The sequence below is a fragment of the Haliotis rufescens genome, unplaced genomic scaffold, assembly GCF_023055435.1.
Source record: "Haliotis rufescens isolate VD_foot unplaced genomic scaffold, xgHalRufe1.0.p SCAF_77, whole genome shotgun sequence".
In the NCBI taxonomy this organism is placed as follows: domain Eukaryota; kingdom Metazoa; phylum Mollusca; class Gastropoda; order Lepetellida; family Haliotidae; genus Haliotis; species Haliotis rufescens.
This window is the reverse complement of record NW_025964369.1, coordinates 356,780-428,868: the sequence shown is the minus strand read 5'-3', so window position 1 is coordinate 428,868 and position 72,089 is coordinate 356,780. Positions and strand designations below refer to the sequence as shown.

General features: G+C 41.2%; 3 protein-coding genes across 3 annotated transcripts; all 3 read left to right on the top strand.

Annotated features, from left to right (window-relative positions):
* Positions 1–6,503: 6,503 nt before the first annotated feature.
* Positions 6,504–16,730, top strand: LOC124124154. Its single transcript, XM_046487243.2, has 2 exons — positions 6,504–6,894; positions 16,355–16,730. Exons 1-2 carry the CDS (start codon positions 6,540–6,542, stop codon positions 16,618–16,620), a joined length of 621 nt encoding a protein of 206 aa, XP_046343199.2. The 5' UTR covers positions 6,504–6,539; the 3' UTR covers positions 16,621–16,730.
* Positions 16,731–30,473: 13,743 nt separating this feature from the next.
* On the top strand, positions 30,474–39,613 carry LOC124124150. Its single transcript, XM_046487237.2, has 4 exons — positions 30,474–30,593; positions 32,022–32,096; positions 33,218–33,622; positions 39,173–39,613. Exons 2-4 carry the CDS (start codon positions 32,045–32,047, stop codon positions 39,436–39,438), a joined length of 723 nt encoding a protein of 240 aa, XP_046343193.2. The 5' UTR covers positions 30,474–30,593; positions 32,022–32,044; the 3' UTR covers positions 39,439–39,613.
* Positions 39,614–51,057: 11,444 nt separating this feature from the next.
* LOC125376785 lies at positions 51,058–59,701 on the top strand. The gene is made up of 4 exons (XM_048388713.1): positions 51,058–51,079; positions 52,513–52,587; positions 53,709–54,113; positions 59,286–59,701. The coding sequence occupies exons 2-4, from the start codon at positions 52,536–52,538 to the stop codon at positions 59,549–59,551; spliced, it is 723 nt and encodes a 240-aa protein (XP_048244670.1). The 5' UTR covers positions 51,058–51,079; positions 52,513–52,535; the 3' UTR covers positions 59,552–59,701.
* The last annotated feature ends 12,388 nt before the right edge of the window (positions 59,702–72,089 follow it).

Below are 72,089 nucleotides of genomic sequence, written 5' to 3'. Positions count from 1 at the left end.
ACACTAAAAGTCAGGAACTAAAACGATTTCATTTTTATACATCGATTTATTTATTTTATGTACAAAATTTATGATAGTACTCGGATACAGTAAAACGCATGACACTCGTAGGACACTTGGGCACATACACTAAAAGTCAGGAACTCCGTGGGAGACAGCATTTAGATAAGACAAATACAATGTCACCATCTAGAAACGCTGTTTTCAAGTTATCAAGTCTGTTGTCAAGGAGACCGTATTTATCCCCCGCCCAACGAAGTTGGCGGGGGATATAGAAACGGGCTCCGTCCGTCCGTACGTCCGTCACGTTTCGTTTCCGGAGCATAACTCATAAACCATTCAATATTTTTTCATCAAACTTTGCAGGACTGTCAGGTACATGCTGAACTGGTGCCTTTTGCTATTTAGAAGTTTTAGAAATTTTTATTTTTTACGTTTCCATGGCAACAAGATGGACTTAGGTTCGGTGAGGGTAGGGTTCGTTTCCGGAGCATAACTCATAAACCATTCAATATTTTTTCATCAAACTTTGCAGGTCTGTCAGGTACATGCTGAACTGTTGCCTTTTGCTATTTAGAATTTTTAGAATTTTTTATTATTTACGTTTCCATGGCAACAAGATGGACTTAGGTTCGGTGAGGGTAGCGTTCGTTTCCGGAGCATAACACATAAACCGTTCAATATTTTTTCATCAAACTTTGCAGGTCTGTCAGGTACATGCTGAACTGGTGCATTTTGCTATTTAGAAATTTTAGAAATATTTTTTTTTGACGTTTCCATGGCAACAACATGGACTTAGGTTCCAAGCTCATCTTTTTTTTACAATTTCCATGAGAAGTTCCACCTCGGTTAAAAAAGGTTTGGGTTTGTTTAGATTTAATTATGTCATAAATTCTGCAACAGGGGCGGGGGATATAGCCACGTTAGTGGCAAACTCTTGTTCTTCTTTTTATGCTTGGTCAAAAAATGTTGTTTTTTATGGCAAACTGAAAGGCCATAGACCCATAGTTCAACGTATTCTTTGGAATATACTTGTTTCTTAATTGAAGATAGAGTTTACACACAAGCATAAAATAATACTCATTTTTCTACAACATTAAGCTTACAAGATGTACAGATATTGTTAAACTTTTGAAATATACCTTTATAGATCTGTAAGTCATAATAACCTGCTCTGAACTGAAACAATTAATTTATACATCGTTTCAGCGAAAATATATACAATATACACATTCCCAAAGTACAATACGATTTGGGGTGGAGGATCGAAGCCCAATTACTCGTTGACATGCATGAAGGTGAACTTATTCTATACATTCGTATTTTCTATAACCCAAAAAATTTTTATCCATAAAGTAAAATTGGCAATATCTTTGTATCAAAAATTTGAAAGTATAAATTACAGGGCAGATTATCATATTTTAACAAGCTTTGTAGGATTGACATCAACAGATGTAGAATCTAGATATGTATTCCAACTCAAAGTCCTAGTATACAATACTCCGAGGGAAGTATAAGATGAAACTATTGCTACGATTGCTTTTGACCATTCCGAAGGAAAAACACCTTTATCATACAGAGGATTGAACAATATGGAACAACAATATTATCTGAACATGGAACAAATTCACTAATTACATAATCTGTTCCAGCTGCTTTATTACATTTCAACTTACGAATATTCTCTTGTATTTCCTCACTGATAATAGGGGCATTACATATATCATCAGTGTCAGATTTAACCCAATTAGTACCAGTATATGCATCCGTTAGTACACTTTCAGTATTCACGGTGTGTGTATCTTCTTCATAAGAAGTAGATATATCTGGCTATGAAATACTGAACAGGTCTTTAAAATACTCGTAGCAAGTCTCTGGATGTATTATATTTTTATCCTTAGTAGTACCTGATAAAGCTTGTACCAAAATGTTTTGGAATCCTTCATGGTATGTATCAATTTAGATTGACGTTCAATCTCGAACGAACTTATAGCATTCCTACGAGGGGCGTTCAACAAGTTTTGCAACTTGAACATTTGTGTTCACACAAACAATGTCAACTTGTGACAGGTGTGACACTAGTCATAACACCAGGTTGACACGTGTCATAACAAACTCCAGACACAACAATAAGTTAGATGTCATCGCTTCATTCACCTGAGGGTGGTCACAATCATGGATTCTGTCAAGCATGAACAACGCGCTGTAATAAAGTTCCTTACCAAGGAGGGATCGAAGCAAAAGAAATCCATGATCGCATGTGTAAAGTGATGGGTAGGGATGCCCCTACTATTCCACAGTTTGTGGTTGGTCTCTACAGTTTAAAAGGGGTAGGGAGTCCACAGACGATGACCCGAGGTCAGGCAGCCTTCAGATGCCACCTAACCGGAAACCATTGCTGCTATAGAAAGAAGAATTTTGCCTGACCGACGAGTGACAGTATCTGGGGAATTCCAAATATCAGTCGGAACTGTTGGAACCATTATTCATGAGCATCTTGGTATGTTCAAGGTATATGCATGATGGGTACCTAGAAACCTCAGAGCTCAAGATCGCCACCAGAGAACTGAAAGTTGTCGATACTTCCTGGATCTTTATACTGCTGATAAAGCCGGATTTTTTTCTCGTCTAATGACAGGTGATGAAACATGGATTCACGACTGAGAACCATAACTAATTGGAATCCATGCAATGGAAGCACCCCAATTCTCTGCTTCTGATGAAGTTTCACACTCAACCATCGGCTGGCAAGGAAATCGCCACCATATCATTGGGATGCAATAGGCATATTACTGATTGATTACATGCCACCAAAAACTACATTCAATGGACAATATTATGCTAATGTAATGACAGAATTGCGAAAATCTATTCGCCAGAAACGCCGTGGAATGTTAACACGTAGTATTCTACATTTGCATGTCAACGCTCCGGTTCACAAGTCGAGAATTGCACAGGTCGCCATATGTGAATGTGGATTCGCACAGTTAAATCACCCACCCTACAGCCCAGACGTAGCTCCCAGTGACTATTTCTTTTCCGGCAAATGAAATCTGCCCTACGTGGAAGACGCTTCGAGGAAAACGAGGACATAAAGGCTGCCATAGAGGCGTAGTTAGAGGGCAAATCTGCGGACAAATGGAATAAGTGTATTGAGGTGACTGGAGATTATGTTGAAAAATAAAAGTGCAAAAGATATTCTGCGACTTTGTCTTATATTGAAGCTCCAAAACTTATTGAACGCCCCTTGAACATACAGCTTTATACTTATTTCTTGCAGCAAGAAAGTGCTGAAGAGACACTTTTTCTATATATTTACGAAATACATTTACATTAAGCGTCAAACCAATCTTTAAAACTGAAAATTGTCTTACACAATGCTTCATACAATCAGCTGATCGCAATAAGATATCTGGGAATAGTTCAATCCCGTAATCAAGGACATGGTCATGCCGGTTTCTTGGAGTTGAAGAATCTTAATTACACTGTAGGCTTGCTAATTCTTCAACACACTCGGGGACTTGTAGATATTCGGGTTGGGGTGACCTACGTTGGTATGCAGGCAGTGGTGCCACCCTTCTACATGGTGGATCGTTCTTGGGCCTGTGGTGTTGAAATGGTTGAAGGATGCATGGGGGAAAGGACCGTCCACCCAATGTTCAGTGACGTTGACGGCAAACTTGACAACTTGCTGGAGATGTTTTGGTCCACAATAGACAATATGTGAAATATTTACTATGATGAACCGACAACAATTCAAGATTTAACCTACCAACTTCAATATCAGTAGGCAATGTACAAGACATCTGAAGCATAGTTTTTGTATCAAGGTGGTACACAGTTTTTTCCTCAATTCTTTTTCCTATTTGAAACTGTTGAGAGATCAATTTAACCCTGTCCTTCAAGAGTTGTGCATATTGAAACAATTCTATGTGATTTTAGTTGTAATCTTCGTTGGTTGGTTGTTTTGCGTCGCACTCAGCAATATTCAAACTGTATGACGGCGGTCTGTAAATAATTGAGTCTGAACCAGACAGTCCAGTGATTTACATCATGAGCCTCGATCCATGCATTTGGGATACGGTGACATGCATCAACCAAGTCAACGAGCCTGAAAGCTCGATCCGGGTAGTCGCCTCTTACGACAAGCTAAGTCGCCTTTTTACGGCAAGCATGGGTCGCAGAAGACCTATTCTACCCCGGATCTTCACAGGTCGGAAACAAATAGAGCTAGTTCTTTATCGGGAATGATAACACTTGACAGCTTGCCTGTGCACAGGTGGTGTCCAAGGATACTGCATAGACAATGCAAACTTGTTTGACTGATTTGAGTCTTGGACTGACGAATAGTTAGTGATTTTCATCCAATGCTAATGCACATAGCCAATTCAAACATGCCGCCTCTTTAGAACTGTGGGGCCAAGTACTACGCGCATTCACACACGGAAGCGATAATCTTCACATCAATATAAACTTAACCGCAAAAGAAACGTCACCCCAAATAACATTGCATGAAAAGTTGTCGTGTAAATATCTGGGTAATATTTGTCAAAGTTTCTAAGATTTAGCATTACCTGATCCGGAAAAATGAAATTTGATGATAAAAAAACGAAGCAGATGACAATAAAACCGATCGCCTAAACGCATCACGGCAACGGCCATGGTAACACGATCCACGTGAGTTCCCTGCAAATTGAAATGCACATGCGTTCCCCCATTTCCTGGCCTATAAAAATCCACCCAGATCGGATAACATTTATTCGTTATTAAATTGATATCACGTGCCAACATTGACAAGAAATCAGCGACACCAAGCCCTTTGACGATTGCAAGCTGGACAAACCGCCCGGCAAGTAGCCAGTGAATTTCAAGTCCAGTAACGGTACCAGACCACCAACACTACAGATAACCGACCACGTAGTTGAAGACCAAGGGTCACCACCCGATGTCAGGATCGTCAGGATCGTCATCTTCAAGATCGCTTTGTTACTGCTGTGGAAACTGCTCGACAGACCATGGGGACACACCAGCGACACATTAGTGCGTACACCGTGCGTCGACGATTGATGAGCAGACACCTCCTCTTTCAAAGGCCACACCGTGGACCCATTCTGACACCACGTCATCGCCGGGACCGTCTTCAGTGGGCAACACAGCATCAGCATTGGCGCCACCAGCAGAGGAGAAGTGTCCTCTTCTGAGACGAGAGCCGTTACTAATTCTCAACAGCAAATGGCAGAGAGACGGAGAGAGTCTGGCGACGCCGTGGGGAACGTTATTCGGATGCTTGTGTTGTTGACAGAGACTCGTGGGGTGGTCCGAGCATCTTGGTGTGGGGTCGAATTGTCCTTGCACAGAGGGTCGGCCCGGTGGCCTTCCAGAACATCGGTCCAGGGAGAGGAAATGGTGTCACGGCAGCTCGGTACATTGATCAAGTCTTGAGACCACACGCCATACCTCATTCGGCACGAGTTTCAGCATGATAACGCCCGTGCCCACACTGCGAGAACAGCAAGAGACTTCCTACAGCAGAATGGCATCAGAACCATGCAGTGGCCTGCCCTCAGTCCCGATATAAATCCCATTGAGCACCTGTGGGACGAGATTCAAAGACGGCTGAATGACGTCCGACCAAGGCCGACAACTGCAGCTGAACTGCGTCAGTCGTTCCTCAGAGTGTGGGCTCAAGTGCCTATGACCTTCACCAACCGCCTCATCCATCGCATGTATCGACGCTCCACGGCAGTCATCAATGCGCATGACGGACACACGAGATACTGACTTGTGATGCCATTTTCTCAGAGACTAGTGTTGTGTTTCACTTTAAGAACATTTGACACATTAATTTTAACCTTGATGATCAGTTTTGCCAAGTTGCATCTTTTTCATATGTCTATAAAGTATGTTTACAGTGTTTTGACAAATAAGGTTTCTCATATAATTATCCATGGTGACGCTTCTTTTGCGGTTCAGTATATATTCTTTCCTCTGAAATACTACTTCAAATTGTAGTCGATATAGTGTTGAATAAAACTTTTAGCACATTTCTCTAACTATTTCTAATGTCTTGTTGTGGCATTGTTTCTCAAATCCTTTATATAAGGATTGGCTGAGACCCGTGAAGATCCGGTGAAGAATAGGTCTTCAGCAACCCATGCTTGCCGTAAAAGGCGACTATACTTGTCGCAAGAGGCGTGGTCAGGCTCGCTGACTTTGTTGATGCATGTCATTGATCTCAATTGCGTGGATCGATGCTCATGATATCAATCACTGGATTGTCTGGTCCAGACTCGATTATTTACAGACCGCCGCCATATAGCTGGAATATTGCTGGAGTCCGGCGTTAAAAACAAAGAATAAAACAAAAGTTGTGATGCCCACGGCTTCAACTCCCAGTCGCTAACTCATACTCTATTACCAAGGGTATTATATCTCCAATCTACGACAATACATATCTTGGAGAATGACTCACCAACGCTTTCTCTTTCCTTCCAGTCTGCTCGATAAAGTTCAACACACAAAGATACGCTGTCAACCCCATGAACTTCGGCTTTGATATTCGTGGCAAGGACTGGATCACGTACACTGTCATGGCGTGTAATGACTTCAACATCAAACTGTACTTCCGTGAACAAGTGATGTACAGGATGCTACTCGGGGGATGGTTCGACACTAAAAGCCGATTCTATGCATTTGGGGCAACTGTAGACGTCTTTGGGCCGGTCTTAAACTGCACTGGCTATCTTCAGTTTTGGACCTCTTGGGAAGATGGGCATTTCAAAATAGGTCGGGGCAAGGTGAAGGACGCAGACATTCTCTACGGTGATACTACTCACATTATTCCCGGTGTCGACAGTTTAACTGTGTGGGCCCCAAGCGCCAAATGGAGTTTTGGTAAGTTGAGCCACAACACCCAGCCGTTCACACCCTGCTAGTTGAAGGGGTGAGAGAGTTTCATATAACTGGAATATTGCTGAGTGCGGCGTTCAACAAAACAGAAATGTTTGTTTGTTTGTTTGTTTTAATGCCGCACTCTGCAATATTGCAGCTATATTACAGTGGTCTGTAAATAATCGAGTCATGACCAGACAATCCAGTGAATATCATTGACATATTTTTTGTTACACTATTTTTATAACACTAGACCTAGATCCACACTTTAAAAAAGATACAAATATGAAATTTTGGAGCTCGATAGTCGTATGTTATCGTTGTACAAAGGCGTTGAAAATATTCGTTGTCATGTAACATTAGGCCACAAGGTTGCACTGAACTCTCTATCTCATGTGACCACCCCGGGCAGCAATCACAACTCTGCATCTCCCCGCCACTGACTTGATAAGTGTACGAATTCTGTTCTGCGGAATTCTGTGCCATTCTGCTTGTAACGCGTTGGTCAGTTGTTGGAGTGTCTGCTGCTTGTTCTGACGTTGACGTACACGTCGATCGAGTTCATCCCAGAAGTGTTCGATTGGGTTGAGATATGGAGATCTAGACGTTCAGGGCAAGGCGTTGGCATTTTCAAGGTATTCTACCGTGACACGAGCTGTGTGCGGTGGAGCGTTGTCCTGTTGAAACAGCTCCCTCTGGCGGTCAATGACTGGCAGAAGGCGAGAGTAGTTGGGGGCAGGACTCTGATAAGGAAGTGGACTCTGCGCATGCGCGAAGAGGACATTGTGGGTTATACGTGCGCCTCCAAGATGGCGACACTTTCGGTTCGATGACGTCACTCAGAAGTGGGTTCTACGTCACGTCCGGTTCCGAGGGGGGGATGGGGATCTCCCCATCCAAGATGTAGGCACGGCGCATCCAAATGGCAGGAGGAGGGTGGAGGAGAAGGGAGAGGAGAAGGGGGAAAGCAGAGGAGGGAGGAGGAGAGGAAGGGAGTCGGGTTCTTTGTTTTGGTTGGTGGTGAAGAGGATAGTCAAAGCAAAGGATGAAAGCGGTCTTTCGGGAGAGATGGATGAAGGGTGACTTTTTCTCCTCCAGAGGAAGGGGGAGCCTGAGCGCTCTGACGAGCAGCCTTGGGGGTCCGTTTGCGCCGGGGAGTCTATTTTCCTCTTCCTATTTCGGGGGATGTAGCCGGTATCCGGACGTGACGTAGAACCCAATTTCTGAGTGACGTCATCGAACCGAAAGTGCCGCAATCTTGAAGGCACACACCCTCCCCGGAACCGGCGCCATCTTGGGGGCGACCGGAACCGGAAGTGCCGCCATCTTGGACGCGCACGCATTACACACAAAACCCTCTTCGCCCATGCGCAGAGTCCACTTCCGTCCCAGAGTCCTGCCCCCAACTACTGGCGAGGTTGAAGAATTTGAGTCACAGCGACTTGGTGTCAAATTTCCCTGAACCAAAACCAAGTCAGATCTAGTGATGTAGGATATGGCCCCTTCACACCATGACACTACCACCACCGAAACTGTCGAATTTCGCAAAACGCTCGGTGGAGAAGAAATCGTGATTCATCGCTAAGCCACACTCGTCATACTCTTTCTCAAATTCTAAGGCTGTAAGGTATTGGTGCAGTATGGCACCACCGTAAGCGTCGCTGTCGATGGATCTGTTGCAAAACAGGGACGATAACTTGTCTTCTGGGTCGGAATCCAGCTTCGCGAAGATGGTTCCTGACAATCTGGTCCGATATCCTCCTCAAACCAGGGATGCGTCATGCAGTCTCCGTAGCTGTGGCATTGCGATGACATAGGTGGAACAGTCGAATGTAGCCAACCTGTGCAGGGGTGGTAACTCTTGGTCGGCCGGTTCTCGAATGTTCTGCAGTGGAATTGAACTGTGTGTATCGGTCCCAAAGGCGGCAAATGGTGCTGTGGTGGACGTTGAAGTGGCGTGCAATAAAAGATTGCGATTGCTCTCTTTGGATACGTCCTATGGCGATGTTCCGATAGGCAGCGCTGAGTCTCGGCATTTTCGAACTTGAAAAATGTTGACAACTGAATGAAATATTTATTGGCTTATGCTTGCCTTTTTATAGCCACTACCACGGGCTACGAATGTCATAACTTGCCCTCCATGACATTTTTTAACAAGTGTGAAAATAATGCCGTTTAAGACATTGCAAATCGACAATGGCTGCGTTTTGACGCACCGTATGGCGAATATTAGGCCACCAAGATTTTCCAATAACATATACCCAATTTACATCAAGTACAAATGGCAGAAACGGAAGTTGTTAATGAACCTGTACGGGTACATGTTTTAGTCATCATTGATCAACTGGCTGATCATTAAAAAAAGATTAAATATGTGTCAAATAGACACTAAGGTGAATTCATAGATTGCTATAGACTGTCAGTCTAGACCCGGATCGAGTCGATACTGGTCTATGACAGTTTGGATGTGCATTTCTTCGTTTTGTTCACTGGGATTGGTCGTAGCGAGGATATTCGTAAACGATCATGCAGTCAAACTCTGACATTACTTAATGTATACTAAAACGCTGAGTTCAAGATTAAAGTGAGTGAGTGAGTGAGTGAGTTAATGCTTTACGTCACATCGGCAATATTTCAGCTATATCGTGACGAGAAGTTATACATGAAATATACATATATTTAAACTTTATAAAAATCTGTCATCGAAGGACAGTATGATAACTAGAATATCACAGATAAAATTTAAAACTATTTGCGGAACATTTATAAGCATTAAGTATAAAGGAACAACACAATATAAAAATGGGCTAGAGATCGGATTTATATCAACCCTTCAGTCACTGGCGATAGTTTACCAGTTAGGCCTTATACTAAAATGACAAAAATCCTACGTTTTAAAATTCTGGCATGCATATAAATACTTTGAATGATGTGGGACTTACATACCCTCTTAGGGGGACAATAATTGTAGTTCAACCCCCCTCGAGGGTATAGCCACTAACCATCTAAGTTATAAATTAGCACTACCAATATGTAAAATAATACATTAAACACATCACAATTTATGAACGAGTTCGATTTCTTTTAAAAAACATAATATTAAACGAGAATTAACATCATTAATAAGGTGCTTAATTGTTTTAACACTGAAATATTTATCCCTTGTAATGGAAAAATCAATGCAGTCAAGCAGGACATGGTTGACCGTGATTCTTTCACCACAAGGGACACAAAACGGAGAATCCTCACCTTTCAATAAGTATTCATTTGTATAACTGCTATGGCCAATACGACATCGTCTTATAATGACCTCTTCAAATCTGGACTGACAGCCCAAGTAGGTGTAACCGATATTTGGTTTAATTTCATGTAATTTATTGATACCTACTTGGGTGTCCCACTTCTTTTGCATCAGATCACGAATGTAAGATCTAATTGCAGGTTTATAATCAGTGTAGGGGAAGAGAAGTGGTGTCACAGATTTGGTGAGTGGTGCTTTAGCAGCAGCATCGGCCATTGTGTTACCAGTAATACGAACATGGCTTGGTAACCAACAAAAGGCGATGTCATATTGGCCAGTAGCAAGATCATTAGATAATTAAAGAAATTGGATTAAAATTGGATGTTTCGAAGACATATTGTTAATCGCCTGAAGGCATGAAAGTGAATCAGAAAAAATAATGATTTTTTTATGTTTAGATTGATGGCTGATATATTTTAGTGCTGTAAAAATGGCATGTGCTTCTGCTGTAAATATGGAACTGTTATCGGGTAATCGTGAAGATATTGTTCTGGATCGAATGACAGTGGCACTAGCAACTGCACCACCATCCTTGGACCCATTTGTAAATATTGATTTATAAGTGTCGTAAGTGTTCTTAGTTGATGGTATTCTTGTTGGTAAATTAATTGGTTAGTATCTGATTTCTTTAGTTTTGTTAATGTCAGGTCTACCTCTGGTTTTACCATTTGCCAAGAAGGAGATGAGAAAAGTTTAGTAGGAGCTATATCTCGGAGTTTAATATTAGAAGCTGATAATGCAGATTTTATTCTGATTCCGAGTGGTGGAGTGAGTGTTGATTTCTTATTGTAAAGATCTTCGTAGAGAGGATTGAATATACATTCAAAAGCTGGATTTGACTGATAAGAGTATAATTTAGTGATGTATTGTAAAGAAAATTTTAGATGGCGTTGTTTAAGAGAAGGCTCATCTGCTTCTATGTATAGACTGTGAACGGGAGACGTTCTAAAGGCTCCAAGGCAAAGCCTCAGGCCCTGATGATGTATAGTATCTAGTTTTTGTAAATTACTTTTGCAGGCTCCACCATAGACGATGGAGCCATAATCAAGTTTTGAACGGATCAGTGACCTGTATAAGTGTAAGAGGGTTGTTTGATCCCCTCCCCACTTTGAATTAGAAACAACTTTCAATAGATCGAGCGCCTTTAGGCATTTAGCTTTAAGGTATTTAAAATGTGGAAGGAAAGTTAGGTGGTTATCAAAAATAAGTTCCAAGAGCTTGGCCTCCTTAACAACTTTGATAGGGGTGCCATTCAGAAATAGTTCAGGGTCCTTATGTGGTTTATATTTTCTGCAGAAATGTATGCAATTAGTTTTTGATTTGGAAAATTTAAAACCGTTTTCTAGACACCACTTGTGAATTTTATTTAGACATAATTGTAATTACCTTTCTATTGTGTGCATTTTTTTACAACGACAAGATATATTAAAATCATCAACAAAAAGTGATCCATCAACTGAATCATTTAAAACTTTTGAAAGACTATTTATTTTTATACTGACAGACAAAATACCGCCTTGTGGGACACCCTGATCCTGATTATAATGATCAGACAGGGTTGTACCCACTCGGACTTAAAATTGCCTGTCTGTTAAAAACTGTGATATAAAATGAGGCAGACGGCCTCTTAATCCAAAATCATGAAGATCTTTTAAAATGCCATGTTTCCATTTGTATCGTAAGCTTTTTCTAAGTCGAAAAAGATCGATACAGCATGTTGTCTATTGACAATGGAATTTTTAATGAAGTATTCTAAACGCACTAAGTGATCGTGAGTACGTCTGTTGTTCCGGAAACCACATTGCATATTGGTAAGAAGATCATTTGTTTCAAAGTACCACACTAATCGATTATTTACCATGCGTTCCATAGTTTTTACAGCTAGTTAGATATATAGGTCGGTAATTTGATGGATCAAAATGATCCCGCCCAGGTTTGGGTATGGGGATAACAATGGCATTATTCCATGAAGGTGGAAACGTCCCTGATGTCCAAATATCATCGAATATAGTCAACATAGTTTTCAAGACATGATTCGAGCAAGTGTTTCAGTAGCTGATAATTAATATTATCAGCGCCTGCTGCTGTATCATGAGCTTGCCCTAAGGCAGTATATAGCTCCTGTAGGGAAAATACCTCATTGTAATGTTCACCATTATCAGATGTAAAATTTACTTTTTTCTTTTCCTGTTGGAGGTGATATTTTTTGAAATTCAGGAACGTAATTTGATGAAGACGAAAGTTGAGATAAAGTTTTCCCAATTCTATTGGCAATAGCAGATGTATCAGTTAGTAAAGTATCGCCATCCTTCAGATGGTTAACTGTAGAATGTGATCCCTTGCCTTTGATCTTTTTAATCATGTTCCATACCTTGGACATAGGAGTATGAGAGTTTATTTTGGAGACTTAGTTCTTCCATGATTTACGTTTATTTTGCTTAAATAGACGTCTTGCCTTAGCATTTGAAATTTTGACAGTGTTTAAATTATGGACAGTAGGATGTTTACGAAAGTATTTCTCCGCCTTCTTACGACATTTCCTAGCTTGTTTGCAAGTGTCATCAAATCATGGTTTACGAATTTATCTTTGCATAAAGATTTAAATAAAAGCCAATCAGCCTTCAAAAAATTCCATCGAGGTGAAGGTGGATCATCAGTGGGATTAATGTGTTTAAGTACGGTGGGGAAATGGTCACTTCAACATAGGTCATTGTCGACTGACCAAGAGAATTCGTTTAACAAAACTGGGTCCGTCAGAGACAGATCTTAAGATGAATATGTACCAGTAGTAGGGTGTAAGTAAGTGTCGGAGTCATCATTAAAAATGCATAGATCATTATCGGAAACAAAATCCTCGATCACTTTTCCCTTTTGATTAATGGTTGAACTTCCCCGTAAAGGATTATGCCCATTTAGATCACCCATGATGACACAGGGCTTTGGGAGCTGGTCGTATAGTTTTTGTAGATCATTTCGCTGAAGATTTGAAAAAGGTGGAATGTATAAGGAGCAAAGTGTGAAGGCAATATGCAGTGTAAGTCTAACTGCAACTGCTTGCAAATTCGTGTCAAGCGGAACAGGACTGTGAACAACGCCCCGCCGCACCAACATAGAAGCCCCTCCAGTAGCTTTATCTCCCGGAGGAGAAAAGGAATGATAGTAACTATACTGCCTTAATTCAAATTTATCTGTATTTTTTAAGTACGTCTCCTAAACAAATTGCTGATGGATTAAAATCTGTAGTTCATTAAAATTGTGCCTAAGCCCTCTGCAATTCCATTGAAGTACATTTGAATGGTTCATGGTGGTTCCACAGGAGATCGCTCACGTGAACGTGAAGAGGAGTCACAACTGTTGTTGTGATGTGAAGATTGAGTAACATCCATCTCTAAAGGATCAAAGAAGTTGTGAACATCTACAGATGTTTCAGTAGGAGTCGGGATCTTTGTTGTAATTTTCCTTTTTTGTTTTTTCTTTTGTTTTCTTGACGTGTCAGTTGATGGTTGTACAGTAGCTGATATTCCTGGAGCTGCTAAAGATTGAGCCAAAGCTTTGATCATAATCTTAGATGGTGGAGAAATGTCACATGCTGGAGTATCTAATTGATGTGTCTGACTTTCAGATGTTGTCGTAATAGCCATTTGGGTGATCCGAATTCGCCCATGTCCAATCTGTTGGACGTTCTATTGATCTAGTTGTGGAAGGGCGAGAGACAGCTGCAGCATAGTTTTGTGTTGATGGAGGAGACCGGCTGGCAATAAGTTTTTTAGCATCCAGATAAGACATATTATTTTGACATTTGACAGCCAAAATATCAAGATTAAAGGGTCTAAATGTTCAGAAAAAACGCTTCTGTAGGTATTCGTGCTAGGGAATTTCCAGGGGTTTCCCCAGGAATGTTGAAGTTGTCCGTCAATGTTTACGTAATTTCAAGAACACGATCTCATGAAAAACATATGAACGTCAAATGGTGTCATTCATACATTTATAAACGTCAATTTCGCGGTTATGTGACCGACCTCTCGTCCAATGGAAAAGCTGTAAATCGTGTGAACTTCAAATTAACCAATTATAACCTCATAACAAACATTCACATCAGAGGTTTGCGGAAAGGTGAGCGTATCCTGCCCTGCCGGTGGCCCCGTCATAAACAAATGCAAGGGCAAATCAATTGTTCACCTGAAAAAAAGTCGAGAACATATGGTTCAAATCAAATTGAGAACTGAATTAGACAACAGTTTTGTCACTGACATGTCAAATTTAGAAAAGTTCACTACATTGTCCTCCAAACAATTATAGTTCCACATTAATTCAAATTGATTTATACCAGATTCAAAAACTCATTCTTGAGTAGTTCCGTGCTCTGACTGTGGTATTGCCGAAGCGCTACATGGCCGAAATATTTACGATACCTTGTATGCGTATGTATCTGATCCGCCGTTTCTGGCCGATGCATTGACGATGCGTAATATGGCCGAAAAAATACTGATGCGTAAATTGGTCGAATATTGACGAATCTGTATATGTTGATACGCTTAGTCAGGTGAACGTTTTGTCAAGTGAACAACTGACTTGCCTTCGCATGTGTTTGTGACAGGTGCTGCTGATAGGGAAGGACACTCTCACCTATTCGCGAACACCTGGTATCACTATTTCATCCTGATTAATAAACATATCACGGGTCTCCACACAATTGGGATAAATAACATGCATCCACCAAGTCGGCGAGCCTGACCACCCGATCACCTTAGTCGCATCTTACAAACATAGTCGCCTTGTACAACACGCATGGGTTGCTGAAGGACCTATTCTACCCAGGTCTCACCCTTTCAATCGTTAGTGATGTGCAGTCTTACATCTAACACACGATCACCAGGATGAATTGTTTGCTTTCTTAGTTGATCGATGACAATGAAGGCATACTTTAAGGATAACCACTTCTTTATTATACTGTCATAAGGACGTTTCGGTACAGGCCTCATATCGTTGTCATACAAAACATGCAGCCAAACACCTCACCTTCCTGGCATTTCTTGCTTAATTTGGTTGGTTGGTTTGTTGTTTAACGCCGCACTCAGCAATATTCCAGCTATATGACGGTGGTCTGTAAACAATCGAGTCTGGTCCAGATAATGAAGTGTTTGACATCGTGAGCATCGATCCACGCAATTGGTTGGTTTAGTTGTTTAACGCCGCACGCAGCAATATTCCAGCTATAAGACGGCTGGATCGGGTGGTCAGGCTCACTGACTTGGTTGACGCATGTCATCGTATCCCAATTGCATGGATCGATGCTCATGATGTCAATCACTGGATTGTCTGGTCCAGACTCGATGATTTCGCTTGAGTTCACTTGAGGCCATAAATATCTCGGAACTGGGATGAAATATTTTACCAGCGTATTTCTGGACATACTTTTTAATCGCAATATTTTATTTCAGAAACGATTCCAAACAGCGCAGTAATGTGAGCCACGTCAATAAATAATTAGGCAGCTCTTGCTATCTGCGCTGTGGCTATCTTAATTCATTGTTTGTGTGTTTGTTTGTTTGTTTGTTTGTTATTTAACGCCACACTCAGCAGTATTAATATTCCACCTATATGACGGCGGTCTGTGAATAATCGAGACTGGACCAGACAAACCAGTGATTGATATCATGAGCATCGAGCCACGCAACTGGGCGAGTGAGTGAGTTAAAATTTAACGTCGCATCGGCATTATTTCAGCCATATAGTGACTCCACGCTATTGGGGTCGATGACATGCATCAAACAAGTCAGCGAGCCTGACCACCCGATCCCGTTAGTCGCCTTTTACGACAAGCATAGTCGCCTATGCTGTTTACTCGTTCCCATTTCTAACATGAACATACTCTTCTAGACCCGTGAAGATCCGGGTCAGAATGGTCTTCAGCAACCCATGCTTTCCGTAAAAGGCGACTATGCTTGTCGTAAAAGGCGACTAACGGGATCGGGTGGTCAGGCTCGCTGACTTGGTTGATGCAGGTAATTGATCCCAATTGAGTGGATCGATGTTCATGATGTCAATCCCTGGATTGTCTGGTCAAGACTTGATTATTTACAGACCGCCGTCATATCGCTGGAATATTGCTGAGTGGGGCGTTAAATAACAACAAACCAAAACATACCCTTCTATATTCAGAGTATGACAACTGTACGGGACCCCCTGACATAGAGAGGATGGACGGTGTGAGATATCAAGGCGGTTTTCTACTGAAGGCCTACTCTGACGTCTCTGGGACCTTCTGCGTCACGGAGTGCGTCATCCGCAACAGATGCTTCAGCCTCAGCTTCAACAGAGCCGACAATGTGTGTGAACTATTCACTACCCCTATCAACACAACAGACGTATCATCAGCCACAGGCTGGGAGACGTATATCTTCACCGACATCAAGTTATATTATTAAATTATGGGGTTACATGTAATTGTTAATTTCATATTTGCGGGTTTTAATGGGTATTCGATTTTCGGAAATGTGGAGTGAGTGAGTTGGGTTTAACGCCGCTTTTAACAGAAGCCAGAAGTGATGTAGGTCTATAAACTCACGAGCACGGGTATGGTGCTGACAAACCTTGAAACATAATCGGGTTGGTTGGTTGGTATGTTTTTTATTTAACGCCGCACTCAGCAATATTCCAGCTCTATGATGGCGGTCTGTAAATAAACAAGTCTGGACCACATAATCCAATGATTGACAACATGAGCATCGATCCACGCTATTGAGATACGACATGCATCAACCAAGTCAGCGAGCCTGACCACCCTATCCTGTTAGTCGTCTCTTACGACTAACGGGACCGGGCGGTCAGGCTCGCTGACTTGGTTGATGCATGTCATCGATCCCAATTGCGTGGAGCGACGCTCATGATATTAATCACTGGATTGTCTGGTCCAGACTCGATTAATTCCAGACCACCGTCATATAGCTGGAATATTGCTGAGTGCGGCGTTAAACAACAAACCAACCAACCAACTCAATGCTAATCAGAAGCTTATAGAAGCAGTGCTTCTATTGTCTGTCTATTATCCATGAACAATGCTGTCTATTGTCCATGAACAATGCTGTCTATTGTCTATGAACAATGTTGTCTATTGTTCTTTTGTATCCATAAACGATGTACACACGACGAAACTCAAATTGATGTCACAACTGTCACGTTCTGACCTCGCTCCGTACTTGTGAATGAAGGGAGTGACTTGAAAAGTAAAACAAAAATAAAGATTATTTCATTTAACAAATAGTTGAGGTTAATATTTTTTCATTGAAAATAACGATTGTTCAAGACATTTTGACTCATAGATATATTTGGCGAATCTCTGTTGTGGTTATTTCAAGAGAAATAATAATGATAAATAACATACTTTCAAGACTTTTTTGCTAAAGTATTGTACATTGAAATATTTTCGTTGAAAATTTGATATCTTATATCGAAAAACGTTGTGGTCCTTAACTGTTTCAATTTAAATATTGTCTCTGTTAGTCACTTTGAAATCTTTGGGTTACTGACAAAGGAATTAGACAATAGGTTATTATTCACAATACTATTCAGCCATCGAGCCATCCATGACGTCACAATGACGTCACAAAGGAACCTCCCACCCTCCCGTCTTTGATCTCAATTCTTTGATGTCTTTGATCAACTGTCTTTGATCATGTTGATCTTTGATGTCTTTGATCGACTGTCTTTGTCTTTGATCATATTGTTCTTTGATAAGAACAATGAACTAACCGTCGCCCGCTGTTAATACAGAGCTCCAGATAAGCTTTTGGTGTTGTGGGTATTTTACCCATGCATTTTAAAACCATTGGGTATCAGTAATTCTATTTGGGTATTCAAATTTCTGTTACCAACTAGTTTTTACACATGTGGGTATTTAAGTTAAATATTTAAAACACTATTCATCTAGTCCCTGCAAACTGGTGTCGTGTGGGTTCGAGAGCTTTATAGGACTCAAAAATACCACGATACTTCCACAAGAAAGTGTGATGGCAAGATCATGATGTAACTGTCATCGTGGAGTTTGGCAAGGTTGACGGAATGCCCGTCTATAATTTCAAAATAAGTTGCTGATTTGCTAATCGAATACGCAGGGTTACTTCACAATATTTTGATGATACGCACAAGTTTTATTTTTGTAGCGTATCTGTAATGTTCGTTGCGTATTTGATACGCTTGGATTTTATTTTACTGCATATTTCTGCATTTCTGATGCGTATTTTACGCAGATACGCAGCGTATCTGGAGCTCTGCAATACTGTGTATTGATCCATCGACTTCCGAATAAGGAAGCGTAGCAATCAATCAATCAATCAGACATGCAAATAATGCACATCAATCATTTAATCATGCATATCAATCATTCAAATAAATATTGATTAGAATCAAATAAACTATTACTAACATACAATTGGAGATATATGGTGTTATAGATCGGAAAGGGTAAGCAAAGTAATGTCTTTCCGTATACGGAAATGTTACTATACGTCTTTGTTACGTGAACACAGGCGAATGGCCGGTGAAGCTAGTGCTATTGTCTCAACATCACGTTTTGGCCACCTGTCGGTGGTCACTGTATGTGACGAGACTCAAATTGTTTTCACAACTGTCACCATTCATATACATCCATCTCTTATTCAATGAAAATAGCTCCACCATTTTTGTCGTTGTTATGATTTTAAAGTATCATTTTATAATTCGTTGTACATGATAAATTACAAATGAAGTAAATAAACAAAACAAAATGTGTGTGTGTCTCTCTCTCTCTCACTCTCTCTCTCTCTCGATATCGACGGATGCGATGTCGCACTGGACATTGAGAGGTTGGTTGTTGGTTGGTTTGTTGTTTTACGCCGCACTCAGCAATTTTCCAGCTATATGACGGCGGTCTGTAAATAATCGAGTCTGGACTAGACAATCCAGTGATTGATATCATGAACATCGATCCGTGCAATTGGGATCGATGACATGCATCAACCAAGTCAGCGACCCTGACCACCCGATCCAGTTAGTAGCCTTTTAAGATAAGCATAGTCGTCTTTTACGGCAAGCATGGGTTGCTGAAGACCTATTCTACCCCGGATCTTCACGGGTCTGCTGAAGACCTATTCTACCCCGGATGTTCACGGGTAACGCGGCCATAAAGCTGGAATATCGCTGAGTGCGTGATGTAATTGTTAAACAACGCACTACGCGGTCATGAAGCTGGAATATCGCTGAGTGCGTGATGTAACTGTTAAACAAGGCACTACGCGGCCATAAAGCGTGAATATCGCTGAGTGCGTGATGTAATTGTTTAACAACGCACTCAAGTCACAAAGCTGGAATATTGCTGAGTGCGTGATGTAACTGTTTAACAATGCACTACACGGTCATGAAGCTGGCATATCGCTGAGTGCGTGATGTAATTGTTTAACAATGCACTACACGGTCATGAAGCTGGGATATCGCTGAGTGCGTGATGTAATTTTTTAACAACGCACTATGCGGTCATGAAGCTGGGATATCGCTGAGTGCGTGATGTAATTGTTTAACAATGCACTACGCGGTCATGAAGCTGGCATATCGCTGAGTGTGTGATGTAATTGTTTAACAATGCACTACGCGGTCATGAAGCTGGGATATCGTTGAGTGCGTGATGTAATTGTTTAACAACGCACTACTCGGTCATGAAGCTTGAATATCGCTGAGTGCGTGATGTAATTGTTTAACAACGCACTACGTGGTCATGAAGCTTGAATATCGCTGAGTATGTGATGTAATTGTTTAACAACCCACTACGCGGTCATGAAGCTGGGATATCGCTGAGTGCGTGATGTAATTGTTTAACAACGCACTATGCGGTCATGAAGCTGGGATATCGCTGAGTGCGTGATGTAATTGTTTAACAATGCACTACGCGGTCATGAAGCTGGCATATCTCTGAGTGCGTGATGTAATTGTTTAACAATGCACTACGCGGTCACGAGGCTGGGATATCGTTGAGTGGGTGATGTAATTGTTTAACAACGCACTACTCGGTCATGAAGCTTGAATATCGCTGAGTGCGTGATGTAATTGTTTAACAACGCACTACGTGGTGATGAAGCTTGAATATCGCTGAGTGCGTGATGTAATTGTTTAACAACGCACTACGTGGTGATGAAGCTGGCATATCGCTGAGTGCGTGATGTAATTGTTTAACAACGCACTACTCGGTCATGAAGCTTGAATATCGCTGAGTGCGTGATGTAATTGTTTAACAACGCACTACGTGGTGATGAAGCTGGCATATCGCTGAGTGCATGATGTAATTGTTTAACAATGCACTCCGCGGTCATGAAGCTGGGATATCGCTGAGTGCGTGATGTAATTGTTTAACAACGCACTACGCGGTCATGAAGCTGGGATATCACTGAGTGCGTGATGTAATTGTTTAACAACGCACTACGTGGTCATGAAGCTGAAATATCCCACCCGTCAATGTGCCAGAGATTTAGTTGGGGCCTTAAATTTCACACTATTATCTCGTCGTCTCAGTCTCCTCTGACTCCTTGATAATACACCATCAAAATCCAATATATTCAATACTGAACGGACAATTTCCCTATCAGTCACAATCCCATGTACCTGGTGCAATCGTCTATGCATAGATCGGTAACCCAGAGTGAAAGCACTGTCTCGGAGTTCTTGTTCAATGTTGAATGGCGTCAATTACAGTATCAACATCATCTTAAAACTTTCTCCGAGTCAGCTGTAGATCTCGCAGAATTCTCTTTAAGTGTCTAAGGCTCACATTTTTGTCATGGACACATAAAAACATGGTAATCTCCTTGTAATGGAAGCCTAAATGAAAATAACGTTCAGTTAGTCAAAAGGCATTTAGTTTTTATGAATAGTCATCTTAATGTTTCTGGATTATGAACAAAATGGCCGTCACTGAGAAACGAGGTTATCATTGTCACGTGACTTTCCACTGCGGTGAAAACTCTGCGGTGAAAACTATGGAGAAAAAAAACTTGAACAACTCAATAAATCTATCAGAAAACTATTTACACCATTTGAAATATTATCACTGCGGTGGGAATATTATAACCGCGGTGGAAATACTTTTCTGTGTTTTCATTTTAGGTTTTGACATTTTTACAGTGGCCCACTAGGGACATGGAGTCTGTTTTTCAATATTTTGATATTTCACTTACTGTTATCGTAACCTTTTGCAAATTAACACGATTTGTCATACATGCCTAAAGAAGATATTGAATCGCTGAAAAGTGAAGCGAAAATGTCAAAAACTAAAATGAAAATGTCCAAAACAAAAACGAAAATGTCCAAAACAAAAGCGAAAATGTCAAAAACTAAAATGAAAATACAGAAAACCATCTCAACCGCAGTGGAAATAGTTCTAATAGTTTTCTTGAATTTTTCAAGTTTCCTTTCTCCATAATTTCCACCGCGGTGGAAAGTCACGTGACAATGATAACCTCGTTTTGGAGTGACGGCCATTTCGTTCATGCTCCACAAACATTAAGATGACTATTCCTGAAAACGACATGCCTTTTGGCTCAGAATCCACAGACAGAGATGAACTAATCGAACGTTATTTTCATTTAGGCTTCTCTTACAAAGATATTACTATGTTTTATGTGTGCTTTATGACATAAATGTGAGCGTAAGACACTTAAAGCGAATTCTGCGAAATCTACAGCTGATTCGAAGAAAGTTTAAAGATGATCTAGATACTGTAATTGACGCCATTGAACAAGAACTCTGAGGCAGTGATTTCACCCTGGGTTACCGATCTATGCATAGACGATTGCACCAGGTACATGGGATTGTGACTGACAGGGAAACAGTCCGTTCAGTGTTGAAGATATTAGATTTTGATGTTGTATTGTCAAGGATTCAGAGGAGACTGAGACGACGAGATTATAGGGTGAAAGGTCCCAACTAAATCTCTGGCACATTGACGGGTGGGATAAATTGAAACCATACGGTTTCAGTGTACAGTGCCAGAGACATTTGGGGCCTTTCACACTATTATCTTGACTCAGTAACGTAAGTAAGGTTTCTGTTTTGTAAGCATCATCCTTTGAAACCAGTTTTGTATAATAAACCTCAGTTCAGAGGCGTATCAAGATACCACAACTATTCGCGAGTTTCATAAAATTGCAAACAATTGATATTTCATGCATGTAATAAAAACAGACTGATGACGTTGCACCATGGCACCTTCTGCATCTTGCCCTTGTTTCGCCAGTACCAGCTGGTCTTCGCAGTTTTCACTGTACTGTATGACTGTTGCAGGATTTCACACTGTCACACTGACCTTGACGTCTTTATGTAAAAAAACTGTTGACTCCAGTAATGAAGCCTCTAATTAAAAGGGAGGGGGAACATCGGGTAAAATAAAAGTTCAATTAAAACACTTTTCATATTTAAATAAAATCACAAAGACCTGGTCTTCAAAAAACTATTCCTTGGGACTCAAATAGGTCATTTTTGGCGAGTAACAGGTAAATGAAGAAACACGGTCATATTCTATATAATCAGATACGTTAACCTTACTTGGTAACACTGACTCTCTGTAGTTTTTTTGCCAGAAATGTCTCCAAATGGCCAATGAAAGTACCAAGACAAAAACGTTCCTCACTGAACTTAACACAATTAATTGTATGTATCATGATTTCTGAAAATCTCATGATGCGAATTTCACATTTTTTGTATTTGTTCTGAATTTAATTACGACATTAAATGTACACCTGAAGATCAATTTGATAATAAAGATTTTGTCAAAAAGAGAAAATATTGTGTTTAGCAGAAAGCTAACAAAGAACAGTGTTTGAAACCACTGGTCGTCGTTAATGTATCTGATGTTCTGTTCTTTTTTTGTTGAAACTTCATAAATAATATTTTTCTTAAAAACTCACAAACGCTACAGTATCTTTCCATTAAAACTATCTCAACACACTATGTGATCGACCTAACAGTTATATCATAGATATCATACTTTTTAGCAACACATGTTTTAGAAACAGACTTATGAACATATAAATCAGATACGTTAAATTATCAAATAGTTATCTGCAAGATTCAGTGTTTGTGGTATACATAAGCTCGTAATAATACAATATAGGATCCGATCATGTTCTTAAATTTTTAAAACATATGCTAATATTACCATCAATATTGTCACGTCGAGTTTAAGAGATTACTTACCGAACAAAATGGAATATTTATAGGATTTGTTTAAAAAATTGTGCTCAAAGACACATACTCAGAATGGAAGTGGCATGACTCTCTACGTCGCACTTTGGTCAAATGAGCAGGTATTCCTGATTAAATTCTGAATAAAATGTATTCAGTTCACGTATCTGATGAACACATATCTGATGCCACAAATAAACAAAAGAGCGACATACATTGCCCTTTAATCCACTTCACATCTCCTGAACATACATCACACCTTTATCTCGCTTTTCATTCTGTCAGAAAGTATCGAATCTGTAACTGGTTTAGGAGATTCACAATCCGTATTGGTGTGTTTAACGTATCTGCATGATGAAAAACGAATGTAACAAAGATAAAAAAATAAGTTTTAATTGTACCATGCTTACTTGAATACGCATGTCAAAGCTGTAGTTTGCTGTTTGATAATCAGTTAATACCCGTGTTTATGCATTATTTAAATGTGTAAAGAGTTCAATTCAAATATCATAACTACGATTTCAAAAGTGTTGAACGTATCGGATGACACTTTTGGGACAGATTCATGAATGTTCTCAGTCAAAAACTGACAATACTGATATAATATTGTTCAAATACAGTTTCTATGTCAATTCTATTAACAAATAACATTGAATATTTTATGCGTATTGGGAAAATGTGAAATATAGTTTGAAAGTTTTGATGTATATAGGAGAGGGACAAGAGTAAAAATGCAGTTATTGACTGTATTTCATGTATAATTTGATATCAGATAATATATAAAACAATGTTTTCGTGAATATTCTGATTTAACCTCATCTGGTATACATATCTAAATTTGTACTTGTCCATAAAGTTATGTAAAATAATAATGATGACTAAGGGACGTCAAAGTTCAGCAAATCTCCACTTAGTGGAGAACGAATGTTAAGTTCAATTAAAGTGGAAGTATATCAATGAATAGTAGATGGGGATTCAGTTTTCTCGCAAAAATAATTCTATAATGTCAGTTAAGAACTTAAAAACGTAAAATGTATAACATAAATTTTGTTCCCAGACCTGGCGACCAACGTTTTACTCACTAGTATTTCACTTTCTTAACATTTGGATTCCTTCATGAGACATGAAAATAATGTAAAATGTCTAAAATCTCTCAATACTGCAGAAATGAGTATTGTTTAACCAAAGTATTCATATAAGTCACTGAAGTAGACATAACAAATAAATAAATAGATTGTTCAGAGCCTTGTCTGATAAACCAAACAAACACAGTGAATCAGCGACCGGTTAAAATTTAGAAGTACTGTACAGTCACTGGCGCGCGGCCTTAAAATAGTGTTATAACCAAAAAAGCAAACAAAAAACTCGACATAGTAAAATTATCTTTAATAAGAGACGCGTTTCAGTCTAGCCAGCAATCGCCTGTCTTCTACATAAATTTAAAGATCGGACACTTCTGGACACCACTGTCGGTATCCTCACTTGAGAGCCGCTAAGAATTTTTCAAAGTGTAAATTGCAATACCCAGAACAGCTTTAAAAATATGCTTTGGACGTCCATTGATGCCCATAGGATAGACAACACGGTCGAAGGACAAAATAATATGTATACATGCAATTTCATTTAACCACGCTGTTTAGAAGTGATTCATAATAAATCCCAGTCGATGTTCCCAATTGCTCAGACAGCGTTGGCGAAGACCTGTGAGCAGATGTACTAGCATTGTTCATTGGTAGATAATAAAATCCAATCATTGCAGAAAATGCCAACCTACATATCATCTGCTTTTGCAGTCGGTGGAATGGCGAAATGACTGCCACCTTAAATCATAGTGATTTTAGAATGAGATTATAATTCATCACCATTAAGGTAGCTTTATATTTGCATAATGTCGTCTAAGCACTCAGGGGCATCGATTGAAATTTTTATGAAACATTTCTATACAGCGTTGTTAAATAAAATCACATATTCATACACATATGTATCTGTCTGTCTTCCATGTTGTCTATCCTATGTGCATCAATGGACGTCAAAAGAATATTTTTTAAAGCTGTTCTGTGTATTGCGATTTACACTTTAAAAAACTCTTAGTTGGTCTCAAGGGAGCATACCGGCAGAGAAGTGTCCCACCTTTACTCTTATGGAGAAGACGGGCGAGTGCGAGTTAAACTGGAACTGGTCTAATATAAACTATTTTTTACTATATCGTTTTTGTTGTTGTTTTAACACTATTTTAAGACGCGCGCCTGTGTGTACAAACTCCCAGACACCGCAGTGGTAATGGTAGTTTTAACAAAACAATCTGTACTTTTTCTTTGAGCAGAAAATTGTTGATCAAATAGGAAAGTCTTCGTCATTCTATAGGTGTTCTTTGCTGTCAACAATAGTTATAGATAACCACTTGCAAAGGTTATCACGCAATACCAACCAAACAGCATTTAACACTGCAAACTCAAAGTTTTCTTTGAATTCGCTGTATTCATCATAGGTAACAGGCAATCTTAAAATGCAGCTGCAGGTATTAGCCGTTGGATATCTCATGTTTGGTGAATCTGGCAGAAACTCAAGTCGTGGGTTTGTATCAAATCCACAAGGTAGTATGGATTCAGATCCAGTGGCGAACATCAATATGTGGGAGAATTGCAGTCTTGATTCCCCCTCTGAAATCACACCCATAAACAGGCATAGTTTATTATTTATTAATCTAAAACTACAGTTTTGCATATGTGCCTGCACTGTGCTAAATAAACAAACAAAAGACCAATTGCAGATAAAAATGTAATGACTCCCTTCAGGGATATCAAATCATACATTACCACTAAAACCTAAAAAAATGCATTATAAGGCTCGTTTGTACGTTACCTATCAAAATCTTTATGAAAAATACCAAGTTTCATTTCATTCGAATACCTTTAACGTCGCTCAGGTAGTCATTCCAATATGCCAATGTGGACACTTATTTTCGTCTTCTGTTTGTACCTTCAGGGTTCAGAACAGGCTTAAACGATTCCGTGACGGTGTCCAAGCCAAGATTACCCACGGATTTGCAGAACAGATAACTGCAGAAAGATGGCTGTTTTCTCATTGTTTCGAGGACACCAAGTGTCGAAAGACCTTCAAAGAATCTGAAAACGTTAAATGTTGAGCATTAAATTCATTTCGCATTATTTTCTCCGCTAATCCTAATGAGTATACATTTGCAGCATTATTACTTTCAGCAAACATAAAATTTAAACAATGACAAACTTGGAAACGTTTAATCCCTTTTTGTGAAAATGCTTATTCACATATGTATAAAGATGTTATTGTCATGTTTCCAGTATGTTTTTTAATTCTTTTTCCAAATTTCACTCGCAAAACTCTAAAGTATACTGTTATAACTGTCAATGTGTAGTCTGAAACCATGACATTTCAAAATTCAAATGCATAATACCTGTACAAAGCACACCTACATATATTTTATTTTCCAACGAGAATGTATTAAGATTCTAAAAGATGAAGGTATGTTTATTTTCATGAGGGTGGTATTAAATAAATGAATTGAGCAAACATTAGATTATACTTTCACTTACATTGTCATACATGACTGAACTCGATCTACCATGTAGAACTGTACACACGCACGGACGAGTCTCTCCTTGTCCTTCATATCCTGAAGGATTATACTGCATCCGGCCACTACTAGGAAGCTGCTCATCTCTTCAGCAGCAGCCTGCAGTTCGTCCAGAATATTGGCATTATTCACCTGTATTAAAAAACCAATATCAAAACATGAAATTCAATATTTGCGTATATATAAATCTAAACCGTTATCGCACCCATCGTGTAGTTTTCTCCGTTCAGTTACAATCATATTTATTGTTTTGGCCTATTGTTATGCACCAGATTTAGGCAGAAATTATTGATAAGAAGGGAAACAAAAATGAGTTTGTACACGGTGAGGCTTCTCATAAATGTCTGTTCCACGGGGAAAACTAGCCAAACATTCCCTTTAGCCCAATAAACCAACTTAAGTCCAACCTGTTGTCACAGAAACGTCAAACGTCAGGTTTCTTATAAATGTCTGTTCCACGGGGAAAACTAGCCAAACATTACCTTTAGCCCAATTAACCAACTTAAGTCCAACCTGTTGTCACAGAAACGTCAAACATAAGAATCTATAAAATTCATCAAAAGCAAAAGCACCAGTTGAGCATGAGCCTGATAGGCATGCAAAGGTTCGTTTGGAAATATTTAACGGTTTCTGAGTTATGCACCGGAAACAATTTCGGGACGGGCAGACGGACGGGCAGACAGACGGACGCCTTTTCAGGACCCCCTGCCTACTTCGTTGTAGCGGGTTATAATATGTTTTGTCCCAATAAGTGGGCTGCCGTCACTTTGTTAAGATAAGAGTAATATTATCCCCAAAACAGTTTGACTATAAGATTCGATAATGTTTCATACTAACCACTGCATGTTGTATCCTGCTATTGCTGTCATTGGAACAGAAGGACAGTTTATTTCCTGTGAAGCGGTCAGATGATCAGCGGTATTTTGTGAGGTGTCGGTTGATGGGTGTACTGTGGAGGATGGCATGGTCAGAAGATTCACCGGAGGCTGAGACGTGAAACGTTGACGATGTTGTGACAAGGGGTAACTCTAAAAACGAAGTCGTGGTGGAAGGATATACCGTAGTTGAGGTCGATGATCTGTTTGATTGACTTGCTGAAGGTGAGGTGTTTGATCGGTTTCGAGTCCTTCGATGAAGCAAAACTTCCCCACTTGGAGTTCCAAGGTCAAATTCTGGAAGTATTGTGTCTGAATCTGGAACGTAATTTAACAAATATGCAACAAAATCAATTACATTAACGCGTCAAACGATCTTGTATGCGATACTGTTAAACCGTGATGTATGATACTCACCACTGTTGCCATCAGTGTCACTGACTAGACTCTGTGGACTGCAAAGAAGGTAGAAGCGAATGGCTCCCAGGATCCTTATTTCCCTCAATATAGTTTCCTAAATTAAAACTGCAGGATAGAGTGTCATTAAGATTTTCATTCCTTCCATTGACGACCTCTAAATCATAGTCAGTAGCATTTCCGCGAACGGAATTATTTCCGTTCACAAACAGCGCCGTCTCTATTTTAGTCTTCAATGTTTCATATGTTGAATCCAGTGAAAATTCCATAACAATACAGTTCTTGTCTCCAAGTGGGGCTTTGATTGATTTAGCTATTCTCCAGCCATCTTTGTCGCGTTTTCGTTCATTAAGAACTCGCATACCAATATTAATGGTTCTTGTGCTCTTTTTAAGTCTGCCCGCTGTCGTCTCTGGATTTGTTCTACTTGACCTCTTATTTCTTCTCAGCATGTCTAGCAATTTCTTCCTTCTTTCCCGTACATGGGACGCAGCTTGCAAATCTTCCGAGATGGTTGTACTTGGAGGTGTATGCTCTGTGTTATCCGAAGGCGGGCTATCACAGAAATGTTTGAGCTTCGCAACATACGCCAAGGCTGTCAACCCTCATTTTTGAAAGTCTTTTGGTTTGGTTTGGTGTGTTGTTTAACGCCGCACTCAGCAAAATTTCAGCTATATGACGGCGGTCTCTAAATAATTGAGTCTGAACCAGACAATCCAGTGATTTATATCATGAGCATCGACCTGCGCAATTGGGATCAATAACATGCTTCAAGCAAGTCAGCGAGCCTGACCACCCGATCCCGTTAGTCGCCTTTTACGACAAGCATAGACACCTTTCACGGCAAGCATGGGTTGCTTTATACATGATTTATCACATATTTGTGTGAAAAATCGTGTTAATTTGCAAAAGGTTACGATAACAGTAAGTGAAATATCAAAATATTGAAAAACAGTATCCATGTCCCTTATGGGCCACCGTACATTTTCGCTTTTGTTTTTGGCCTTTTCGTTTTTGTTTTGGACATTTACATTTTAGTTTTTGACATTTTCGCTTCACATTTCAGCCATTCAATAGCTGCTTGAAAGTACCTTTTTTATGTTTTCGGTTGTTTTTATACATGATTTATCACATATTTGTATGACAAATATTGTTAGTTTGCAAAAGGTTACGATAAAAGTAAGTGAAATATCAAAATCTTGAAAAAAGACTCCGTGTCCCTTATGGGCAACCGTATAAGTCGTAAGAGGCAACTAACGGGAAGGAGCGGTCAGGTTCTCTGACTTGTTTGATGAATGTCATCGTATCCCAATCACGTAGATCGATGCCCATGATATCAATGACTGGATTGTCTGGTCCAGACTCGATTATTTAAAGACCGCCGTCATAATTATTTCAACAGGCATTGTTAAAATTTATATTAAACCCTTTATTTGTAACCCCCCTCATTCGTACAACATTTATGCCTGATGCATATTTACTTATGTGTTTTTCATTTTGCATGGTGATGTTTTACGTGTCTTACCATTCACTGTGGAGAGGTGAGTCGTTCCTTTGGCGCACCAGAAACCCATGATCGTGGGTTCGAATCCCGGCTCGCCTTGATTAGGTTTCTAGGTATATGAGCGCCATACCCGTGCTGGTGGGTTTCACCAAAGTGGTAAACGTCTGAGACCTGCATCACTTCGAGCTTTCCTCCAAAATCAAGCTGACACGCCGTTATATAACTGAAATTTTCACTCACTCTGACCACGCAGGTGAACTACAGAACCCAGGTCTTCACATCAGACCGGACCCGTGAATATTCCAGGATAGAATAGGTCTTCAGCAACCCATACTTGTCTATGTGACTATGCTTGTCGTAAAAGGCGACTAACGGGATCGGGTGGTCAGGCTCGCTGACTTGGTTGATGCATGTCATCGATCCCAATCGCGTGGATCGATGCTCATGATATCAATCACTGGATTGTCTGGTCCAGACTCGATTATTTACAGACCGCCGTCATATAGCTGTAATATTGCTGAGTGCGGCGTTAAACTACAAACCAAACCAAAACCAAAACATAACACAGTGCCTCTTGTCCCATGTATTATATCACATGGTTTGCCGTTGCGATCGATCGTTGAAATAATGAAGCGTCCGTTTGATAAGCGAGACTTCAGCGATAATGTGCGCGCTCGTTAGATGCAGTTAAACGTGTGCGTTGAAGCAGCCTTCTCAGAACCGACGATCAGGAAGCTGTTGGATTACTAGTATCTACCCGTTGACTGAGGGGTGAACAGCAATCAGGTAGATCAGCTTGTTTGTTTCCCAAGACTTAGCTTTGTTCTAAATATTATTTGATAATTAACATTTGTCATTGGAGAGAAACTGTTTTGTTTTATAAATATCTTATTTCATTAGATATTTGAACTTTCAAGAATAATTCTCTTCATGGTGTTTCGGCAGCATGCCAGTAACCTGTGATCGTGGGTTCGAATCCCGCTTCGCTCTGATTACCTTTCCAGGTTTGTCAGCACCATATCAGCTTGATGTGGACCAAACCCACGCTCGTTGTTTTTCTACAAGGCGGTAAACGCCTAAATCTTAGACGTTTACCGCTTTGGTGAACACCACGAGCACTGGTGTGGTCCACATCAAGCTGAAACGGAGCGGCAGAAAATTGTTACGTGTCGATACCCAAATTGAAATAATATGTTAACCCAGAAATGTACGTAACGAACTTATATATAGTGAAACCAACAAACAATCAACCAATGGTAAACGAGTAACAAATGCATTACAAAATTCACTAGGTTTACATATCAATACAAATTACTGCACAGCATTGACAATGGCACTACACAGTAGAACAATATTCAATGGCAAGACATAATATGATGGCAGTGGCCAGTATCAAATACAAAACTACAGTGATGATAGCCAAAGTCTGAAAATAATATATATATTCACCCAGCGGCGAATGTGGTCAAGTTTCCGGAACGGTCTAGGCAGAGAATCGGGAATGATGAGTGATCCTCACATGAAAGCAGGTCTTGATGTGATGAAAAGTGTTAAAGATGCCTAAACACACTCTTTTCCAACTAACTACTGGAAACTTCTACACAACACACTAGCATCTAAATATAGTAACTTTCTGACGACTAGTCACTGCCCAAATACAATGCAGTGAGTGTCTACCGAATCCTAACAGAAACAATCATTGTAACAAATTCAAATTCAAATTCAAATTCAAATTCAAATTTCACCGTATGAAGAATAAATGCTTTATGGCAAAGTGTTTATTTCATTTTCTTAGATATTTTAGTATTTGGTAGAATTGTTAACAAGCTATATTAAGTACATTTGAAGGTTTAAATACTGCTAACGGACAGATGGTATATCTGTCTGGCATACCTTCCTCAAATCTTGTTACGAAATGTTTTACAAAAATTCAGAATTGTTTTATTTCCTTGACATATAACCAATGTCACCAGAGTATGTCCTGATTTCAATGAATAATATTTGTCGATTGAAGAAGGAAAACTCAAAGGCTTGCCTTTTACGACAAGCATAGTCGCCTTTTACAGCAAGCATGGGTTGCCGAAGTCCTATTCTACCCCGGATCTTTACGAGTCCGATGTGATAGTGTTGATTATTGTTCATTAGGGCGCAAAGCAATTTCTAACTCATTCTCTGTTGACGTTATTCACAAATCAATTCCGTATAACATTTCAGTTACAGATAACGAGCAGATCCAAATGAAGTGTGTCTTACTACCGGTGGCGCTGTCGTTGTGTGTTACCATGGGAGGTATGTATCGTGCTGTAATGTTTATCTTGCTGAAAATAAAGTGCAATTGACACAAATAATAAACGATCGAATTCGTAAATGGGTGATTGTTCATGACTCATAAGGATCTCTGTTACTAAGCATATTTTAATATTCTAGTTGCAACAGTGGAAGTGGTTGGATTGGACATCATTGTTTGTTTGTTTGTTTGTTTGTTGTTTAACGCCGCACCCAGCAATATTCCAGTAAATAATTTAGTCTGGACCAATCCAGTGATTGACAGCATGAGCATCGATCCACGCAATTGGGATCGATGACGTGTATCAACCAAGTCAGCGAGCCTGACCACCCGATCCCGTCAGTTGCCTTTTACGACAAGCATAGTCGCCTTTTACGGCAATTATGGGTTGCTGAAGACCTATTCTACCCCGGAATCTTCACGGGTCGATTGGACATCTTACAACACGCTAATTAGCATATGTAAATTATTTAAATATGTATGACAAAGTTGTTCGCGATTTCAAACCAAAAGGGGTAATGTATAAAAATATAGCACTGGAAGTGCCCGTTATCAAATAGGGGTCAATAATGCAGAGTATAACTTTTTGTGGATGCGAATAGAGGTGTAGGTGAATTATGGTGTAGGCGAACTGAAGCCCCAGTTTGAGCGCAAATGCAGTCAGTTGTAACACATCAACATCAACATCGACATCAACACTTCCATAGCTTTAACAGATGTAGATTCTAGTATGTATAAGATGAAACTACCTCTATATGTGCATCTTTGTATATACATTTCTCTAATTATGCTTGTCGTAAGAGGCGACAAACGGGATCGGATGGTCAGGCTCGCTGACTTGGTTGATGCATGTTATCGTAAACAACTTGCGTGGCTCAATGCTCATGATGTCAATCACAGGATTGTCTGGTCCAGACTCGATTATTTACAGACCGCCGTCATATAGCTGGAATATTGCTGTGTGCGGCGTTAAACAACAAACAAACAAAACAAAAGTTGTGATGACCACGGCCCCAACTCCCAGTCGCTAACTCATCCTCGATTGTCAAGTGTATTATATCTCCAATCTACGACGATACATATCTTGGAGAATGACTCACCAACGCTTTCTCTTTCCTTCCAGTCTGCTCGATAACGTTCAACACACAAGGATACGCAGACGTTGTCAACCCCATGAACTTCGGCTTTGATATTCGTGGCAAGGACTGGATCACGTACAAAATCATGGCGTGTAAGGACTTCAACATCAAACTGTACTTCCGTGAACAAATGATGTACAGGATGCTACTCGGGGGATGGGTCGACACTAAAAGCCGATTCTATGCATTTGGGACAGAGGTAGACTTCCTTGGGTCGGTCTTAAACTGCACTGGCTATCTTCAGTTTTGGACCTCTTGGCAAGATGGGCATTTCAAAATAGGTCGGGGCAAGGTGAAGGACGCAGACATTCTCTACGGTGATACTACTCACATTATTCCCGGTGTCGACAGTTTAACTGTGAACGCCCCAAGCGCTAAATGGATTTTTGGTAAGTTGAGCCACAACACGCAGCTGTTCACACCCTGTTGGTTGAAGGGATTAGAAGGACCCCTGTATCAAATGATTGTCACACCGCACTAGGTAACCGGTACAACATGCTTGTCACACCCTGTGAGCTTAATAGGTTCCTGGTATCCCATGCTTGTCACACCCTGTGAGCTTAATAGGTGACAGAATCCCGGTATCCCATGCTTGTCACACCCTGCGGGATTAATAAGTCGCCGATATCCCATGCTTGTCACACCCTGTCGACTTAATAGGTCCGCAGTAGCCCATGCTTGTCACGCCCTGTGGGCTTAATAGGTCCCAGGTATCCCACGCTTGTCACACTCTGTGAGCTTAATAGGCCCCGGTAGCCCATGCTTGTCACACCCTGTGAGCTTAATAGGTCCCTGGTAGCCCATGCTTGTCACACCCTGTGAGCTTAATAGGTCCCCGGTAGCCCATGCTTGTCACACCCTGTTTGGTTAATGATGAAAGCTCCTAAGGATCCTATGCTTGTCACACCCTGTGAGCTTAATAGTTTCCCGGTATCCTATGCTTGTCACACCCTGCGGGATTAATAGGTCCGCAGTAGCCCATCCTTGTCACACCCTGTGGGCTTAATAGGTGCCCGGTTTCCCATGCTTGTCACACCCTGTCGGCTTAATAGGTCCCCAGTAGCCCATGCTTGTCACGCCCTGTGGGCTTATAGGTGCCCGGTATCCCATGCTTGTCACACCCTGCGGGATAAATAGGTCCGCAGTAGCCCATCCTTGTCACACCCTGTAGGCTTAATAGGTGCCCGGTTTCCCATGCTTGTCACACCCTGTGGGCTTAATAGGTCCCCAGTAGCCCATGTTTGTCACGCCATGTGGGCTTATAGGTGCCCGGTATCCCATGCTTGTCACACCCTGCGGGATTAATAGGTCGACGATACCCTTCGCTGGTCACACCCTGTGAGCTTAATAGGTCCCTGGTAGCCCATGCTTGTCACACCCTGTGAGCTTAATAGTTTCCCGGTATCCTATGCTTGTCACACCCTGCGGGATTAATAGGTCCGCAGTAGCCCATCCTTGTCACACCCTGTGGGCTTAATAGGTGCCCGGTTTCCCATGCTTGTCACACCCTGTCGGCTTAATAGGTCCCCAGTAGCCCATGCTTGTCACGCCCTGTGGGCTTATAGGTGCCCGGTATCCCATGCTTGTCACACCCTGCGGGATAAATAGGTCCGCAGTAGCCCATCCTTGTCACACCCTGTAGGCTTAATAGGTGCCCGGTTTCCCATGCTTGTCACACCCTGTGGGCTTAATAGGTCCCCAGTAGCCCATGTTTGTCACGCCATGTGGGCTTATAGGTGCCCGGTATCCCATGCTTGTCACACCCTGCGGGATTAATAGGTCGACGATACCCTTCGCTGGTCACACCCTGTTGGCTTAATAGGTGCCAAGTATCAAATGCTTGTCACACCCTGTGGGCTTAATAGGTTCCCATTATCCCATGCTTGTCACACCCTGTGGGCTTAATAGGTCCCCCGTAGCCCATGCTTGTCCCACCCTGCGGGATGAATAGGTCGCCGATATCCCATGCTTGTCACACGCTGTGGGCTTAATAGGTACCCAGTATCCCATGCTTGTCACACCATGTGGGCTTAATAGTGCCCGGTAGCCAATGCTTGGCACATCCTGTGGGCTTAATAGGTCCCCGGTATCCCACGCTTGTCACACCCTGTGGGCTTAATAGGTATCCGGGAACACATGCTTGACACACCCTGTGGGCCTAATAGGTCCCCGGTAACATATGCTTGACACACCTTGTGGGCTTAATAGGTGCCCGGTTTCCCATGCTTGTCACACCCTGTCGGCTTAATAGGTCCGCAGTAGCCCATCCTTGTCACACCCTGTAGGCTTAATAGGTGCCGGTTTCCCATTCTTGTCACACACTGTGGGCTTAATAGGTCCCCAGTAGCCCATGCTTGTCGCGCCCTGTGGGCTTTTAGGTGCCCGGTATCCCATGCTTGTCACACCCTGCGGGATTAATAGGTCGCCGCTACCCCTCGCTTGTCACACCCTGTTGGCTTAATAGGTGCCAAGTATCAAATGCTTGTCACACCCTGTGGGCTTAATAGGTTCCCATTATCCCATGCTTGTCACACCCTTTGGGCTTAAAAGGTCCCCCGTAGCCCATGCTTGTCCAGCCCTGCGGGATTAATAGGTCGCCGATATCCCATGCTTGTCACACGCTGTGGGCTTAATAGGTGCCTGGTATCCCATTCTTGTCACACCATGTGGGCTTAATAGTGCCCGGTAGCCAATGCTTGACACACCCTGTGGGCCTGATAGGTCCCCGGTAACATATGCTTGACACACCTTGTAGGCTTAATAGGTGCCTGGTATCCCATTCTTGTCACACCCTGCGGGATTAATACGTCCGCAGTAGCCGATGCCTGTCACACCCTGTTGGCTTAATAGGTGCCCGGTTTCCCATGCTTGTCACACCCTGTGGGCTTAATAGGTCCCCAGTAGCCCATTTTTGTCACACCCTGTGGGCTTAAAAGGTGCCCGGTATCCCATGCTTGTCACACCATGCGGGATTAATAGGTCGCCGATACCCCACGCTTGTCACACCCTGTGGGCTTGATAGGTTCCCGGTAGCCCACGCTTGTCACACCCTGCGGGATTAATAGGTCGCTGATATCCCACGCTTGTCATAACCTGTGGGCTTAATAGGTTCCCAGTATCCCATGCTTGTCACACCCTCCGGGATTAATAGGTCGCCAATATCCCACTCTTGTCACAACCTGTGGGCTAAATAGGTCCCCGGTATCCCACGCTTGTCACACCCTGTGGACTTAATAGGTGCCCGGTTTCCCATGCTTGTCACACCCTGCGGGATTGATTGGTCACCGATATCCCATGCTTGTCACACCCAAGGGCTTAATAGGTCCCCGGTTATCAACCAGTGGTGTAACCAAGACTTGATTATTCACGACCTGTTGTGCGAGAACAGGAATATTTCTGACTTCGGATTAAAACAAACAAGAACTAAGCATGTACCCCTAGTTCCGTCGGTTATTAGGATACGCGAGGGGACTCCACATAAGAATTATTGGTCCCCAGCAACCTATACTTTTCGTAGGGGGCAAGTATACGGGAACAGGTGTCCAAGTCGCTGACTTGTTAATTGCATGACATCGTCTCTCAGTTCTCTGTATTGAGAATCCTCATGCCAATCCCTCGATTGTCTGATCGTGACTCGATTATTTACAGACCGCCTTCATATAACTGGAATATTGCTGAGGGCGGCGTTCAACAAAAAAATGTTGTTGTTTTTGTGTGTGTGTTTTAACGCCGCACTCGGCAATACTGCAGCTATATTACGGCTGTCTGTAAATAATCCAGTCTGGACCTGAAAATCCAGTGATTAATATCATGAGCATTAGTCCACGCGATTGGGATCGATGACATGCATCAACAACTCAGCGAGCCTGACCACCCGATCCCGTTAGTCGCCTTTTACAACAAGCATAGTCACCTTTTACGGCAAGCATGGGTTGCTGAAGGACCTATTCTACCCCGGATCTGATATATGAGCCGTCATATAGCTGGAATATTGCTGAGTGCGGCGTTAAACAACAATCAATCAATCAAATCTGATATACGACTTAACAATTGTACAAGCATTTGTACACACAAATAACAATACCTTGATCATAATGCGTCTCATCCTTTCAATCGTTATTGATGTGCAGTCAAACACACGATCAGCGGGATGAATTGCTCGATAGGCATTCCTTAGAAGCTGATGGATGACAATGAAGGCATTCTTAAGGATAACCACTTCTTTATTATGCTGTCATAACGACGTTTAGATATCGACCTCATAGCGTTGTCAAGCAAAACATGCAGCAAAACACCTCACCTTCCTATCGTTGGGTCTACTTTGTAATCAACAGGATACAAACACCACTTTGAAATGAAATAGTGTCGAATACCCTCTGTTATGTCAATACTAACACGTAGAGGCATAGCGATAACACAGCTCTTGATGTGAACAACACCGCGAAATCGATGCTGATAAGGAGCTTCTTAGATCAGGATATCCCGTTGTTGTGTTGTGTGTGGAGGTATATATAAACATGGAACAGCATCCACGGAGATACATCATTGAGTTAACAACCTCACATGTAGTCATACATCGATTTATATACATTAATTCTCGGTACAAATGTAACTCAACGACTTGGCGGTAATAGCAAGCCAATAAATGCAAGTGAACGCCGGGTATGATACTCGGACACTTAAGTCCAATAAAAAAAAAGATGTGATACTGCTGAAAAAACGTACGATGAATCACGACCTGGCAGATGAACCTGTGAGATCTGCATGATTTAGGCGATTATGCTTGTCGTAAGAGGCGACTAACGGGATCGGGTGGTCAGGCTCGCTGACTTGGTTGATGCATGTCATCGATCCCATTGGCGCGTGAAGATTCGGGGTAGAATAGGTCTTCAGCAACCAATGCTTGCCGTAAAAGGTGACTATGCTTGTCGTAAGAGGCGACTAACGGGATCGGGTGGTCAGGCTCGCTGACTTGGTTGATGCATGTCATCATGTCATCGGTACCAATTGCGGGGCATATTGCTGAGTGCGGCGTTAAGCAGCAAAGCAATCAAGCAACCAATTGCGTGGATCGATGCTCATGATATCAATCACTGGATTGTCTGGTCCAGACTGGATTATTTCGCTGGAGTCCTCTGGAGGCCATAAATGTCCCCAAACTGGGATGAAATATTTTACCAACATATTTCGGGACATACTTTTTAATGACACTATTTATATGTCTTTGTTTGTTATTTAACTCCGCACTCAGCAATATTAATATTCCAGCTATATGACGGCGGTCTGTGAATAATCGAGACTGGACCAGACAATCCAGTGATTGATATCATGAGCATCGATCCACGCAATTGGGATCGATGACATGCATCAACCAAGTCAGCGAGCCTGACCACCCGATCCCGTTAGTCGCCTTTAACGACAAGCATAGTCACCTTTTACAGCAAGCATGGGTTGCTGAAGACCTATTCTACCCCGAATCTTCACGCGCCAATGGGATCGATGACATGCATCAACCAAGTCAGCGAGCCTGACCACCCGATCCCGTTAGTCGCCTCCTACGACAAGCATAGTCGCCTTTGGCTGTCTTTAAACCCAATTTACTCGTTCCCATTTCTAACATGAACATATCCTTCTAGACCCGTGAAGATCCGGGGAAGAATAGGTCTTCAGCAACCCATACTTGCCGTAAAAGGCGACTATGCTTGTCGTAAGAGGCGACTAACGGGATCTGGTGGTCAGGGTCGCTGCCGTGGTTGATGCAGGTCATCGAATCCAATTGCGTGGATCGATGTTCATGATGTCAATCACTGGATTGTCTGGTCCAGACTCGATTATTTACAGACCGCCGTCATATATCTGTAATATTGCTCAAAGCGGCGTTAAACAACATCAAAGCGGCGTTAAACAACATCAAACCAAAACATATCTTCTATATTTAGAGTATGACAACTGTACGGGACCCCCTGACATAGAGAGGATGGACGGTGTGAGATATCAAGGCGGTTTTCTACTGAAGGCCTACTCTGACGTCTCTGGGGCCTTCTGCGTCACGGAGTGCGTCATCCGCAACAGATGCTTCAGCCTCAGCTTCCACAGAGCCGACAATGTGTGTGAACTATTCACTACCCCTATCAACACTACAGACGTATCATCAGCCACAGGCTGGGAGACGTATATCTTCACCGACATCAAGTTATATTATTAAATTATGGGGTTAAATGTTTTCATATTTGCATGTTTTAATGGGTATTCGATGTTCGGAAATGTGGAGTGAGTGAGTTGGGTTTAACGCCGCTTTTAACAGAAGCCAGAAGTGATGTAGGTCTCAGACGTTTACCACCCGTCAATGGTGAAACTCACGAGCACGGGTATGGTGCTGACAAACCTAGAAACATAATCGGGTTGGTTGGTTGGTATGTTTGTTGTTCAACGCCGCACTCAGCAATATTCCAGTTGTATGACGGCGGTCTGAAAATTTTGTTTGTTTGTTGTTTAACTCCGCACTCAGCAATATTCCAGCTCTATGATGGCGGTCTATAAATAAACAATCTGGACCACAAAATCCAACGATTGACAACATGAGCATCGATCCACGCAATTGAGATACGACATGCATCAACCGAGTCAGCGAGCCTGACCACCCTATCCTGTTAGTCGTCTCTTACGACATGCAAAAGTCGACTAATGGGACCGGGCGGTCAGGCTCGCTGACTTGGTTGATGCATGTCATCGATCCCAATTGCGTGGAGCGACGCTCATGATATTAATCACTGGATTGTCTGGTCCAGACTCGATTAATTACAGACCACCGTCATATAGCTGGAATATTGCTGAGTGCGGCGTTAAACAACAAACCAACCAACCAACTCAATGCTTATCAGTAGATAACTTTTGATAACTACCCCACTGCCAACGGGCAGTGCTTCTATTGTCTGTCTATTGTCCATGAACAATGCTGTCTATTGTCCATGAACAATGCTGTCTATTGTCTATGAACAATGCTGTCTATTGTTCAATTGTATCCATAAACGATGTACACACGACGAAACTCAAATTGATGTCACAACTGTCACGTTCTGACCTCGCTCCGTACTTGTGAATGAAGGGAGTGACTTGGAAAGTAAAACAAAAATAAAGATTATTTCATTTAAAAAATAGTTGAGGTTATATTTTTTCATTGCAAATAACGATTGTACAAGACATTTGGACTCACAGAAATATTTTATCTCTATTGTGGTTATTTCAAGACAAATAATAACGATAAATAACGTACTGTCAATACAGAGCTCCAGATAAGCTTTTGGTGTTGTGGGTATTTTACCCATGCATTTTAAAATCATTGGGTATCAGTAATTCTATTTGGGTATTCAAATTTCTGTTACCAACTAGGTTTTACACATGTTTTTAAGTTAAATATTTAAAAACACTATTCATCTAGTCCCCGCAAACTGGTGTCGTGTGGGTTCAAGAGCTTTATAGGACTCAAAAATACCACGATACTTCCACAAGAAAGTGTGATGGCAAGATCATGATGTAACTATCATCGTGGAGTTTGGCAAGGTTGACGGAATGCCCGTCTATAATTTCAAAATAAGTTGCTGATTTGCTAATCGAATACGCAGGGTTACTTCACAATATTTTGATGATACGCACAAGTTTTATTTTTGTAGCGTATCTGTAATGTTCGTTGCGTATTTGATACGCTTGGATTTTATTTTACTGCATATTTCTGCATTTCTGATGCGTATTTTATGCAGATACGCAGCGTATCTGGAGCTCTGCAATACTGTCTATTGATCCAACGACTTCCGAATTAGGAAGCGTAGCAATCAATCAATCAATCAAACATGCAAATAATGCACATCAATCATTTAATCATGCATATCAATCATCCAATCATTCAAATAAATATTGATTAGAAACAAATAAACTATTACTAACATACAATTGGAGATATCTGGTGTTATAGATCGGAAAGGGTAAGCAAAGTAATGTCTTTCCGTATAAGGAAATGTTACTATACGTCTTTGTTACGTGAACACAGGCGAATGGCCAGTGAAGCTAGTGCTATTGTCTCAACATCACGTTTTGGCCACCTGTCGGTGGTCACTGTATGTGACGAGACTCAAATTGTTTTCACAACTGTCACCATTCATATACATCCATCTCTTGTTCAATGAAAATAGCTCCAACATTTTTGTTGTTGTTATGATTTTAAAGTATCATTTTATAATTCGTTGTACATGATAAATTACAAATGAAGTAAATAAACAAAACAAAATGTGTGTGTCTCTCTCTCTCTCACACTCTCTCTCTCGATATCGACGGACGCGATCTCGCACTGGACAATGAGAGGTTGGTTGTTGGTTGGTTTGTTGTTTGACGCCGCACTCAGCAATATTCCAGCTATATGACGGCGGTCTGTAAATAATCGAGTCTGGACTAGACAATCCAGTGATTGATATCATGAACATCGATCCGTGCAATTGGGATCGATGACATGCATCAACCAAGTCAGCGAGCCTGACCACCCGATCCCGTTAGTCGCCTTTTACGACAAGCATAGTCGCCTTTTACGGCAAACATGGGTTGCTGAAGACCTATTCTATCCCGGATCTTCACGGGTCTGCTGAAGACCTATTCTACCCCGGATGTTCACGGGTAACGCGGCCATAAAGCTGGAATATTGCTGAGTGCATGATGTAATTGTTTAAGAACGCACTAAGCGGTCATGAAGCTGGAATATCGCTGAGTGCATGATGTAATTATTTAGCAACTCACTACGCGGTCATGAAGCTGGAATATCGCTCAGTGCGTGATGTAATTGTTTAACAATGCACTACTCGGTCATGAAGCTTGAATATCGCTGAGTGCGTGATGTAATTGTTTAACAACGCACTACGTGGTCATGAAGCTGGGATATCGCTGAGTGCGTGATGTAATTATTTAACAACGCACTACGTGGTCATGAAGCTGGGATATCACTGATTGCGTGATGTAATTGTTCTAACCAAAATCACAAAGACCTGGTGTTCAGAAAACTGTTATTGGTGACTCAAATAGGTCATTTTTGGCGAGTAACAGGTGAATGAACAAACACGGTCATATTCTATACAAGAAAACATTGATGCAGGGCATCAAAGTTCCCCGCCATATGTGATGCCTCACAAACGCATAATTATGATGTTACTGAAAGGCATGATGGAGCATAATTATATTAACCACAAATAACACAACGCTGTTGTGGAAAAAAATATTATTTATTTTGAGTATTGGGCAATACAGTTGATACATTTGCATAGGGTAGGTCTATTAAAAAATAGTTTCTTGTTTAACGCCGCACTCAGCAGTATTCCAGCCATATGACGGCGGTCTGTAAATAATCCAGTCTGGGCCAGATCATCCTGTGATTGACACCAAGAGCATCGAACTACGCAGTTGGAATATGATGTTATGCATCGACCAAATCGCCTCTTACGGCAAGTATAGGTTGCTGAAGACCTATTCTTACCAGGGTCTTTTTTTAAAAAGTAGATCGAAGGAAATAGAAGCAATTTCTGGCACAAATGTAAACATGTGGAAATAGTATCAAAACTGCCAACAACATTGGCAGATGCACATACTCAAATAATAGATCACATTCTTTTTACACTTGGCATTTGGTTATAATAATGAAAATGAAAATACTAAGGACTCCATATGGCAAAAAAGTCATACAAGATAAGGTATTTTTGTCACAACCACAGATGCACAAATATTATCAAAATATTATCACGTAGTTGGGGAACATCTCAATACCGGGACTAATCAATAACGGAGATTCCTCGTTTACGTTTTTTGGTCAGTTTCTTTTTTGTATTTATTTCTTTCAAAGAATAGTAATTGTGATCATGATGAGTTGAGTTACTTGGTTTTTTTTCAACATTCCACGCACATGATTTGTATGTTTTGTTTCCGTAAATGCGTGGCTTGAAATTTCAAATAAACCAAAATGTCGACATACATGCTACAAAATTAACGTTTCCCGTATACTTCCCCGCCTAAAGGCCGGGGAAGAATAATCAGATACGTTAACCGTACTTGGTAACACTGACTCGCTGTAGTTTTTTTGCCAGAGATGTCTCAAAATGGCCAATGAAAGTACCAAGACAAAAACGTTCCTCACTGAACTTAACACAATTAATTGTATGTATCATGATTTCTGAAAATCTCATGATGCGAATTTCACCATGACGCTGTTTACTTGTGTCAAACATTTTTTGTATTTGTTCTGAATTTAATTACGACATTAAATGTACACCCGAAGATCAATTTGATAATAAAGATTTTGTCAAAAAGAGAAAATATTGAGTTTTAGCAGAAAGCTAACAAAGAACAGAGTTTGAAACCACTGGTCGTCGTTAATGTATCTGATGCTCTGTTCTTTTTTTGTTGAAACTTCTTAAATAATATTTTTCTTAAAAACTCACAAACGCTACAGTATGTTTCCATCAAAACTATCTCAATCCACTATGGGATCGACCTAACAGTTATATCATAGATATTATACTTTTTAGCAACACATATTTTAGAAACAGACTTATGAACATATAAATCAGATACGTTAAATTATCAGATAGTTATCTGCAAGATTCAGTGTTTGTGGTATACATAAGCTTGTAATAATACAATATAGGATCCGATCATGTTCTTAAATTTTGAAAACATATGCTAATATTACCATCAATATTGTCACGTCGAGTTTAAAAGATTACTTACCGAACAAAATGGAATATTTATAGGATTTGTTTAAAAAATTGTGCTCAAATACACATACTCAGAATGGAAGTGGCATGACTCTTTACGTCGCACTTTGGTCAAATGAGCAGGTATTCCTGATTAAATTCTGAATAAAATGTATTCAGTTCACGTATCTGATGAACACGTATCTGATGCCACAAATAAACAAAAGAGCGACATACATTGCCCTTTAATCCACTTCACATCTCCTGGACATACATCACACCTTTATCTTGCTTTCCATTCTGTTTGGTTTAGGAGTTTCACAATCCGTATTGGTGTGTTTAACGTATCTGCATGATGAAAAACGAATGTAACAAAGATAAAAAAATAAGTTTTAATTGTACCATGCTTACTTGAATACGCATGTCAAAGCTGTAGTTTGCTGTTTGATAATCAGTAAATACCCGTGTTTATGCATTATTTAAATGTGTAAAGAGTTCAATTCAAATATCATAACTACGATTTCAAAAGTGTTTAACGTATCTGATGATAACTTTTGGGACAGATTCATGAATGTTCTCAGTCAAAAACAACTGACAATACTGATATAATATTGTTCAAATACAGTTTCTATGTCAATTCTATTAACAAATAACATAGAATATTATATGCGTATTGGGAAAATGTGAAATATAGTTTGAAAGTTTTGATGTGTATAGGAGAGGGACAAGAGTAAAAATGCAGTTATTGACTGTATTTCATGTATAATTTGATATCAGATAATATATAAAATAATGTTTTCGTGAATATTCTGATTTAACCACATCTGGTATACATATCTATATTTGTACTTGTCCATAAAGTTATGTAAAATAATAATGATGACTAAGGGACGTGGAGTCAAAGCAAATCTCCACTTAATGGAGACTAAATGTTAAATTCACTGAAAGTTGAAGTACATCAATAAATAGTAGATGGGGAATCAGTTTTATCGCAAAAATAATTATTTTATGTCGGTTAAGAACTTAAAAACGTAAAATGTATAACATAAATTTTGTTCCAAGACTTAGTGACCAACGTTAATTCACCAGTATTTCACTTTATTAACATTTGGATTCCTTCATGAGACATGAAAACAATGTCAAATGTCTAAAATCTCTCAATACTGCAAAAATGAGTTGTTTAACCAAAGTATTCATATTAGTAACTGAAGTAGATATAACAAATAAATAAATAGATTGTTCAGAGCCTTGTCTGATAAACCAAACAAACACAGTGAATCAGGGACCGGTTAAAATTTAGAAGTACTGTACAGTCACTGGCGCGCGGTGTTAAAAGAGTGTTATAACCAAAAAAGCAAACAAAAAACTTGACATAGTAAAAATATCTTTTATAAGAGACCCGTTTCAGTCTAGCCAGCAATCGCCCGTCTTCTACATAAATTTAAAGATCGGACACCTCTGGACACCACTGTCGGTATCCTCACTTGAGACCCGCTAAGAATTTTTCAAAGTGTAAATTGCAATACCCAGAACAGCTTTAAAAATATGCTTTGGGCGTCCATTGATGCACATAGGATAGACAACACGGTCGACGGACAAATTAATATGTATACATGCAATTTCATTTAACCACGCTGTTTAGAAATGATTCATAAAAAATCCAAGTCGATGTTCCCGATTGCTCAGACAGTGTTGGTGAAGACCTGTGAGCAGATGTACTAGCACTGTTCATTGGTAGATAATAAAATCCAATCATTGCAGAAAATGCCAACCTACATATCATCTGCTTTTGCAGTCGGTGGAATGGCGAAATGACTGCCACCTTAAATCATAGTGATTTTAGAATGAGATTATAATTCATCACCATTAAGGTAGCTTTATATTTGCATAATGTCGTCTAAGCACTCAGGGGCATCGATTGAAATTTTTATGAAACATTTCTATACAGCGTTGTTAAATAAAATCACATATTCATACACATATGTATCTGTCTGTCTTCCATGTTGTCTATCCTATGTGCATCAATGGACGTCAAAAGAATATTTTTTAAAGCTGTTCTGTGTATTGCGATTTACACTTTAAAAAACTCTTAGTTGGTCTCAAGGGAGCATACCGGCAGAGAAGTGTCCCACCTTTACTCTTATGGAGAAGACGGGCGAGTGCGAGTTAAACTGGAACTGGTCTAATATAAACTATTTTTTCTATATCGTTTTTGTTGTTGTTTTAACACTATTTTAAGACGCGCGCCTGTGTGTACAAACTCCCAGACACCGCAGTGGTAATGGTAGTTTTAACAAAACAATCTGTACTTTTTCTTTGAGCAGAAAATTGTTGATCAAATAGGAAAGTCTTCGTCATTCTATAGGTGTTCTTTGCTGTCAACAATAGTTATAGATAACCACTTGCAAAGGTTATCACGCAATACCAACCAAACAGCATTTAACACTGCAAACTCAAAGTTTTCTTTGAATTCGCTGTATTCATCATAGGTAACAGGCAATCTTAAAATGCAGCTGCAGGTATTAGCCGTTGGATATCTCATGTTTGGTGAATCTGGCAGAAACTCAAGTCGTGGGTTTGTATCAAATCCACAAGGTAGTATGGATTCAGATCCAGTGGCGAACATCAATATGTGGGAGAATTGCAGTCTTGATTCCCCCTCTGAAATCACACCCATAAACAGGCATAGTTTATTATTTATTAATCTAAAACTACAGTTTTGCATATGTGCCTGCACTGTGCTAAATAAACAAACAAAAGACCAATTGCAGATAAAAATGTAATGACTCCCTTCAGGGATATCAAATCATACATTACCACTAAAACCTAAAAAAATGCATTATAAGGCTCGTTTGTACGTTACCTATCAAAATCTTTATGAAAAATACCAAGTTTCATTTCATTCGAATACCTTTAACGTCGCTCAGGTAGTCATTCCAATATGCCAATGTGGACACTTCTTTTCGTCTTCTGTTTGTACCTTCAGGGTTCAGAACAGGCTTAAACGATTCCGTGACGGTGTCCAAGCCAAGATTACCCACGGATTTGCAGAACAGATCACTGCAGAAAGATGGCTGTTTTCTCATTGTTTCGAGGACACCAAGTGTCGAAAGACCTTCAAAGAATCTGAAAACGTTAAATGTTGAGCATTAAATTCATTTCGCATTATTTTCTCCGCTAATCCTAATGAGTATACATTTGCAGCATTATTACTTTCAGCAAACATAAAATTTAAACAATGACAAACTTGGGAACGTTTAATCCCTTTTTGTGAAGATGCTTATTCACATATGTATAAAGATGTTATTGTCATGTTTCCAGTATGTTTTTTAATTCTTTTTCCAAATTTCACTCGCAAAACTCTAAAGTATACTGTTATAACTGTCAATGTGTAGTCTGAAACCATGACATTTCAAAATTCAAATGCATAATACCTGTACAAAGCACACCTACATATATTTTATTTTCCAACGAGAATGTATTAAGATTCTAAAAGATGAAGGTATGTTTTTTTTCATGAGGGTGGTATTAAATAAATGAATTGAGCAAACATTAGATTATACTTTCACTTACATTGTCATACATGACTGAACTTGATCTACCATGTAGAACTGTACACACGCACGGACGAGTCTCTCCTTGTCCTTCATATCCTGAAGGATTATACTGCATCCGGCCACTACTAGGAAGCTGCTCATCTCTTCAGCAGCAGCCTGCAGTTCGTCCAGAATATTGGCATTATTCACCTGTATTAAAAAACCAATATCAAAACATGAAATTCAATATTTGCGTATATATAAATCTAAACCGTTATCGCACCTATCGTGTAGTTTTCTCCGTTCAGTTACAATCATATTTATTGTTTTGGCCTATTGTTATGCACCAGATTTAGGCAGAAATTATTGATAAGAAGGGAAACAAAAATTAGTTTGTACACGGTGAGGCTTCTCATAAATGTCTGTTCCACGGGGAAAACTAGCCAAACATTCCCTTTAGCCCAATTAACCAACTTAAGTCCAACCTGTTGTCACAGAAACGTCAAACGTCAGGTTTCTTATAAATGTCTGTTCCACGGGGAAAACTAGCCAAACATTACCTTTAGCCCAATTAACCAACTTAAGTCCAACCTGTTGTCACAGAAACGTCAAACATAAGAATCTATAAAATTCATCAAAAGCAAAAGCACCAGTTGAGCATGAGCCTGATAGGCATGCAAAGGTTCGTTTGGAAATATTTAACGGTTTCTGAGTTATGCACCGGAAACAATTTCGGGACGGGCAGACGGACGGGCAGATAGACGGACGCCGTTTCAGGAACCCCTGCCTACTTCGTTGTAGCGGGTTATAATATGTTTTGTCCCAATAAGTGGGCTGCCGTCACTTTGTTAAGATAAGAGTAATATTATCCCCAAAACAGTTTGACTATAAGATTCGATAATGTTTCATACTAACCACTGCATGTTGTATCCTGCTATTGCTGTCATTGGAACAGAAGGACAGTTTATTTCCTGTGAAGCGGTCAGATGATCAGCGGTATTTTGTGAGGTGTCGGTTGATGGGTGTACTGTGGAGGATGGCATGGTCAGAAGATTCACCGGAGGCTGAGACGTGAAACGTTGACGATGTTGTGACAAGGGGTAACTCTAAAAACGAAGTCGTGGTGGAAGGATATACCGTAGTTGAGGTCGATGATCTGTTTGATTGACTTGCTGAAGGTGAGGTGATTGATCGGTTTCGAGTCCTTCGATGAAGCAAAACTTCCCCACTTGGAGTTCCAAGGTCAAATTCTGGAAGTATTGTGTCTGAATCTGGAACGTAATTTAACAAATATGAAACAAAATCAATTACAATCAACGCGTCAAACGATCTTGTATGCGATACTGTTAAACCGTGATGTATGATACTCACCACTGTTGCCATCAGTGTCACTGACTAGACTCTGTGGACTGCAAAGAAGGTAGAAGCGAATGGCTCCCAGGATCCTTATTTCCCTCAATATAGTTTCCTAAATTAAAACTGCAGGATAGAGTGTCATTAAGATTTTCATTCCTTCCATTGACGACCTCTAAATCATAGTCAGTAGCATTTCCGAGAACGGAATTATTTCCGTTCACAAACAGCGCCGTCTCTATTTTAGTCTTCAATGTTTCATATGTTGAATCCAGTGAAAATTCCATAACAATACAGTTCTTGTCTCCAAGTGGGGCTTTGATTGATTTAGCTATTCTCCAGCCATCTTTGTCGCGTTTTCGTTCATTAAGAACTCGCATACCAATATTAATGGTTCTTGTGCTCTTTTTAAGTCTGCCCGCTGTCGTCTCTGGATTTGTTCTACTTGACCTCTTATTTCTTCTCAGCATGTCTAGCAATTTCTTCCTTCTTTCCCGTACATGGGACGCAGCTTGCAAATCTTCCGAGATGGTTGTACTTGGAGGTGTATGCTCTGTGTTATCCGAAGGCGGGCTATCACAGAAATGTTTGAGCTTCGCAACATACACCAAGGCTGTCAACCCTCATTTTTGAAAGTCTTTTGGTTTGGTTTGGTGTGTTGTTTAACGCCGCACTCAGCAAAATTTCAGCTATATGACGGCGGTCTCTAAATAATTGAGTCTGAACCAGACAATCCAGTGATTTATATCATGAGCATCGACCTGCGCAATTGGGATCAATAACATGCTTCAAGCAAGTCAGCGAGCCTGACCACCCGATCCCGTTAGTCGCCTTTTACGACAAGCATAGACACCTTTCACGGCAAGCATGGGTTGCTTTATACATGATTTATCACATATTTGTGTGAAAAATCGTGTTAATTTGCAAAAGGTTACGATAACAGTAAGTGAAATATCAAAATATTGAAAAACAGTATCCATGTCCCTTATGGGCCACCGTACATTTTCGCTTTTGTTTTTGGCCTTTTCGTTTTTGTTTTGGACATTTACATTTTAGTTTTTGACATTTTCGCTTCACATTTCAGCCATTCAATAGCTGCTTGAAAGTACCTTTTTCATGTTTTCGGTTGTTTTTATACATGATTTATCACATATTTGTATGACAAATATTGTTAGTTTGCAAAAGGTTACGATAAAAGTAAGTGAAATATCAAAATCATGAAAAAAGACTCCGTGTCCCTTATGGGCAACCGTATAAGTCGTAAGAGGCAACTAACGGGAAGGAGCGGTCGGGTTCTCTGACTTGTTTGATGAATGTCATCGTATCCCAATCACGTAGATCGATGCCCATGATATCAATGACTGGATTGTCTGGTCCAGACTCGATTATTTAAAGACCGCCGTCATAACAACAGAGCATTGTAATTTTGTTATATTAAACCCTTTATTTGTAACCCCCCTCATTCGTACAACTTTTATGCCTGATGCATGTTTACTTATGTGTTTTTCATTTTGCATGGTGATGTTTTACGTGTCTTACCCTTCACTGTGGAGAGGTGAGTCGTTCCTTTGGCGCACCAGAAACCCATGATCGTGGGTTCGAATCCCGGCTCGCCTTGATTAGGTTTCTAGGTATATGAGCGCCATACCCGTGCTGGTGGGTTTCACCAAAGTGGTAAACGTCTGAGACCTGCATCACTTCGGGCTTTCCTCCAAAATCAAGCTGACACGCCGTTATATAACTGAAATTTTCACTCACTCTGACCACGCAGGTGAACTACAGAACCCAGGTCTTCACATCAGACCGGACCCGTGAATATTCCAGGATAGAATAGGTCTTCAGCAACCCATACTTGTCTATGTGACTATGCTTGTCGCGTGGATCGATGCTCATGATATCAATCACTGGATTGTCTGGTCCAGACTCGATTATTTACAGACCGCCGTCATATAGCTGTAATATTGCTGAGTGCGGCGTTAAACTACAAACCAAACCAAAACCAAAACATAACACAGTGCCTCTTGTCCCATGTATTATATCACATGGTTTGCCGTTGCGATCGATCGTTGAAATAATGAAGCGTCCGTTTGATAAGCGAGACTTCAGCGATAATGTGCGCGCTCGTTAGATGCAGTTAAACGTGTGCGTTGAAGCAGCCTTCTCAGAACCGACGATCAGGAAGCTGTTGGATTATTAGTATCTACCCGTTGACTGAGGGGTGAACAGCAATCAGGTAGATCAGCTTGTTTGTTTCCCAAGACTTAGCTTTGTTCTAAATATTATTTGATAATTAACATTTGTCATTGAAGAGAAACTGTTTTGTTTTATAAATATCTTATTTCATTAGATATGTGAACTTTCAAGAATAATTCTCTTCATGGTGTTTCGGCAGCATGCCAGTAACCTGTGATCGTGGGTTCGAATCCCGCTTCGCTCTGATTACCTTTCCAGGTTTGTCAGCACCATATCAGCTTGATGTGGACCAAACCCACGCTCGTTGTTTTCTACAAGGCGGTAAACGCCTAAATCTTAGACGTTTACCGCTTTGGTGAACACCACGAGCACTGGTGTGGTCCACATCAAGCTGACACGGAGCGGCAGAAAATTGTTACGTGTCGATACCGAAATTGAAATAATATGTTAACCCAGAAATGTACGTAACGAACTTATATATTGTGAAACCAACAAACAATCAACCAATGGTAAACAAGTAACAAATGCATTACAAAATTCACTAGGATTACATATCAGTACAAATTACTGCACAGCATTGACAATGGCACTACACAGTAGAACAATATTCAATGGCAAGACATAATATGATGGCAGTGGCCAGTATCAAATACAAAACTACAGTGATGATAGCCAAAGTCTGAAAATGATATATATATTCACCCAGCGGCGAATGTGGTCAAGTTTCCGGAACGGTCTAGGCAGAGAATCGGGAATGATGAGTGATCCTCACATGAAAGCAGGTCTTGATGTGATGAAAAGTGTTAAAGATGCCTAAACACACTCTTTTCCAACTAACTACTGGAAACTTCTACACAACACACTAGCATCTAAATATAGTAACTTTCTGACGACTAGTCACTGCCCAAATACAATGCAGTGAGTGTCTACCGAATCCTAACAGAAACAATCATTGTAACAAATTCAAATTCAAATTCAAATTCAAATTCAAATTCAAGTTTCACCGTATGAAGAATAAATGCTTTATGGCAAAGTGTTTATTTCATTTTCTTAGATATTTTAGTATTTGGTAGAATTGTTAACAAGCTATATTAAGTACATTTGAAGGTTTAAATACTGCTAACGGACAGATGGTATATCTGTCTGGCATACCTTCCTCAAATCTTGTTACGAAATGTTTTACAAAAATTCAGAATTGTTTTATTTCCTTGACATATAACCAATGTCACCAGAGTATGTCCTGATTTCAATGAATAATATTTGTCGATTGAAGAAGGAAAACTCAAAGGCTTGCCTCTTACGACAAGCATAGTCGCCTTTTACAGCAAGCATGGGTTGCCGAAGTCCTATTCTACCCCGGATCTTTACGAGTCCGATGTGATAGTGTTGATTATTGTTCATTAGGGCGCAAAGCAATTTCTAACTCATTCTCTGTTGACGTTATTCACAAATCAATTCCGTATAACATTTCAGTTACAGATAACGAGCAGATCCAAATGAAGTGTGTCTTACTACCGGTGGCGCTGTCGTTGTGTGTTACCATGGGAGGTATGTATCGTGCTGTAATGTTTATCTTGCTGAAAATAAAGTGCAATTGACACAAATAATAAACGATCGAATTCGTAAATGGGTGATTGTTCATGACTCATAAGGATCTCTGTTACTAAGCATATTTTAATATTCTAGTTGCAACAGTGGAAGTGGTTGGATTGGACATCATTGTTTGTTTGTTTGTTTGTTTGTTGTTTAACGCCGCACCCAGCAATATTCCAGTAAATAATTTAGTCTGGACCAATCCAGTGATTGACAGCATGAGCATCGATCCACGCAATTGGGATCGATGACGTGTATCAACCAAGTCAGCGAGCCTGACCACCCGATCCCGTCAGTTGCCTTTTACGACAAGCATAGTCGCCTTTTACGGCAATTATGGGTTGCTGAAGACCTATTCTACCCCGGAATCTTCACGGGTCGATTGGACATCTTACAACACGCTAATTAGCATATGTAAATTATTTAAATATGTATGACAAAGTTGTTCGCGATTTCAAACCAAAAGGGGTAATGTATAAAAATATAGCACTGGAAGTGCCCGTTATCAAATAGGGGTCAATAATGCAGAGTATAACTTTTTGTGGATGCGAATAGAGGTGTAGGTGAATTATGGTGTAGGCGAACTGAAGCCCCAGTTTGAGCGCAAATGCAGTCAGTTGTAACACATCAACATCAACATCGACATCAACACTTCCATAGCTTTAACAGATGTAGATTCTAGTATGTATAAGATGAAACTACCTCTATATGTGCATCTTTGTATATACATTTCTCTAATTATGCTTGTCGTAAGAGGCGACAAACGGGATCGGATGGTCAGGCTCGCTGACTTGGTTGATGCATGTTATCGTAAACAACTTGCGTGGCTCAATGCTCATGATGTCAATCACAGGATTGTCTGGTCCAGACTCGATTATTTACAGACCGCCGTCATATAGCTGGAATATTGCTGTGTGCGGCGTTAAACAACAAACAAACAAAACAAAAGTTGTGATGACCACGGCCCCAACTCCCAGTCGCTAACTCATCCTCGATTGTCAAGTGTATTATATCTCCAATCTACGACGATACATATCTTGGAGAATGACTCACCAACGCTTTCTCTTTCCTTCCAGTCTGCTCGATAACGTTCAACACACAAGGATACGCAGACGTTGTCAACCCCATGAACTTCGGCTTTGATATTCGTGGCAAGGACTGGATCACGTACAAAATCATGGCGTGTAAGGACTTCAACATCAAACTGTACTTCCGTGAACAAATGATGTACAGGATGCTACTCGGGGGATGGGTCGACACTAAAAGCCGATTCTATGCATTTGGGACAGAGGTAGACTTCCTTGGGTCGGTCTTAAACTGCACTGGCTATCTTCAGTTTTGGACCTCTTGGCAAGATGGGCATTTCAAAATAGGTCGGGGCAAGGTGAAGGACGCAGACATTCTCTACGGTGATACTACTCACATTATTCCCGGTGTCGACAGTTTAACTGTGAACGCCCCAAGCGCTAAATGGATTTTTGGTAAGTTGAGCCACAACACGCAGCTGTTCACACCCTGTTGGTTGAAGGGATTAGAAGGACCCCTGTATCAAATGATTGTCACACCGCACTAGGTAACCGGTACAACATGCTTGTCACACCCTGTGAGCTTAATAGGTTCCTGGTATCCCATGCTTGTCACACCCTGTGAGCTTAATAGGTGACAGAATCCCGGTATCCCATGCTTGTCACACCCTGCGGGATTAATAAGTCGCCGATATCCCATGCTTGTCACACCCTGTCGACTTAATAGGTCCGCAGTAGCCCATGCTTGTCACGCCCTGTGGGCTTAATAGGTCCCAGGTATCCCACGCTTGTCACACTCTGTGAGCTTAATAGGCCCCGGTAGCCCATGCTTGTCACACCCTGTGAGCTTAATAGGTCCCTGGTAGCCCATGCTTGTCACACCCTGTGAGCTTAATAGGTCCCCGGTAGCCCATGCTTGTCACACCCTGTTTGGTTAATGATGAAAGCTCCTAAGGATCCTCTGCTTGTCACACCCTGTGAGCTTAATAGTTTCCCGGTATCCTATGCTTGTCACACCCTGCGGGATTAATAGGTCCGCAGTAGCCCATCCTTGTCACACCCTGTGGGCTTAATAGGTGCCCGGTTTCCCATGCTTGTCACACCCTGTCGGCTTAATAGGTCCCCAGTAGCCCATGCTTGTCACGCCCTGTGGGCTTATAGGTGCCCGGTATCCCATGCTTGTCACACCCTGCGGGATAAATAGGTCCGCAGTAGCCCATCCTTGTCACACCCTGTAGGCTTAATAGGTGCCCGGTTTCCCATGCTTGTCACACCCTGTGGGCTTAATAGGTCCCCAGTAGCCCATGTTTCTCACGCCATGTGGGCTTATAGGTGCCCGGTATCCCATGCTTGTCACACCCTGCGGGATTAATAGGTCGACGATACCCTTCGCTGGTCACACCCTGTTGGCTTAATAGGTGCCAAGTATCAAATGCTTGTCACACCCTGTGGGCTTAATAGGTTCCCATTATCCCATGCTTGTCACACCCTGTGGGCTTAATAGGTCCCCCGTAGCCCATGCTTGTCCCACCCTGCGGGATTAATAGGTCGCCGATATCCCATGCTTGTCACACGCTGTGGGCTTAATAGGTACCCGGTATCCCATGCTTGTCACACCATGTGGGCTTAATAGTGCCCGGTAGCCAATGCTTGGCACATCCTGTGGGCTTAATAGGTCCCCGGTATCCCACGCTTGTCACACCCTGTGGGCTTAATAGGTATCCGGGAACACATGCTTGACACACCATGTGGGCCTAATAGGTCCCCGGTAACATATGCTTGACACACCTTGTGGGCTTAATAGGTGCCCGGTTTCCCATGCTTGTCACACCCTGTCGGCTTAATAGGTCCCCAGTAGCCCATGCTTGTCACGCCCTGTGGGCTTATAGGTGCCCGGTATCCCATGCTTGTCACACCCTGCGGGATAAATAGGTCCGCAGTAGCCCATCCTTGTCACACCCTGTAGGCTTAATAGGTGCCGGTTTCCCATTCTTGTCACACACTGTGGGCTTAATAGGTCCCCAGTAGCCCATGCTTGTTGCGCCCTGTGGGCTTTTAGGTGCCCGGTATCCCATGCTTGTCACACCCTGCGGGATTAATAGGTCGCCGCTACCCCTCGCTTGTCACACCCTGTTGGCTTAATAGGTGCCAAGTATCAAATGCTTGTCACACCCTGTGGGCTTAATAGGTTCCCATTATCCCATGCTTGTCACACCCTTTGGGCTTAAAAGGTCCCCCGTAGCCCATGCTTGTCCAGCCCTGCGGGATTAATAGGTCGCCGATATCCCATGCTTGTCACACGCTGTGGGCTTAATAGGTGCCTGGTATCCCATTCTTGTCACACCATGTGGGCTTAATAGTGCCCGGTAGCCAATGCTTGACACACCCTGTGGGCCTGATAGGTCCCCGGTAACATATGCTTGACACACCTTGTAGGCTTAATAGGTGCCTGGTATCCCATTCTTGTCACACCCTGCGGGATTAATACGTCCGCAGTAGCCGATGCCTGTCACACCCTGTTGGCTTAATAGGTGCCCGGTTTCCCATGCTTGTCACACCCTGTGGGCTTAATAGGTCCCCAGTAGCCCATTTTTGTCACACCCTGTGGGCTCAAAAGGTGCCCGGTATCCCATGCTTGTCACACCATGCGGGATTAATAGGTCGCCGATACCCCACGCTTGTCACACCCTGTGGGCTTGATAGGTTCCCGGTAGCCCACGCTTGTCACACCCTGCGGGATTAATAGGTCGCTGATATCCCACGCTTGTCATAACCTGTGGGCTTAATAGGTTCCCAGTATCCCATGCTTGTCACACCCTCCGGGATTAATAGGTCGCCAATATCCCACTCTTGTCACAACCTGTGGGCTAAATAGGTCCCCGGTATCCCACGCTTGTCACACCCTGTGGACTTAATAGGTGCCCGGTTTCCCATGCTTGTCACACCCTGCGGGATTGATTGGTCACCGATATCCCATGCTTGTCACACCCAAGGGCTTAATAGGTCCCCGGTTATCAACCAGTGGTGTAACCAAGACTTGATTATTCACAACCTGTTGTGCGAGAACAGGAATATTTCTGACTTCGGATTAAAACAAACAAGAACTAAGCATGTACCCCTAGTTCCGTCGGTTATTAGGATACGCGAGGACTATTAGGACTCCACATAAGAATTATTGGTCCCCAGCAACCTATACTTTTCGTAGGGGGCAAGTATACGGGAACAGGTGTCCAAGTCGCTGACTTGTTAATTGCATGACATCGTCTCTCAGTTCTCTGTATTGAGAATCCTCATGCCAATCCCTCGATTGTCTGATCGTGACTCGATTATTTACAGACCGCCTTCATATAACTGGAATATTGCTGAGGGCGGCGTTCAACAAAAAAAATGTTGTTGTTTTTGTGTGTGTGTTTTAACGCCGCACTCGGCAATACTGCAGCTATATTACGGCTGTCTGTAAATAATCCAGTCTGGACCTGAAAATCCAGTGATTAATATCATGAGCATTAGTCCACGCGATTGGGATCGATGACATGCATCAACAACTCAGCGAGCCTGACCACCCGATCCCGTTAGTCGCCTTTTACAACAAGCATAGCCACCTTTTACGGCAAGCATGGGTTGCTGAAGGACCTATTCTACCCCGGATCTGATATATGAGCCGTCATATAGCTGGAATATTGCTGAGTGCGGCGTTAAACAACAATCAATCAATCAAATCTGATATACGACTTAACAATTGTACAAGCATTTGTACACACAAATAACAATACCTTGATCATAATGCGTCTCATCCTTTCAATCGTTATTGATGTGCAGTCAAACACAGGATCAGCGGGATGAATTGCTCGATAGGCATTCCTTAGAAGCTGATGGATGACAATGAAGGCATTCTTAAGGATAACCACTTCTTTATTATGCTGTCATAACGACGTTTAGATATCGACCTCATAGCGTTGTCAAGCAAAACATGCAGCAAAACACCTCACCTTCCTATCGTTGGGTCTACTTTGTAATCAACAGGATACAAACACCACTTTGAAATGAAATAGTGTCGAATACACTCTGTTATGTCAATACTAACACGTAGAGGCATAGCGATAACACAGCTCTTGATGTGAACAACACCGCGAAATCGATGCTGATAAGGAGCTTCTTAGATCAGGATATCCCGTTGTTGTGTTGTGTGTGGAGGTATATATAAACATGGAACAGCATCCACGGAGATACATCATTGAGTTAACAACCTCACATGTAGTCATACATCGATTTATATACATTAATTCTCGGTACAAATTTAACTCAACGACTTGGCGGTAATAGCAAGCCAATAAATGCAAGTGAACGCCGGGTATGATACTCGGACACTTAAGTCCAATAAAAAAAAAGATGTGATACTGCTGAAAAAACGTACGATGAATCACGACCTGGCAGATGAACCTGTGAGATCTGCATGATTTAGGCGATTATGCTTGTCGTAAGAGGCGACTAACGGGATCGGGTGGTCAGGCTCGCTGACTTGGTTGATGCATGTCATCGATCCCATTGGCGCGTGAAGATTCGGGGTAGAATAGGTCTTCAACAACCAATGCTTGCCGTAAAAGGTGACTATGCTTGTCGTAAGAGGCGACTAACGGGATCGGGTGGTCAGGCTCGCTGACTTGGTTGATGCATGTCATCATGTCATCGGTACCAATTGCGGGGCATATTGCTGAGTGCGGCGTTAAGCAGCAAAGCAATCAAGCAACCAATTGCGTGGATCGATGCTCATGATATCAATCACTGGATTGTCTGGTCCAGACTGGATTATTTCGCTGGAGTCCTCTGGAGGCCATAAATGTCCCCAAACTGGGATGAAATATTTTACCAACATATTTCGGGACATACTTTTTAATGACACTATTTATATGTCTTTGTTTGTTATTTAACTCCGCACTCAGCAATATTAATATTCCAGCTATATGACGGCGGTCTGTGAATAATCGAGACTGGACCAGACAATCCAGTGATTGATATCATGAGCATCGATCCACGCAATTGGGATCGATGACATGCATCAACCAAGTCAGCGAGCCTGACCACCCGATCCCGTTAGTCGCCTTTAACGACAAGCATAGTCACCTTTTACAGCAAGCATGGGTTGCTGAAGACCTATTCTACCCCGAATCTTCACGCGCCAATGGGATCGATGACATGCATCAACCAAGTCAGCGAGCCTGACCACCCGATCCCGTTAGTCGCCTCCTACGACAAGCATAGTCGCCTTTGGCTGTCTTTAAACCCAATTTACTCGTTCCCATTTCTAACATGAACATATCCTTCTAGACCCGTGAAGATCCGGGGAAGAATAGGTCTTCAGCAACCCATACTTGCCGTAAAAGGCGACTATGCTTGTCGTAAGAGGCGACTAACGGGATCTGGTGGTCAGGGTCGCTGCCGTGGTTGATGCAGGTCATCGAATCCAATTGCGTGGATCGATGTTCATGATGTCAATCACTGGATTGTCTGGTCCAGACTCGATTATTTACAGACCGCCGTCATATATCTGTAATATTGCTCAAAGCGGCGTTAAACAACATCAAAGCGGCGTTTAACAACATCAAACCAAAACATATCTTCTATATTTAGAGTATGACAACTGTACGGGACCCCCTGACATAGAGAGGATGGACGGTGTGAGATATCAAGGCGGTTTTCTACTGAAGGCCTACTCTGACGTCTCTGGGGCCTTCTGCGTCACGGAGTGCGTCATCCGCAACAGATGCTTCAGCCTCAGCTTCCACAGAGCCGACAATGTGTGTGAACTATTCACTACCCCTATCAACACTACAGACGTATCATCAGCCACAGGCTGGGAGACGTATATCTTCACCGACATCAAGTTATATTATTAAATTATGGGGTTAAATGTTTTCATATTTGCATGTTTTAATGGGTATTCGATGTTCGGAAATGTGGAGTGAGTGAGTTGGGTTTAACGCCGCTTTTAACAGAAGCCAGAAGTGATGTAGGTCTCAGACGTTTACCACCCGTCAATGGTGAAACTCACGAGCACGGGTATGGTGCTGACAATCCTAGAAACATAATCGGGTTGGTTGGTTGGTATGTTTGTTGTTCAACGCCGCACTCAGCAATATTCCAGTTGTATGACGGCGGTCTGAAAATTTTGTTTGTTTGTTGTTTAACTCCGCACTCAGCAATATTCCAGCTCTATGATGGCGGTCTATAAATAAACAATCTGGACCACAAAATCCAACGATTGACAACATGAGCATCGATCCACGCAATTGAGATACGACATGCATCAACCGAGTCAGCGAGCCTGACCACCCTATCCTGTTAGTCGTCTCTTACGACATGCAAAAGTCGACTAATGGGACCGGGCGGTCAGGCTCGCTGACTTGGTTGATGCATGTCATCGATCCCAATTGCGTGGAGCGACGCTCATGATATTAATCACTGGATTGTCTGGTCCAGACTCGATTAATTACAGACCACCGTCATATAGCTGGAATATTGCTGAGTGCGGCGTTAAACAACAAACCAACCAACCAACTCAATGCTTATCAGTAGATAACTTTTGATAACTACCCCACTGCCAACGGGCAGTGCTTCTATTGTCTGTCTATTGTCCATGAACAATGCTGTCTATTGTCCATGAACAATGCTGTCTATTGTCTATGAACAATGCTGTCTATTGTTCAATTGTATCCATAAACGATGTACACACGACGAAACTCAAATTGATGTCACAACTGTCACGTTCTGACCTCGCTCCGTACTTGTGAATGAAGGGAGTGACTTGGAAAGTAAAACAAAAATAAAGATTATTTCATTTAAAAAATAGTTGAGGTTATATTTTTTCATTGCAAATAACGATTGTACAAGACATTTGGACTCACAGAAATATTTTATCTCTATTGTGGTTATTTCAAGACAAATAATAACGATAAATAACGTACTGTCAATACAGAGCTCCAGATAAGCTTTTGGTGTTGTGGGTATTTTACCCATGCATTTTAAAATCATTGGGTATCAGTAATTCTATTTGGGTATTCAAATTTCTGTTACCAACTAGGTTTTACACATGTTTTTAAGTTAAATATTTAAAAACACTATTCATCTAGTCCCCGCAAACTGGTGTCGTGTGGGTTCAAGAGCTTTATAGGACTCAAAAATACCACGATACTTCCACAAGAAAGTGTGATGGCAAGATCATGATGTAACTATCATCGTGGAGTTTGGCAAGGTTGACGGAATGCCCGTCTATAATTTCAAAATAAGTTGCTGATTTGCTAATCGAATACGCAGGGTTACTTCACAATATTTTGATGATACGCACAAGTTTTATTTTTGTAGCGTATCTGTAATGTTCGTTGCGTATTTGATACGCTTGGATTTTATTTTACTGCATATTTCTGCATTTCTGATGCGTATTTTATGCAGATACGCAGCGTATCTGGAGCTCTGCAATACTGTCTATTGATCCAACGACTTCCGAATTAGGAAGCGTAGCAATCAATCAATCAATCAAACATGCACATCAATCATTTAATCATGCATATCAATCATTCAAATAAATATTGATTAGAATCAAATAAACTATTACTAACATACAATTGGAGATATATGGTGTTATAGATCGGAAAGGGTAAGCAAAGTAATGTCTTTCCGTATACGGAAATGTTACTATACGTCTTTGTTACGTGAACACAGGCGAATGGCCGGTGAAGCTAGTGCTATTGTCTCAACATCACGTTTTGGCCACCTGTCGGTGGTCACTGTATGTGACGAGACTCAAATTGTTTTCACAACTGTCACCATTCATATACATCCATCTCTTATTCAATGAAAATAGCTCCACCATTTTTGTCGTTGTTATGATTTTAAAGTATCATTTTATAATTCGTTGTACATGATAAATTACAAATGAAGTAAATAAACAAAACAAAATGTGTGTGTGTCTCTCTCTCTCTCACTCTCTCTCTCTCGATATCGACGGATGCGATCTCGCACTGGACATTGAGATGACATGCATCAACCAAGTCAGCGAGCCTGACCACCCGATCCCGTTAGTCGCCTTTTACGACAAGCATAGTCCCCTTTTACGACAAGCATGTGTTGCTGAAGACCTATTCTACGCCAGATCTTCACGGGTCGGACAATGCGAGGTGTAACCTGTATCATACCATTGTCAATAGCTACAGTTGCCTCTCAACTGAGCCGAGCGGGTCTGGACCCACGTCTGTTTATACGAGGTGTGACATTTCTATGTTCTACGTTAATCCTATTCAAGGAGCTCAAATATTATTTAGATAATTATCAAATTATTTCAAAGTGTTGAAATAATTAGGTATAGGAGGATTATTGGGGATATATCATTATTACCACACATCCTGTTTTACTAGAAAATCTGACGTGACCTCTTTAAGCTACTACATGTACTACTAGAACAGGTCAGTTGATTCACACATCTCCCTGTTTTGTGTTCCGAGTGAGTGGCGTGGTGTCTGTGTGTTTGTGTGTTTGGGGGGGGGGGGGGGGTGTTGGTTGGTTGGTTGGTTGGTTGGTTGTTTTACGCCGCACTCAGCAATATTCCAGCTATATGACGGCGGTCTGTAAATAATCGAATCTGGACCAGTCAATCCAGTGATTAATATCATGAGCATCGATCCATGCATTTGGGATCGATGACATGCATCAACCAAGTCAGCGAGCCTGACCACCCGATCCCGTTAGTTGCCTTTTACGACAAGCATAGTCGCCTTTTACGGAAAGCATGGGTTGCTGAAGACCTATTCTACCCCGGATCTTCACGGGTCGGGTTTGTGTTTGTTGTGTGGAGTGTGTGTATGTGGTGTGAGGAGTGTGTGTGTGTGTGTGTGGTGTGGTGTGTGTCTGTGTGTGTTGGTGTGTGTGTGTCTGTGTGTGTTGGTGTGTGGGTGGTGTGAGGAGTGTGTGTGTGTGGTGTGTGTGTGTGTGTGTGTGTGTGGTGTGGTGTGTGTATGTGTGTGTGTCTGTGTCTTGTTTGTGTGTCGTGGTGTCTGTGTCAAATGGCCTATCGACCAACACATATGAATGATTCACTGTACAAAACTATCTTTCAATGATGACAGAACCCATAGATGTCAATTATTTCCAGATTTACAAAGTGGACAAAGTACAGGGATAGTGACATCGCATAGTATGATGTGAAATATTGCAAGTGTCATCGCGCAGAAAGGGATTTTCGTCCTGGAGGTTCATATTTGGCTGGACTCCTCATATACAACACGAGGTGTTTCTTCAGTGTTGAGCTTTTGGTGTCAGTGGGATGACGCTGTTTCGGTTCAGTGGTGTGAAATTTCTTGGTGTATGTTTTCACAATGTGAACAATTCCTGTTTTCTTGTTGTAACTGCATTGTCATTGAGGTTTATACAATCCAGTGATTGACATCATGAACATCGACCCATGCAATTGGGATCGATGACATGAATCAACAAAGTCAGCGAGCCTGACCACTCGATCCCGTCAGTCGCCTCTTACGACAAGCATAGTCGCCTTTTAGGGCAAGTATGGGTTGCTGAAGACCTATTCTATCCCGGATCTTCACGTGTCGGCTACGATTGATCGAGTTTACTAGGTGTGAGACCCGTGGAGATTCCGGGGTAGAATAGGTCTTCAGCATCAGTAAGTGAGTATGGTTTTACGCCGCGTTTATCAATATTCCAGCAATATCACGGCGGGGAACACCAAAATGGGCTTTTTATTGCTAAAAGCGGCGAAAAACCAAACTAACTCACTCACTCACTATGTGACGGCGGTCTGTAAATAATCGACTCCGGACCAGACAAATCCAGTGATTGACATCATGAGCATCGATCCACGCATTTGGTTGTTTAACGCCGTACGCAGCAATATTCCAGTTATATGACGGCGGTCTGTAAATAATCGAGTCTGAACCAGACAATCCAGTGATTGATATCATGAACATCGATCCACGCATTTGGGATCGATGACATGCATCAACCAAGTCAGCGAGCCTGACCACCCGATCCCGTTAGTAGCCTTTTACGACAAACATAGTCGCCTTTTACGGCAAACATGGGTTGCTGAAGATCTATTCTACCCCGGATCTTCACGGGTCTGCTGAAGACCTATTCTACCCCGGATGTTCATGGGTAACGTGGCCATAAAGCTTGCATATCGCTGAGTGCGTGATGTAGTTGTTAAACAACGCACTACGCGGTCATGAAGCTGGAATATCGATGAGTGCGTGATGTAATTGTTAAACAACGCACTACGCGGTCATGAAGCTGGAATATCGCTGAGTGCATGATGTAATTGTTTAACAATGCACTATGCGGTCATGAAGCTGGCATATCGCTGAGTGCATGATGTAATTGTTTAACAATGCACTATGCGGTCATGAAGCTGGCATATCGCTGAGTGCGTGATGTAATTGTTTAACAATGCACTACGCGGTCATGAAGCTGGCATATCGCTGAGTGCGTGATGTAATTTTTTAACAATGCACTACGCTGAAGACCTATTCTACCCCGGATGTTCACGGTTAACGTGGTCATGAAACTCGCATATCGCTGAGTGCATGATGTAATTGTTTAACGCACTACGTGGTCATGAAGCTGGAACAACGCACTACACGGCCATAAAGCTGGAATATCGATGAGTGCGTGATGTAATTGTTTAACAACGCACTACTCGGTCATGAAGCTTGAATATCGCTTTGTGCGTGATGTAATTGTTTAACAATGCACTACGCGGTCATGAAGCTGGCATATCGCTGAGTGCGTGATGTAATTGTTTAACAATGCACTACGCGGTCATGAAGCTGGCATATCGCTGAGTGCGTGATGTAATGGTTTAACAATGCACTACGCTGAAGACCTATTCTACCCCGGATGTTCACGGGTAACGTGGTCATGAAGCTCGCATATCGCTGAGTGCGTGATGTAATTGTTTAACGCACTACGTGGTCATGAAGCTGGAACAACGCACTACACGGCCATAAAGCTTGGATATCGCTGAGTGCGTGATGTAATTGTTTAACAAAGCACTACCCGGTCATGAAGCTTGAATATCGCTTTGTGCGTGATGTAATTGTTTAACAATGCACTACGCGGTCATGAAGCTGGCATATCGCTGAGTGCGTGATGTAATTGTTTAACAATGCACTACGCTGAAGACCTATTCTACCCCGGATGTTCACGGGTAACGTGGTCATGAAGCTCGCATATCGCTGAGTGCGTGATGTAATTGTTTAACGCACTACGTGGTCATGAAGCTGGAACAACGCACTACACGGCCATAAAGCTGGGATATCGCTGAGTGCGAGATGTAATTGTTTAACAACACACTACTCGGTCATGAAGCTTGAATATCGCTTTGTGCGTGATGTAATTGTTTAACAACGCACTACGCGGCCATGAAGCTGGAATATCGCTGAGTGCGTGATGTAATTGTTTAACAACGCACTACCATACGGTTTCAGTGTACAGTGCCAGAGATATTTGGGGCCTTTCACACTATTATCTTGACTTGCAATACTTGACTCAGGACATCGTAACGTAATTAAGGTTTCTGTTTTGTAAGCATCATCGTTTGAAACCAGTTTTGTATAATAAACCTCAGTTCAGGGGCGTATCAAGATGGAGTGAAAAACCATCATCTGTTACGTAATAAAAACAGACTGATGACGTTGCACCATGGCACCTTCTGCATCTTGCCCTTGTTTCGCCAGTACCAGCTGATCTTCGCAGTTTTCATTGTACTGTATGACTGTTGCTGGTTTTCACGCTGTCACACTGACCTTGCCGTCTTTATGTCAAAAAACTGTTGACTCCAGTAAAGAAGCCTCTAATTAAAAGCGAGAGGGAACTTCGGGTAAAATAAAAGTTCAGTTAAAAACACTTTTCATATTTAAATAAAATCACAAAGACCTGGTCTTCAGAAAACTATTACTGGGGCTCAAATAGGTCATTTTTTGGCGAGTAACAGGTAAATGAACAAACACGGTCGTATTCTATATAATCAGATACGTTAACATAATTGGTAATGTACCATGACAAAAACGTTCCTCACTGAACTTAACACAATTAATTGTATGTATCATGATTTCTCAAAATCTCATGATGCGAATTTCACTATGACGCTGTTTACTTCTGTCAAACATTTTTTGTATTTGTTCTGAATTTAATTACGACATTAAATGTACACCTGAAGATCAATTTGATAATAAAGTTTGTTTTATTTTTTTTTTATTTTTTCAATCATTTTACATTTATTTGATCAAATGTGACATTCCAGTACATAGTTGATTAATCATCTAAATAGATGATGGCAAGTTGACCAAAATTTATAGAATAGGCCAATGTCACACTCAATATTCGCTGAACATTTAGTAAGGTTGTAGTAGTTTCTTATTTCGTTCTGAAAGACTTGAAATGACGGGAGTCTCTTATTTAACTTACTTTTAAATATAAGATCTTTTGTTATTAAAAAGATGATATTTAGAGGGTCATTGCGCTTTTCTGGAAAACCAATCATGACATGTTTCTTTGTAATTTCGATTTGGATGTTAGCCTTTTGAAGTAGCCAAACTTCAAGTTGACGCCAGATTTACTGAACCATATTACAAGACCAGAAAAGATGGTTTGGGGTCACGATATCAACTGAACAAAAACTGCAATTTCGACTTTCAACATAACCTAATTCACACAAGAGAACATTAGTCGGAAGTATATGATGAAGTATTTTGTATTGGAGCAATTTCAGTTTAGTGTCTCTCGTACATCGAAAAAGCATTCTATTGTATTGGGACAAGTTATCAATTTAGTCATCCTCTAGAATATTCTTTTTTTCCATTTCGTACAGTGTACATGTTTTGTAGTGATATCTGAAATTAGTAAGTTGTAGAAGCATTTCGATCCAGTTGCAAATTTAAGCACATTTTCTATACTTGGGGGTATAATTGGATTTTGCAACTTGTTCAATTCTTCTAGTTCAACATTACTTGCCTTGACATAGTGTTTAATGGACACGATAAGGCCGTTATATAGTAAGAAGTTCGTTTTTATCTTGAAAGATTTTGAAAAGTTGTGAAACGACAGAAATTTTCCATCTTTGTCAAGGAGGACATTTATGAAACGTAACCCCTTTTGATTCCAGGTGCTATAAAAGATCGGCTTACGCCCAATACATATATTACTGTTAAACCAAATATTATCGGCCAGTAAATGATTTATGTTATGTTCCAGTTGAGCGTTTAAATCCCACCAGGCAGTCCAAATATCTTTGTAGTAATTGTTAGGGGTAAGTGGTAGTAATTTATTTCTTAAGTAGTTACAGTTATGTTCTAATATATTGCCTGCACCTACCGGTAACTTGGGAAGATTAAGATTAAATAGATAACTCCACTTGGATTTCGAAGTAAGAAAGCGTCTTATCATTGATATTTTTTTTAGCCTGGATTGTTGCTTTAATGTTAGGGACATTGAACCCTCCATCCTTTTTTTCACAAATGATTTGGTTTCTCTAAATTTTATCAGGTTTATTCTTCCAGATAAACTTAAAACAATTTTCTTCGAAATGCATTAACAACATCAGTGTTTGGATTTGGTAGTGAGCTGAAAAAGTAATGTAGCTTAGGAATAATTAACGATTTTAAAATCGTGTTTCTGCCAAGGGGAGTAAGGTTGCGGGCTGACCAAATAGACATTAACCCTTCAAATACTCTAATCTTTTCTTTATAATTTGTTACTATCATATCATCAAGATTCTTGGTAAATGTTATTCCTAAAAGAACAAAGTCACTTGGGTCCCAATTGAGATTAAGTTGGGGGCATCATTTCATTTTTGAGCGTTTTTTCTATCCAATCCATATGAGACGCGTTTTTTCAATATTAACTTTTAGACCTGAAAATCTGGCAAAGACATTTAATACATTAAACACAGCAAAGAGACATTGTTCGGAACCGTCTAAAATACATATTTTTTTACGTCTACAAACTGATTGATTAGAAATTCTACATTGTCTATTGTTACCACATTGATATTTTTGTTGTTTTTAATCATCATGGCAAGAATCTCTGCACAGAGAATAAATATGTATGGCGAGAGTGGATCACCCTGACGACATCCCCTTTGTATATCAAACATGGGCGAACCATAACCATTTACAAGTACACTGGATTCTATCCCGTTATATAATGTCATGAACCACGAACGTATTGATCGTCCAAAATTGAAAAAAAACTATTGTCTTATGAAAGACCAGTCAACTGTATCGAATGCCTTTTCAAAGTCCATTAGTGGAAGTAGTCCAGGAATTTGGTGTGATTCTGTGTATTCCATCAGGTCATAAATTAATCTCGTTATCTCGTCGATGTACCTACCAGACATAAAGCCCTTTTGGTCGTCGCTAATTAATATATGGAGCACAGATTTAATTCTTTTGGAGATAGCAAGGGAAGCTATTTTGTAAAAAACTGATAAAAGTGTGATAGGTCTCCAGTTTTTTAAAAAACTTTTGTTTGTTACCTTTTGGAATACAAGTAATAAGTCCCCTTTTTAGAGTTATGGACAATTCACCTTTATCACATGATTGATTTATAGATCGGATTAAAAATTTGTTGATATCTGACCAATTTTTTTAAAGAAAGTCAGCAGTAAAACCATCGGAACCGGTGCTTTTATCATTTTTTAAACACGTCAGTGCTCCAAATAGTTCTTCATAGTCAAGTTTGCCTTCTACTGATGATGATAAGTCTTTATCCAGCTTAGGCACATTACAATCCTTCAATAAATTTTCAAGATCAACATTACTAACATCTTTTTTTCTATGATAGAGTTTGGAATAGTATTTTCTAATTTCTTTTTGAATTTCCTGTTGATTTGTTAAAACATCTCCATACTCGTTTTGCAGACAAGAGAAAGATATATTTAGGAAATTTCTAGACTCTAACGATAAGACATATTTGGTTGTTTTTTCCCCCTTTTCGACTGCGTTTACTTTTGCCCTTATCATAAGCCCTTGCGTTTTGATCTTATTAATATATTCTATTTTTTCATTTATCGTATCAATTTCCTTTAGTATCTTAGATTTGGCTTCAATGTCATTAGTCGCATCCATGTCCTTGGTTAACTGATTAATCTTAGATATGAGTTCAGTTTCATCTCTTTCTCTTTGACGCTTTTTTTAAGATTAATATTTAAAAGTCCCGCCCCTTATCTGCAACAGAAGAATTTCGAAAAACATCTGGTCGTCTATTAGTTCATGGGCCAGAGCACATATCGGTACCACCTAGGGTGGCAAAACCTAAGTGGTACTAACATGTATATAGGGTCAATACAAGTGCAAAATGATATGATAACCTTTCCGCAGAAGTAGCTTATTACTACATTTCCACATACCTCGGATTTCACACTTTGCACTATAGCGTAAGTTCTTAAACATAAGACACAAACTAGTTTTATTTCAGATAGCAGCTGGAATTGATCTAAATCAGTGTAAGAAAGGCTGTAGGAATTTTGCAATGAATAAAAAATGGCAAATTCATTATGTCCGTCTTCATTTCGTTGAATTTTATGTTTAATAATATGAAATAATGTATGATATCCCTTTCAGCTTCAGGTGCGCCTTCAATAAATGACAGGTTGATGTAAGAGTTAGATAGATTGAAGATGCATGAAATATGTAAGTTATTTAAGTTATTACCATTGCAGATGTATTTCTTAGTTAAATTCAATCAGAAATAATCTTATTTCCTTTTTAGGTAATGCCTCCATACCAAGGCAACTTTTCTTATGGAGTTGCGCCGATGTCAATTTTGTTTTTGCAAATAGAATATTGTGCCGCTTTGAAGATAGCAGTTTCTGCTTGTGCAGGTGGCAGAACTAGAATGAAACCATGATGGATTCAACGCGGGATGGAGATACCACACAACCAAAGAAGCGAGCACACACAGACTGTCTCATCCATTGTTCTGATGATGACTCGTACTCCCTGGTAACACTGAAAGACCATGATTCTTGGAAGACTTTGCTCAGGGCTGCAGTGATCAGACAGCATGCCCCAGTTCTCGACTTGGCAAACAACCTTGATGAAGGTGAAGTGCAACAGATACATTACAATCAGAAATGCCATAGTATTTTCACAATGAAGAAGCTCCTGGACTCGATCCAGCAGTGAATCAGCAGAGGGCACTTCCAGAAGATCAAGCAGAGGGGCACCAAGTACTTCTAGGGTGTATGACAAGGTCTGCATTTCTGCCAGAAGTCAAGCAGATGAGACAAAGCAGCAATAGATAAGGACGACGACAGAATCCTTGCTTTGTTGAGCAGAGAACTTGTTGCTGCAGAGAGGCATTACCACAGGTCCTGCTATAGAATGTTCACAAATGTGGATTCCTCTGCTGGTCCCTACAAGAAGAGGACACAAGGTGATGAGGAAATGGAGTATGCAACAAGATGTCCATCCTGGGGTATTCACCACCTTGGCCTGGGACAACATCGACCGTCTGGAAGAAACACTGAGCGGGGAAGGTACCTCACACAGGGCCAAGGGCATTGCTGTCCATGCCAAAGTGGCTGGGCCAATGCCACAGGGTACCCTGCCTGAAGTCAACAAGAAGTCCAAGAAGAGGAGCATCAGCCCTGCCCCTCTGATGCTGCTAGTATACAATTCTGGGAAGCGAGCAGGTCCACCAAAGACTGAGACTCTGGATGTTAACTCACATTTGAAGAATCACATTTGGCTCCTGACTCGCATAGCAGACCCCATGAGCCAGACAGTCAGCAGCTGGACCGGATTCAACATCCTGACCCGCAATGATGTCATTGTGGCTCAAGATACTGTGACCTACCTGCCCACCATCAATGCTCCTGCAACAAACATGTCCACTGTGATTGAAGTGCTGGCGCAAACTCTTCACATCACGCAAGTCCTGCAGCTGAATGAGATTGTGTGTGTGTTCGATCAAGCACTCCATGCCAAGGCTGCGGAGATAGTGTGGAAACATGAAAAGTTCAAGAACATAATCATCAGGATGGGGGTCTTCCACACAATCTGCAACCTCCTCTCCATCATAGTGAAGAGATTTCAAGGCTTTCTTCCATGTTTGCAGTACAACCATATCCACGATCCTCACCACCTAGACGAAACCCTGCAGAGGATTGTCGACTTCCGAAGCAATGTATGCCAAGCTTCACTCCTGAACCTACTTGAAGACCACTCCTGCAGGAGGATCTTGGAACACAACCTCTCAGCCATCTGGATGTCTTATGTAGACATGGTCGAAATCATGCTGGGCCTCAATCGGTCTTCTTGAGAGGGTGACTGGATGCTTCATGTGGCAGCCATCCGACAGATGATTCCCTGGTGCTTCTCCTATGACAAGCTAAACTATGCCTGCTTCCTGACCTACTACTATGCCACCATGTCTCGGCTGCCCATCGAACACCCTGAAGTCCACAAGCACTTCATGCAGGGCGGGTTTTCAGTTCAGATTTGTCGTCAAAACCCCTTCGGGCGGATCCCTGTTGATCAGACGATTGAGGAGACCATCAACAAGGACACACAGACACCTGGAGGCACCAAAGGTTTCAGTCTGAAACCTGGCGCGGTTGCAAGACACAACCTGACATCAAAGTACCGGGGCACCTACCTGAAGCAGCTGAGGGGTATGGTCCATAGAGGGCAACATGACTGCCTGAGTCATCCTGATCTGCAGCTCCCTAGGATCAGACGAGACGAAGCTGACATCCAATCCCTCGTTCAGCTGATGGAGGCGAGCTGGTTGAATCCTTTCATTACTGACCAAGGAGAGCTTGTCAGTCTGTCGACTGCTACTGCTGCGCCGGAAAAAGTGGCCAAAGACCTTCTCGGGGCTCGCAAGATAGGAGAAAATGCATACCAGACCTTCAAGCAATAACGCTAAGAAGCATCTGACCCATCTGTACAGTTCCACGACAGGATGCAAAAGAAGAACCTGAAAACTTACTCAGACATCAGGAAGAAGTCCCGCAGCAAAGGCCGTGCCAAAGAAGTGGTCCTGAAAGCTGACAGGAAATTATTTGGTCAGATGATTCTTGTAGCTGAGAGTCGAAAACTGCAAATGCGTGTGGTACTGGCTCATCCTCTGGGGCCTCTGCCATGGGCCCTCGCCAACGGAGATGGGTCCCACCTCAAGATGAATAAAGCAGCCCTGGCCAGGGAACTGGAGAAGACAGTTTCGCCAGCAGAAGATTTCCCAGATCCATCCGCAACTGTAATAGATGGAATGAGCTTCATCCAGAAGTTGAACGGTAATTAGAAAACCTTCGAAACAGCTGGCAGAATCAGCCTTGTCCCTTGTTCTGCATGAAGGCAAGAAGAGCCAACGCATCGATGTCGTCTTTGACGTGTACAAGGAGACGTCCATTAAAGACGCAGA

Excerpts from the sequence above, each read along its gene's own strand:
- LOC124124154 (XM_046487243.2), top strand. The coding sequence starts at position 6,540 with ATGAACTTCGGCTTTGATATTCGTGGCAAGGACTGGATCACGTACACT. Across the intron at positions 6,895-16,354 it reads AAGCGCCAAATGGAGTTTTG|AGTATGACAACTGTACGGGA; the intron begins GTAAGTTGAGCC and ends TTCTATATTCAG.
- LOC124124150 (XM_046487237.2), top strand. The coding sequence starts at position 32,045 with ATGAAGTGTGTCTTACTACCGGTGGCGCTGTCGTTGTGTGTTACCATG. Across the intron at positions 32,097-33,217 it reads GTTGTGTGTTACCATGGGAG|TCTGCTCGATAACGTTCAAC; the intron begins GTATGTATCGTG and ends CTTTCCTTCCAG. Across the intron at positions 33,623-39,172 it reads AAGCGCTAAATGGATTTTTG|AGTATGACAACTGTACGGGA; the intron begins GTAAGTTGAGCC and ends TTCTATATTTAG.
- LOC125376785 (XM_048388713.1), top strand. The coding sequence starts at position 52,536 with ATGAAGTGTGTCTTACTACCGGTGGCGCTGTCGTTGTGTGTTACCATG. Across the intron at positions 52,588-53,708 it reads GTTGTGTGTTACCATGGGAG|TCTGCTCGATAACGTTCAAC; the intron begins GTATGTATCGTG and ends CTTTCCTTCCAG. Across the intron at positions 54,114-59,285 it reads AAGCGCTAAATGGATTTTTG|AGTATGACAACTGTACGGGA; the intron begins GTAAGTTGAGCC and ends TTCTATATTTAG.